The sequence below is a fragment of the Heteronotia binoei genome, chromosome 21, assembly GCF_032191835.1.
Source record: "Heteronotia binoei isolate CCM8104 ecotype False Entrance Well chromosome 21, APGP_CSIRO_Hbin_v1, whole genome shotgun sequence".
In the NCBI taxonomy this organism is placed as follows: domain Eukaryota; kingdom Metazoa; phylum Chordata; class Lepidosauria; order Squamata; family Gekkonidae; genus Heteronotia; species Heteronotia binoei.
Window position 1 is genome coordinate 155,670,477 of NC_083243.1, and position 72,089 is coordinate 155,742,565.

Below are 72,089 nucleotides of genomic sequence, written 5' to 3' on the forward strand. Positions count from 1 at the left end.
AAGTCAACATCAAGGAAAGCCTTGGCTTCTGCGCATTGTTTTTCAGCTCTCCAGAAGAACTGGTTCGCTATTGTGTGAAACAGGATGCTGACTTAGATAGCCCACTGGGCTGACAGAGCAGGGGTCTGCTCTTATCACTATTTCCAGCTCTATATTTGTTGTTAAATCGCACAGTTGAATTTGACTCTTTGTGACCCCATGGACAAAGTCACGCCAGGCCCACCTGTCTTCCACCATCCTCTGATGTCTGCTCAAATTCATGTTTGTTACATCAGTAACACTGTCCAGCCATCTCATCTTTTGCCGTCCCCTTCTTCTTTTGCCTTCTGTCTTTCCTAGCATCAGGATCTTCTCCAGTGAGTGCTCTCTTCTCATTTGGTGGCCAAAGAATTTGAGCTTCAGCTTCAGCATCTGACCTTCCAGGGAACAGTCTGGGTTGATTTCCCTTAGGACTGACTGATTTGATCTTCTTGCAGTCCAAGGGACTCTCAAGAGTCTTCTCCAGCACCACATCTCAAAAGCATCTATTCTTCTCCATTCAGCCTTCCTTATGGTCCAACTCTCACAGTCATACATTACTACTGGGCATACCATAGCTTTGACTATACATACTTTTGTTGGCAGGGTGATGTCTCTACTTTTTATTATACTTATATTATGTTATGTTATATTATATTATTAGATCTATATTACTGACACAGAAACAACTCTTAGAGTTCCAGTACTAGAGCCTGTCCTTTGCTCTGGCATCAGTGCACTGCACAAATCAGATATTCTGTTTAACAGAGTGCATTAGAAAGGAGAAGATGAGGTCACACTGCTTGCATCAGTAGATAATATCTGAAAGATTGAAAAGAGGAGCTTTCAGATGGTTGGTCATAGCCCAATGGTTAACGCATAATAAACTTTTGCATGATTTAAATTTCTGGATATTGTAGATGAATCTTTGGGTGGAATCACACTAGAAATTTGGCTTGGCAGTATCCCAGCTTTGAAAAAGCTAGTGCTCTTTGATGTATGCCACAGCAATCATACAGTCCCCGCCCTGCTGCTGGGAGAGGCACAGACTGCACATGCAGACAAGGAGCATTCAGACTGCTCCTGTGCATGTAGTGTGTGTGCATCATTCCCTGGCCATTCAGACAGTCAGGGAATGCATGCATTTTAGAGATTTGCTACCAGGAAGTTCCTGGTAACTATTTAAATCTGTTCCCAGACCATTCTAAAATGAGGTAAGAATGGGTGAGACTCAGGGAGCAGATGTGTGTGTGTGATAGTGCACATTAAATCTTGAGAGGAGGCATGGCTAGGTTGGGTCAACTGTCTTGTGTGATCGCACCCTGTCTGTGTTTCAGACAGCTGTGGACACTGTAATGCTATGAGATTTCTCCTGTTTATCTAATATAGGAACAACATTGCGCATCTGTGTTTTACCTGTTGATTCCCAAGCACTGCTATATTCCTAGAAATGCTGATTACAGGTTGTTGATGAAGTACAAAGAAGGGAGTATTGTTTTAATCTCTGTGCTCACTAGAAATCACAAGGGCAAAAGTGTACCTCAAACATATGGAGTAAAAGAAGAAGGATGCATTAGATAAACTGGATTATAATAAGGAAGACCTGTAGGTTAGAATTGTTCTATAAAGAAAGATATATATTGTTCAGGAGTTTGGATTTCATCCTGTTATTCATCTGTAGCAGGTAAATTTCTCTGAGTTATCAGACTTTATTCAGACTTCATAATGATAACCACTTCATATAACCGCCTTGGCTAGTGCTTACCAGTTGAAAAGCCTGAAAATTAATTATGTGTGAGTTGGATATTCACTTGGATAAATATATGATTCATCCAAAACTCTTATCCTTCTCCCTAAGTGAAGGATGTCCTGTGCTATCCTAGTCACTAGGATAGGTCTTTGAGGCCAAAGCCCTAACCCCATAAAGGCTTTTACTCCCTTGTCCAATGCTTCGACCAGGGCTTTATTTGTAACAGGAACTCCTTTGCATATTAGGCCACACACCCCTGATGTAAACAATCCTCCAAGAGCTTACAGGGCTCTTAGTACAGGACTACTCCAGGAGGGTTGGCTACATCAGAGGTGTGTGGTCTAATATGCAAAGGAGTTCCTGCTACAAATAAAGCCCTGGCTTCAATGAAAACAACAACAGCATACAAAATACTGTTGAGAGGTGTTCTGCACAGAAATGTTTTGTAATTTGTGGTAGCATGTTAGGGTTGCCAGCCTCCAGATGGTACCTTCAGATCTCCTGTTATTATAGTTCATCTCCAGATGGCCAAGATCAGTTCCTCCAGAGAAAATGGCTGCTTTGTAGTGGATTCTATAACATTATACCCTGCTAGGACCCTTCCCTTCCCTCCCCAAACCCCACCTTTGCAGACATGCATAATGAATCCCTGACAGCTGCTATTTTTAAGCAAATGTGGCTTTAGGAAGGATAAGGGCAAGTGGAGGAGGGTGATAGAGAAGTGACTAGGATAGCACAGGACTACCTTTACTTTTTCCTGCTTACCATTTTCTCTGCTCTGAATTACTTCCATCTGTGTTTCCATTAGAAGAGATCCAAACATATGAGGTTAGGCTCTATGATGAGCAGTTAGGCTTTCTCATAGAAGACTTCAGACAGGCACAGAGAAAAAGAGTGCAAAATCTGTTGGCAGGATCATTCATAGAGGACAAACTGAGAACCTTACTTCACCTGGGAAAAGTAGAGAAACTCTTGGAAGTTATTTGTGAATATTCAGCAACATAGTCTGATATTCATTCACAGTAATGAAGCAGAATTATGAACAACCAGATACTCTGGGAATACAAAATAACAGCATATAAAGTTGCCCATTTATTTTACAAGAGGGAAAAACTACAATACTAGGGCTGGGTCCAGACCGGCAGTTTGTGGCAACAAAGGGACAGCCCCCAGACAGATTAAAAAATCAACTCCAGATGTGAACATCTGGAGACCATCCAGCTCCTGTACTCACCCTGTCCTCCAGCACCATTGGAGTGTCTGAAAAAGTTGCCATTTCCAAAGTGGTAGCAAATCACAACAGCCTTTCCCTGCCACCTTTCCCAGCTGTCTGAATGGCTAGGGAGCACCCGGAAAGTGCTACTCAAGCACTTGAGCAGTCTGACCACTCCTCCAGAGCATAGTGGCCTGTGTCTGTCCTGGTAGCAGGCCGCATGCAGTCTAACTGCCCCCAGGGCATTTTCCCCTCTGCTGGCTTACTTCAGAATGGAGGCTGCCACTCCAAGTTGCCAGTCTGGACCCAGTCAACGGCTGGATGCAGAGTGGCAGCTTGGGGTGGCAGCCTTCTGTCCTGAAGTAAGCCGGCATAAAGAGAAGTGCCCTGGGGGTGGTCAGATTGTTCATGGCCTGCTGCTGGGACAGGGATGGGCCATGCCTGTTGCAGAGGAGTGGTAAGACTGCTCAAGCGGCACTTCCCAGACAGCTGGGAAAGGTGGCAGGGAAGTGCCTTGGCTATTTTTCAGGCATTTCTACAATGCTGGTGGACAGGGTGAGTGTGGGAGCCAGACGGTCTCCAGATGTTTGCATCTGGACTTTATTTTTTTAATCTGTCTGGGTGCCATCCCTGTGTCACCTCAAACTGCCAGTCTGGACCCAGCCAAGAAGCCACCATCCAGTTCCAATTACATGTAGCAAGCAATGACTCTCCATATGCACTCACATTCAAATACATGCATCCATTTCAGTGGTACCTTGAAGGAGGGCTATCACAATGTAGAAAGAGATGTTTTACCTGCATCAGCTCTGTGTGTACCAGACTGGTTGCTTGGGTGGATCTTTTTTGATCAGTCGGGGTGGTGGTGGTACTGTAAGCATCCATATTTTACAATATTTATAATTTTGCCAATTTTGCTTTTCTCTATGAACATTCCCTGCTCCTTCTTTCAGCAGAGGACCATGACAGTGAAGTCACAAAATCTTTTATGAATAAGAGCTATTATAGTTTTTGAGCAGTTTGCAAGTTGTTTTACTCTTGGAATCTTGATTTATTCCCACAGCAACTCATGTTGTATGTGTTATGTGCTGTCAAATTGTTCCCAATTTATGACTACCCTATGACTTTTCAACCTATGACTTTCAAAATGTGCTCTCATTAACAGCTTTGCTCAGGTGTTGCAAACCAAAGGTTGTGACTTCCTTTATTTAGTCAATCTATCTCATATTAGGTCTTCCTCCAACCTGCATTACTAGACAGAAAACTTAATCTAGCTAATAATTGACACAAATGTATAATAGACTGAATGGGTTTTCATGCCTTTTGACTTTTCCCACGTAATAGGTCAGACTTAAAGCCTCCCTGTATAAACACCTGTTAACCTGTATATTCCATTCTCCCTTGATCACTTCAATTATGGAATCAACAGATTCCAGAAGAGCAGACAGATTAGCCTGTTTGTTTAAAGCCAATACTGCACTAGACTTTTAATCCAGGTTTAGCCCTGTCCCCAAACTGATTTGCTACACTAGAATCATAAAATCATAGAGTTGGTTTTTATGATTCCGTGGTTCAAGTGTAGAATGTCAGTTTGGGGACAGGGCTGAACCAGGATTAAAGGTCTAGTGCGGAATTTTTATGCTCCACCTTTCTCTTGTTCTTCAAGACTGCTCACAATTCCATATTGAAATTATATAGAACACAATAAAACCCCATTAACCCCTCCCCCAAGGAAATGGCTGCATCTTAGAGCTTATTAACAGCAGCCCTGGCAAATAAAACAGGCTTGCAGCACCATCTAAGGATGGTGCCCCTTTTAGGGCTGCCATCCTCCAGGTGTGACTTGAGATATCTTAGAATGACAACTAACCTCCAGATGATAGCAATCGTTTGCAAAGTGCACTGAAAGTGGGTTGAAAGTGTGTTATTTAGTGTGTGTGAAAGTGTCCATTATATATTTTGACTTTCAAATGGCTTTGGAAAAGTACCTAACCAAGGACTCCTCCTAAGTAAGCTCAGCTGTCACGGGAAAAAAAGGATGGGTCCTTTTATGCATTAAAAATTGATTAAATGACAGGAAACAGAAAGCAGGAATAAATGGACTGTTCTCACAATGGAGGAAAGTGAGCAGTGGGGTCCCGCACAGATTGGTATCGGAACTAGTGCTATTTGATTTATACATAAATGATCTGGAACTGTGGGTAAGCTGATGGTAAACCGATGGTGCGGTCTCATTTGGAGTACTGTGTGCAATTCTGGTCACCGCATCTCAAAAAGGATATTACAGCATTGGAAAAAATGCAGAAAAGGGCAACTAGAATGATTAAAGGTTTGGAACACTTTCCCTATGAAGAACGGTTAAAACGCTTGGGGCTCTTTAGCTTGGAGAAACGTCGACAGCGGGGTGACATGATAGAGGTTTACAAGTTTATACATGGGATGGAGAAAGTAGAGAAAGAAGTCCTTTTCTCCCTTTCTCACAACACAAGAACTCATAGGCATTTGATGAAATTGCTGAGCAGTCAGGTTAAAACGGATAAAAGGAAGTACTTCTTCACCCAAAGGGTGATTAACATGTGGAATTCACTGCCACAGGAGGTGGTGGCGGCTACAAGCATATCCAGCTTTAAGAGGGGATTGGATAAAAACATGGAATAGAGGTCCATCAGTGGCTATTAGCCACAGTGTGTGTGTGTGTGTATGTGTATAGGCCACTGTGTGATAGAGTGTTGGACTGGATGGGCCATTGGCCTGATCCAACATGGCTTCTCTTATGTAAGCCATGTAGTGGCCAAGTTTGCAGATGATACCAAATTATTCAGGATGGTAAAAACCAAAGTCAATTGTGAAGAGCTCTAGGCCAGTCTCCAAAAATTGGGAAAGTGGCCAACATTGTGGCAAATGAAGTTCAATGTAAATAAGCATAAGGTAATGCATATTGAAATAAAGAAGAACCAGATTGGTGCAGTGGATAGAGCAGCAGACTAGGACCTGGGATGGTGGATTCAAATCCTCGCTTCTGCCAGGGAAGCTTGTTGGGTGACCCTGGGCCAATCATAATCTCTCAGCCTGGCCTACCTCACAGGGCTGTTGTTGTAGAGGAGGGGAGAACAACTTTTTTTTAATAGTAAATAACTTTTATTTAAAAAATTATATAATACAGATTATAAACAAATAAAAATATCATTATACACTATAAAGAACAAAAGAAGTAATAATATTTATACTAAAGTTAAATGTGATCTAAAAGAGATATTAACATACAATTGAAAGAAAATATTTCAATGAGAGAAATCCCACTGTAAAGAGGATGTAATGTACTGAGTTCGGAGACGTTTATAAGGCAACATGCTTTATTGGCGAGTACATCACAAAGACAGCATGTCTCCAATTATATACATTTACCAGAACAACCCCTTTCCTGGCCAGGTCCAATCCTGGCCAGTTAAACTTCCCGTCACAGATTTTCATAGGTGGATTGCATTTGGTCCTTACGTCTGGTGACATGCAGTTTCCCACTGGTCACCTCAGCGTGGGCACAGTCACACTGTGCTGTAAATTCAGGGGCTGAAATGCAAGACACAACACTCCTCCTCTCCAGTTCAAGATACATAGTCTTTTAAATAAGCGGTGGCTGCCACTCCCTGTGCGACTGCCAAGGTTCGATCTGGGGAACTGGGGCTGCGGCCGTTGCATCAGGGGCCTCTGGTTCTTCAGGGTGGGACAAGGCGGGAAGAGCACTGCCCTGTGCCTGCAGCCCTGCCGGAGACTCACCCGGCACCCCTGCTGTAGAGGGGTCACTCCAGCCTCTACGAGGCTCCGCCACCAGCAAGGTCGGCAAGGCCGGCATCGGCAGGGTGGCTACCAGTGGTGGCTCAACTATCTCCCCGCTCCCCCAGGCGCTGCCGGTTCTTCCAGCAGGGTGCGACGGCGCAACTGGTCTATGTGTCTGCGGAGGAGCTGACTGCCCTCTGATGACACCTCATATGAGTGAGACCTGGTGATCCGCAGCACTCGGGCTGGTATCCACTCTGGCCCGCTCGCAAAGTTCTTTGCGTAGACTGGATCCCCTGGGAAGAACCCCCTAGTGGCTTCCCGGGTCTCAGGGGAGCTGCAGAGGTCCGGGGCCCAGTCGGGATGCAACCTATTTAGCCTAGAGGTTAACCTCCGGCCCATGAGCAGCTCTGCCAGGCTTAGGCCGGTGACTGGGTTAGGGGTTATTCGGTTCCCAAAAAGGAAGGCTGCCAGGCAGTGATTCCAATCCCCCTGAACTATGCGCCCTGGGGCCTCCTTGGTGGTGCAAACCATGTGCTTTGCTTGGTCGTTAGTGGCCGGATGAAAGGAAGCGGACCATATGTGTCAGATGGGGTACCTATTCAGGAACTCCTGGAAGTCCCGGGAAGTAAAAGCGGTGCCGTCGTCCGTCACTATGGTCTCTGGGATCCCGTGGGTGCAAAAGACTCTCTGCAGGGCTCTGACGGCAACTGCGATGGAGGTTGAAGCTACGGGAAACACCTCCAGCCACTTCGTGTAAGCATCCACCAGGATGAAGAATATTTGACCCTGGTATGGCCCTGCGAAGTCTAGGTGTAGCCAGGACCAAGGAATGCGATTGGACTCCCAGTGGTGGATGGGGGCACTGAGCGGATCTAGCAGGAACTCTTGGCAGGGCTGGCACTTCCTTTGTGTAAAAACAATTTTATTGTACTGTAATATACTGTATCCACATATCAACATTTATCATTAAATGTTAGAACACATATATAACTTTTTCATCACTCCACCCCTCCCCTTTTGTGACCCCCAGCAGTGGATACCTCTTAATAAACGTTATTTAATCTTATTTGTTATAAGGTAATAAACTCTATCTATTAAAGAATCTTTTTCCAAACCCCCCCCCCCCAAACCCTAAAATTATAATAATAATCCATCATCATGTTATTTTTTCTTAATTGTTAGGAAGTAAAGAACAAAAAAAACAAAAAAAAACCCCGGTTATTGTCCATTAATCCAATAGTCCAATAACTGCAATCCATATATTGTTTCTTTAAAAGTTAACCATTGTCAAAGATCACCAGATGTCCTTTAACATTCCATTGTTTTTAAATATATTTTTGAAATTTTCTCCAGTCATTTCTAAAGTTCTCTAAATCTTTTTCTTTTAAGATTCATGTAAGTTTGTCCATTTCACTCCAATACATAACTTTCAAAGTCCATTCCCATACTTCTGGTATTTTATCTTGTTTCCACATTTGCACTTATAAAGTCCGTGCAGCTGAAAGCATATACCAAATTATTGTTCTATCTTTTTGGGGGGAATTTTTCCATTTGTAATTTCAACAGGAAAATATCTGGTGCCTTCTTAATATTATATCCCAATACTTTTGAAATCTCCTGCTTAATCATTTGCCAAAATTGTTTCGCTTTTTCACAAGTCCACCACAAGTGGTAGAAAGATCCTTCATGACATTTACATTTCCAACATTTATCCGACAACTGATTGTTCATTTTTGCCAGTTTTTTAGCTGTCATATACCACCTATATAACATTTTGAAACAATTTTCTTTAATGTTATAACGTAGAAATTTTCATAGGGTTCTTCCATAAATGTTCCAATGACTCCATTTGTATTTCCTTATTTATATTTATCGCCCATTTTATCATTTGTGATTTGACTACTTCGTGTTCCGTAAACCATTTCAATAATAATTTATATGTCCTTGAGACCATCTTTTCATTTTCTCCAAACATTATTCTCTCCAGTTCTGTTTGTTCTTGTCTTATTCCGTAATTCTTGATGTCCTGTTCAAGCAAGCTCTTTATTTGTTGCAATTGAAACCAATTATATTTATATCGTATTTCCTCAGCTGTTTTCAACTCCACCCTTTTCCTTGAATTTTTAAGAGTTGGTTATATATTAATCCCTTCTCTTCTTTGATATCTGAATACAATTTTATTACTTCTGCTGGTACAATCCAAAGTGGTTTCCTTTCATCACCATATCTTTATATTTTGACCAGGTATTAAACAAATTTCTTCTGATATAGTGATGTGAAAAGAAACAATCCATTTTATTTTTCCCATAATATATGTAAGCATGCCATCCAAAGACATTTCCACGTCCTTTTAATGTCAATAATTTTTTATTTGATAATGTCATCCATTCCTTAATCCACACCAGACAAACAGCATCATGATACAGCTTTAAGTTAGGCAGTTGGAATCCACCTCTTTCTTTCGCATCAGTAAGAATTTTCATTTTAATTCTTGGTTTTTTCCCGGCCCATACAAATTCTGAAAGTTTCTTTTGCCATTTATTAAATTGTTTATTGTCTTTTACTATTGGAATTGTTTGAAACAGGAACATCATTCTCGGTAAAACATTCATCTTAGAGATTCTGTCTAACATAGATAAGTTCAGTTTATTCCATTTGATCATATCTCCATCCATCTTGCACTAGAGTTTTTCATAATTTTTTTGTACAAATCAATATTTTTCATTGTTATTTCTACACCTAAAAACTTTACTTTTGAGGTTATTTCACATTCTGTTAGCCTTTGTAGTTCTTCCTGTTTACTTTTTAAAACATATTTTTACACGTAATTTTTTATTTTTCTTTATTTATGTAAAAGCCTGCCAACTCTTCATATTCTTGTATCTTATGAAGCAGCAATGGTGTTACATGAGTGGGGTTTTCATTTATAAACATCACATCATCTTCAAATGCTCTGTATTTATAGGAGAAACCTTTCAATTTTAGCCTCTCTATCTCTTTATCGTCTTGAATTTGAGTTAACAAAACCTCTAAAGTTATAATAAATATCAATGGGGATAGCGGTTACCCTTGTCTTGTTCCTTTATTTATTATCATTTTTTTCTGTTAAATCTGTGTTAATGCAGAGCCTTGCTGATTGTTCAGAATATATCGCTTTTACCATTCTAATAAAGTCTTCTCCCAATCTCAATTTCTCCATCACTGCAAACATAAAGTCCCAATTCACATTATCAAATGATTTCTCCGCATCTGCAAAAAATAATGCAACTTCTTGTCAAGACGGATTTACGGCAAAATTTTACAAAGTCCTTGCGGAGACATTATCACCAAAAGTTCAGATACTGATGAACACTATAAGAACATAAGAGAAGCCATGTTAGATCAGGCCAATGGCCCATCCAGTCCAACACTCTGTGTCACACAGTGGCAAAAAAAAAATATATATATATATATATACACACACTGTGGCTAATAACCACTGATGGACCTCTGCTCCGTATTTTTATCTAAACCCCTCTTGAAGGTGGCTATGCTTGTGGCCGACACAACCTCCTGTGGCAGTGAATTCCACATCTTAATCACCCTTTGGGTGAAGACGTACTTCCTTTTATCGGTTTTAACCTGACTGCTCAGCAATTTCATCAAATGCCCACGAGTTCTTGTATTGTGAGAAAGGAAGAAAAGTACTTCTTTCTCTACTTTCTCCATCCCATGCATTATCTCCCATGCATGTAAACCTCTATCATGTCACCCCACAGTCAATGTTTCTCCAAGCTAAAGAGCCCCAAGCGTTTCAACCTTTCTTCATAGGGAAAGTGTTCCAGCCCTTTAATCTTTCTAGTTGCCCTTTTCTGGACTTTCTCTAATGCTATAATATCCTTTTTGAGGTGCGGCGACCAGAACTGCACACAGTACTCCAAATGAGACCACACCATCGATTTATACAGGGGCATTATGATACTGGCTGATTTGTTTTCAATTCCCTTCCTAATAATTCCCAGCATGGTGTTGGCCTTTTTTATTGAAAAACGCACACTGTCTTGACATTTTCAGTGAGTTATCTACCATGACCCCAAGATCTCTCACTTGGTCAGTCTCTGCCAGTTCACACCCCATCAACTTGTATATGTAGCTGGGATTCTTGGCCCCAATGTGCATTACTTTGCACTTGGCCACATTGAACCGCATCTGCCACATTGACACCCACTCACCCAGCCTCAACAGATCCCTTTGGAGTTCCTCACAATCCTCTCTGGTTCTCACCACCCTGAACAATTTAGTGTCATCCGCAAACTTGGCCACTTCATTGCTCACTCCCAACTCTAAATCATTTTTTTATCTTAGGCGGGCAAGGCAGTTGGCTCCCTTCCTGGAGCACGACGATCTAGCAACGGTGATCCATGCTATGGTCACCTCAAGGTTGGACTACTGCAATGCCCTCTACATGGGGCTGCCCCTGTGCCGAACCCGGAAATTGCAGCTGGTGCAGAACACCGCCGCCCGGTTGTTATTAGGGCTCCCAAGGTGGGAGCACATTCAGCTGGGACTTCGGGCTCTGCACTGGCTGCCAATATCTTACCGAGTTCGGTACAAGGTGCTGGTTATTACCTTTAAAGCCCTATATGGCCTAGGACCTGCCTACCTGAGGGACCGTCTCTTCCCACATGTTCCCCAGCGAGCACTAAGATCGGGGACCCAAAACCTCCTGGTCATCCCCGGGCCAAAGGAAGCCCGTTTGAAAGTTACAAGAGACCGGGCCTTCTCCGTAATGGCTCCATCTTGGTGGAACCAGCTGCCGGAAGAAGTAAGGGCCCTGCGGGATCTTACCCAATTTTGCAGGGCCTGTAAGACATCCCTCTTCCGGCTGGCCCACAACTAATCGGCACAGAACACAGAACACTGAGTACTGAACATCGAACACGGAACATCAAATATTGAACATGCAACCGATGAGTGTAGCTGTAGGTCCGCTTTGTGATTTTAATGTCTATGTATATAACAAATGTTTAGATTTTTAACTATAACTTATGAAATGTTGATTTTAATGCTTAATTTTAGATTTTATGTTAGTTTTATATGTTGTAAGCCGCCCTGAGCCACCTAGTGGGAAGGGCGGGATATAAATCTTAGATAAATAAATAAAAAATAAAATAAATGAACAAGTTAAAGAGCATGGGACCCAGTACCGAGCCCTGCGGCACCCCACTGCTTACCGTCCTCCACTGCGAAGACTGCCCATTTATACTCACTCTCTGCTTCCGATTACTCAGCCAGTTTTTGATCCACAAGAGGACCTGTCCTTTTACTCCATGACTCTCAAGCTTTCTAAGGAGCCTTTGATGAGGAACTTTATCAAAAGCTTTCTGGAAGTCAAAGTAAACAACATCTATTGGGTCTCCTTTGTCCACATGTTTGTTCACCCCCTCAAAGAAATGTAACAGGTTAGTGAGGCAAGATCTTGCCTTACAGAACCCATGCTGATTCTTCCTCAATAACCCGTGTCCATCAATGTGCCTACTCATTCTGTCCTTGATAATGCTTTCTACCAACTTTCCTGGTATTGAAGTCAGACTGACTGGCCTGTAATTTCCCAGATCGCCTCTAGAACTGTTTTTAAAGATGGGGGTGACATTTGCTACCTTCCAGTCCTCAGGAACGGAGGCAGATTTCAATGAAAGATTACAGATTTTTGTTAGAAGATCCACAAGTTCAACTTTGAGCTCTTTCAGAACTCTCAGATGTATGCCATCCGGACCCGGTGACTTATTAGTTTTTAATTTGTCTATCAGTTGTAGGACCTCCTCTTTTGTCACCTCAATCTGACTCAGGTCTTTCAACACACCTTCCAAAATTAGTGGTTCTGGAGTGGGCAAAAAGTTCTCATCTTTCACACCTTTTTGATTTTAAACGCCAGCAGCCTGGTTCCATCCAGGGACAAGTGGAGACTGTCTCTTTTGTACAGCTCCTGCTTGTTCCAGAAAGCATCCCAGTGCCTAACAAACTTAAACTTCCTCCTTACACCATCATCTCATCCACACATTGAGATTTCTAATTTGTGCCTGTCTTTCCTGCCCTGCACGTGCAACAGGTAGCACTTCTGAGAAGGCTACCTTGGAGGTCCTGGCCTTACGTTTCCTGCCTAGCAGTTTAAATTTTTCCTCCAGGACCTCACGACTGCATTTCCCTACATCGTTGGTGCCAACATGCACCACGACCACAGGCTCCTTTCCAGCACTGTCTATCAGCCTATCTACTACACGCGTAATGTCCGCTACCTTCACACCAGGCAGGCAAGTCACCATATGGTCAGTATGCGGTTTCGCCACCCAGCTGTCTACTTGCCTAAGGATCGAGTCACCAACTCCCAACCCCCCCCCTCCCCCTGCCCAGGGATGGTTCCTTGTCACGAAAGGATTCCCGCTCACCAACCGAAGAAGAGGTCCCTTCTGAGGGTGCATTCCCCTTATACCCAACATTCCCCTTATCCTCAGCACGGTGCCCTGTTCCCTCTCGACCCTCATGCTCTCTGGCAGCAACGGGGCTGCTACATTCAGAGCGGGGCTCATCTACTATGCCCCCGAGAGTCTTCCCCAAGTGCCTAACTGACCGTCTAGGCCTTCTTGCCTAGAGCACACACCCAAGACTTGCATCGAGCACACACCCAAGACTTCTGTCCTTTGGGCAGATAGTCGTACATGTGACACTCAGTGCAAAACACTGGAAAGCCCCCAACCCCCCTGCTGGCATTCTATCTTCATGATATATACATACATATATATATATATATATATATATATATATATATATATATATATATATATATATATATATATATATATATATATATATAATTTAAAATATACAGTCCTCTTTAAATGCTGTTTGTTTAAGTGGCTCCCCTTCTGGAGGGTCAACTTACCTTATTGGGAGAACAAGGAAATCAGGGATCTGGGTTACTGGTCCTTAGGGAGCCCCTAGGTGAAGAGCCACAGGCCAAGAGCCCTTTAGCTCTCACCCTCAGAGCTCTATTAAATGTGCTCAGCCTTTCGCAAGGCGCAGCTTAAAATGCAAAGAGGGTGGAGCAGAGGCACTCCTAAGCAATCAGCAGCAATCACTCTCAATCTCTTTCACCTTTAGCCCACTCAACCAAACAAAGAGCAAACAAAGACCAAACAAAGAGCAGTTCCCCAGCTATCACAACTCAGAATTTTAGGCAGCCCCACAAACCTCAGAATGAAGTCTTTCAAAACTCAGAAATTCTCAGCAACTTCTCCAGCTGTCTCAGCTATCAGAGCTGCTCTGCTCTGTTCTGCTCCTCTCAGACCTCTGTGAGATGTGAGATTAGATGGGAAGAGATATAAGATTAGATGGGAAGGTTCCTAGTACATGGAAGGAAGCAGTAATTTCTTTGATACCAAAAGAAGACAGGGACACCACAAATGTGAAAAATTATAGACCAATTTCATTATTAAACAATGACTATAAAATATATGCAAAGATTTTAACAGAATGCCTAAAACAGCATTTGAACAGTTTTATTAAAGAAGAACAAGCAGGATTTCTTCCCAAGAGACAAATTAGAGACAATATAAGAACAGTTATAGACAGTGCAGTGGCACACTGTCAAATGCCGGTAGGGGAATTTCCCTTCCCAGACCCCCACAACTCAAGCAAAGGACCTCTGTCTTCACTGGATTGAGCTTCAATCTACTCAGCCTAAGCCATCCAGCCACAGCTTGTAGAACCAGGTCCAAATTTTCTGGGACACAGTCAGGCCGGCCGGCCATCAGTAAATAGAGCTGGGTGTCATCAGCGTACTGGTGAAAACCCAACCCATACCTCCAGGCAATCTGGGCAAGGGGGCGCATGTAGATGTTGAACAACATCGGGGAGAGCACATCAAGCGCATGCCTCCAGGACAGTTCACCCCCAATCGCCACCCTTTGTCCCCGATCATCAAGGAAGGAGGAAAGCCATTGCAAGGTCAACCACTGAATCCCAGCGTCAGTGAGATGGCGGGTCAGCAACTGATGGTCGACCGTATCGAATGCTGCTGATTGGTCCAACAATATCAGTACCGCCGAGCCACCTCGATCCAGATGTCACTGGAGGTCTTCCAGCAGGATGACCAGCACTGTCTCCATCCTGTGACCTGGGTGGAAGCCCGACTGGTGAGGGTCTAGGACGGAAGCGTCATCCAGAAAGCTCTAACTGTAGCGCTACTGCCCTCTCAATAATTTTACCCAAAAAGGTAAATTCGAGACCGGTTGATAATGTGCCAATTCGACCGGGTCTAATGTCGATTTTTTTCAGGAGAGGGCAGACAATAGTCTGTTTAAGAGGTGTTGGAAAATGCCCTTCCACAAGGGATCTGTTTACGATATCCTGTATAGGATATCTGAGCTCCCTCTGGCAAGCTTTAATTAGCCAGGAGGGGCAAGGGTCCAGATCACAAGTTATTGGGCGTACAGTAGAGAGGATCCTGTCAACTTCCTCTAGGCTGAGTGTATTGAAGCGGTTCAGAACAGAACCAGAAGACAGACACAGGGCCTCAAGTTCACATACTGTCTCCAATGTGGCGGGGAGGTCGTGGCAGAGCAACAAGATCTTATCTGCAAAAAAGTTTGCAGAAGCCTCACAGCCAATCTCCAATTCCCTGGAATTTGGCCTGCCTTGTGGCAGTGTTGTAAGGGTCCGAATTGTGTTAAACAATTGTGCCAGGTGCGAAATTGTAGATGCAATCTTGGCCGTAAACTAAGTTTTCTTTGTGGCTTTGACTGCCATCTTATAGGACCTCATAAACTCTCTATAAGCTGTTCTAGTCACTTCGTCTCGAGTACGCCGTCATTGCTCTCTAGCTGTCGAGTCATGTGTGCCATAAAATGTAATGAGGTACCAGAGATATAAACTTTATAAAGGTGATTTCAGATGTCAAATGCCAAAATCAGGGGAATGATAATGTCAGGCTTCACTGGATTAGGTGTCATATGCAGAGGGGCAGTAGGCGTGGATATACCATTGTTGGTAATGAGACAAAAAACTTGGGTCTCTTCCATCTAAGAGGATTCAATCCAGCAGGATGCAAACGGGAAATGGACATAAGTCTGACATTAGAAACCACAACATTCAGTTGCTGACCTAAGATGAGCAGTGCTCTTACAAAGGAATCTAAACAGGAATTAGAAAGTGAGGCTGCTGAATTGCAATTGCTAATGAACCTCAATACAATGCATCCTCCTGGACTGAATTAAGAGCTAGTTTTCCTGTCTTATTACTAGTGTGTGCTATTATCAATTGGCATCTGAAATCACTCCACTCTCCGAGACATGACCAATCCAAGTGATCTAACTCCTTATCAGGGTCTTCTTATTTGTTTGTTTGTTTGTTTATTTATTTTATTGGATTTCTATCCCGCCCTCCCCACTGAAGCAGGCTCAGGGCGGCTCACAGCAGTAAAAACATTTACAGATTAAACATTAACTAATTAAAATCTTACAATAAAACAATTAAAACATTTTAAAAACAGTTTGGTGCTAATGATAATAATACATCCTAGTAGTTTCACTCTTCTTGAGTACCCTCATATGTGGCTATCCATTAAAAGCAACTTGAAATAAATCTGTCTTGCAAGCCTTGTGGAACTGAACAAGGTCCCATAAGGCTCTTGCTTCTTTTGGCAGTTGGTTCCACCAATAGGTGGCCACTATAGAGAAGGCTCTCTCCCAAGTGATCTTCAGTCTTGCCTCCCTCAGCACAGGGATCAATAACAGGTTCTGTGTCCCTGATCTAAGTACCCTCTGGGGAACATATGGAAAGAGACGGTCCCTAAGGTAGACAAGTCCTTGGCCATATAGGACTTTAAAGGTAATAACCAGCACCTTGTAGCAAATCCAGTACACTATCGGCAGCCAATGCAGTCCTCGCAGCCCAGGTTGTATGTGTTTCCGCATGGAGAGCCCCAATAACAGCCTAGCCGCTGCATTCTGCACCAGCTGCAGTCTCCGGATTTGATACAAGGGCAGCCCCATGTAGAGGGCGTTACAATAGTCCAGTCTCGAGGTGACCATAGCGTGGATCACAGTTGCCAGATCACCACGGTCAAGGAAAGGGACCAACTGCCTTGTCTGCCTAAGGTAGAAAAAGGTGGATTTCGCAATCTGGGCAAGAGGGTGCATATAGATGCTAAACAGCATCGGGGAGAGCACCGTCCTCTGAGGCACACCACAGTAAAGTGGATGTCTCTGGGATGTCTGTCCCCCAATCGCCACCCTTTGCCCCTGACTGTGGAGAAAAGAGGAGAGCCATTGTAAGGCCAACCCCTGAATCCCTGCATTGGCAAGGCAGTGAATCAGCAACTGATGGTTGACCGTGTCGAACGCAGTCGAAAGGTCCAACAGCATCAGTATCACTGAACCGCCTCGGTCCAGATGCCTCTGGAGATCATCCACCAGGGTGACCAGTACTGTCTCCACCCTATGACTTGGGCAAAAGCCGGACTGATGGGGGTCCAGGACGAAAGCATCCTCCAGAAAACTCTGTAACTGTAGTACTACAGCCCTCTCAATAATTTTGCCCAGAAAGGGCAAATTCGAGACCGGCTGATAGTATGCCAATTCGGCCGGATCTAGTGATGGTTTTTTCAGAAGAGGGCAGACCACTGCCTCTTTGAGGGGCCCTGGAAAGAGCCCCTCAGAGAGGGATCTATTTATGATATTCTGTATAGGATATCATAGCTCCAACTGGCAAGCTTTAATCAGCCAGGATGGGCAAGGGTCCAGATCACAGGTTGTTGGGTGCACAGTAGAGAGAATTCTGTCAATTTCCTCCAGGCTGAGTCTCCACCCCATGACTTAGGCAACAATCCAAAGCTGATCCAGAAAAGAGGTACGGAGCCTCAAGTTCACTTACTGTTTCAATAGTGGCAGGGAGGTGGTTGCAGAGCAACGAGATCTTATCTGAGAAAAAAGTTGCAAAAGCCTCACAGCCAATATCCAATTCCCTACAGTTTGGTCTGCCTTGTGGCAGAGTTGTGAGATTCCGAATAATACTAAATAATTATGCTGGGTGCGAATTCGCAGATGAAATCTTAGCCGTGAAGTAAACTTTCTTCGTGACTTTGACTGCCATCTCATAGGATCTCATAAACTCTCTATAAGATGTTCTGGTCGCTTTGTCTCGAGTACGCCGCCATCACCTCTCTAGCTGTCTGAGCCTTCGTTTAATCCGCCACAATTCCGTGTTATATCACGAGGGCCAGCTTGGAACAAGGGCGCAGAGGGTGCCATGGAGCGATCTCATCAATGGCCACGGTGAGCCAGTCTTTCCAGGTCTCAACCAGGTCATCTAGAGAATTGCCGGGGGGGGGCAGGGGTCCCGCAGGGCCATCTGGAACCGCACTGGGTCCATCAGGTTCCGTGGGCAAGCTAAAATATGCTTGCCATCTAAACAGGTTTGGGGTGGCACATTCATACAAGCCTTCAGGGCATAGTGGTCCGACCATGGCACCCCTTCTGCAGTGATCTGGTCCACTAAGACTCCCGTCGCAAAGATCAAATCCAGCATGTGTCCAGCCTGATGCGTGGGTGTTGTAACAAATTGAGAGAGTCCTAGTGTCGCCATGAATGACACCAGGTCCACCGCCTGACTAGAGTTCGTGTCATCGGCATGGACACTGAAATCACCCAGGACCAAAAGCCTTGGGTGTTCCAATGCCTAGCCTGTCACGGCCTCCATCAGAGATGGTAAGGCACTGGCTGGGGCGTTAGGCATTCGGTACACCAGCCAGACCGCCAACCCCTCCCCAACATCCCACGCCAGACTGGCACATTCAATACCATCAATCTTTGGAGACGGGAAGGCCCGAAAGGAGTAAGCCTCCTATATGAATAGGGCCACTCCTCCCCTCTGCTCGCTAGTCCATGATTGGTGAAAGACTGAGTACCCTGGGGGAGCCACCTGGGAGAGGGCTACTGTCTCTCCATCTCTTACCCAGGTCTCAGTCATGCAAGCCAGGTCCATTTTCTGTTCACACAGAAAGTCCCGAAGGATTGAGGTCTTATTACTAATGGACCTAGCGTTGCATAACACCAATGATGGAGGTGAGTAATTTGATCTGACCCCACAACCTGCTACCGTTGGGATGGGATGCAGACTGGAAGGGGGTCAAGCATCTTCATGTCTCAAATGCATTCCCTTATATCTATGTCTGCTCCCACCATCATACCTTCACCTTCCCCAAAAGTACTGGGATCCCTAGGCCGGTCATCCCCTATTGGTCTCCGCGACAGCCTCAGACCAATATAAGGATACTCCGCTGCAGCTGTGCGTTGTTCAATATACTTCCCACTCCACCCTTGTCAACTAAAAGCCACCCTCCCTAATCCAATTTACTCTCCCCCTGCCAATTAATATTCCCTAAATAGTTAATTAATGCTAAACCTTAATTTCCTACCCAATTATTTAGCTAAAAAACCATTCAATTTAACCAGTGGCCAATTAATTCTAAAAAACCCTCCCCATCATTAATATACCTTAATCAATTAGCCAATAACACATCCAATCAATAACCAATTAATTCCAATATCAATTAATTCTAACCCTAAATTACTCCACCCAATTAATCAACTACGATCAATTAATTTAGCAGCTAAAATCACATAATTAGAAAAAAAAATAAGTCCTACAGCTGGCAATGGCTTGCATTCATTAAGTGGGTATTACTAAAGTGCACAGTTGAATAAAGTGCTAAGATGTTAAAAAGCACAGTTGAATAAAGTGCTAAAATATTAAAGGCAGAAAATAAAGTGCCAAGGTGTTTGGTGCAAATGCAATATTAAAGTGCGGTGTGTATGCAGGAGCTTTCTCTGGCCCAGGGCCTGATTGAATTCTCTCCCTTTAGCCTTCACCTAATCACTAAGCTCAGCCCTCCTCAAACCCCCTGATAGCTGAAGTTCTTTAAGATGACAGGCTGAGCAGCACTGGAGTCGGACAGGAGCAAGCTGGGCGCAAGGTGGGCGGCCAAAGTTAGAGCAGCCGAGGCAACTCTGAGACCGATGGAAGCAGGTCAGACGTAGTCCAGCCAGCTGCCTGATGGAATAGCGCCGGTAGCAACAGCAGCGATAGCAACAGCAGCTCCTTTTTTTAGCAGTCTTCTTCTTCTTCTCTCTCTCTCTCTCTCTCTGTGTGAAAGAGAGAGAAGGGGGGGGGGGTTGTTTTTGTATATCTCCTGCACAAAGAAGGAAGTGGCCACAGTACTGGAAGGGGGCGGAGAGGCAAGAGGCAGGAAGCAAAGAGCCACTGAGGGAGCTGAGAAAGAAGCCAGCTATGGTGTGGCTGCAGTAGCAGCCCCAGAAATGAAAACAGGAGAGGGAAGTTGCTCAGGGGCCAGATTTGAGCCCTGTGCAGGACGTATGCATCTCACAGGCCACATGTTTGACACCCCTGTTCTAAAGTGTCTTGGACTTTTCAGTTTAGAAAACTGGTGACTAAAGAGAGATATAATAGAAGCTTATAAAATTATGCATGGGGTAGAGAGAGTGAATAGACATAACTTTTTCTCCTTCTCCAATAATATTTATTTATATTTTCCTCATGGATCTAGGCAGCTTACAATAACAGTTAAAAAGCACTTCCAGTTAAAACCAGAATATCAAACCTGAAATATCAACCTAAAATTCCATAATAACAGAACTTGGGGGCATCCCAGGATTAACAAAATAAAATATAGTTTACTTGATAAGTGATTACATCGAGGGATTTACTGTCAGAGAATGTAGTGATAGTCCCAAGCATAGGTGGCATTAAAAGGGACAGATTCATGGAGTATAGGTCCATCAGTGGCTACTAGCCACATTGTTTAAAGGGAACCACCACATTCAGTAGCAGTAAACCTCTGAAACTTCAGTGCCAGGAACCAATATCAGGTGAAGGCCTTGACCTCTATGCCCTGTCACTGTTCCTCTAAAAGTTTTATAAGCAGCTGCTGGGATTTTATTAAACAGATTCTTGTTTAATATGTAGTCTCAGCCACAGTATCCATTTTTGTAATAATATCTTGAACCATGGTCTTCTAATCACTGAAACAGCTCTCTGTTGTCACTATGCAAAACTGCCTCCATGTTTTGAGAGATATGCCATACTGGCTGATACTGCATCTTGGAGTCCACCATGGGCATGCAGTGCCATTTTAGAGATTGTTTTTTGAACTTTTCAAAAAGCTGTGAGGCCTTATCTTACTGGGGATTGCAGAGCACAGAGAGGAGGGGCTCCTGTCTATCCCTGTGCCATTTTCAAGACTATGCATGGGGGGGGGGGGGGGGTTGCACGATCCTAGGCGTAATGTGGCCTATAGGCTCCAGGGAAGCCTGTATTGGAGTAGCAACAGGGCCTACATTTCCCAGGATCCCTCCTGTCCCTCTAATTGGGTAGGCAGCAGTTTTAGAGCGGAAACTTGCCCAGTGGAGACCAGAGGGGTGGGAACTGGAAGGAAGGAAATAAAGGACCAAACGAGAGGTGTGTTCTCTTTGGAGAGGCTGCAGTCAGGATGGTTCCCTCACCCAAGGAATGGTGAGTCTGTTGGCATTAGAGGAAGGGAACATATAGCTAGTTGTGTAAGGGCTTTTATTCTATTTGCATCACCTTTACTTTTTTTTTTACTTTCACTGTTGCACTAATAATTAAGTGCTTTGAGCACTTACAATAAATTTCTTATTGTTATAGTGCCTGGGTCCTCAATAGGCTTCCCAATCCCCAGTTCCCAGCTTCGGAGAACGGCCCCTCTCTTTGTTTTGCTTTTGTTTTTAGATCAAGTAAAGTTCTACAGGAACAAGACCCAGTAAGTATTTGTGTGTGAGAGAGAGGGAGGGGGCAGGGGATTCCCTGGTTTGGAGGCCCTCCCCCTGCTTTAGAAAGCGGGGGGGAGGGAAATGTCTACTGGGCACTCTATTATTCCCTATGGAGAACGATTCCCATAGGGAATAATGGAGAATTGATCCGCGGGTATTGGGGGCTCTGGGGGGGCTATGTTTTGAGGTAGAGGCACCAAAATTTTAGTATAGCATCTAGTGCCTCTCCCTAAAATACCCCCCAAGTTTCAAAACGATTGGACCAGGGGGTCCAATTCTATGAGCCCCAAAAGATGGTGCCCCTATCCTTCATTTTTTCCTATGGAAGAAAGGCATTAAAAAAGGTGTGCTGTCCCTTTAAATGCGATGGCCAGAACTCCCTTGGAGTTCATTTATGCTTGTCACACCCTTGTTCCTGGCTCCACCCCCAATGTCTCCTGGCTCCTCCCCCAAAGTTCCCAGATATTTCTTGAATTGGACTTGGCAACCCTAGTCCGCAAGTCTCTTTGACCATTGTTAAAAGGTACTTGCTAAGAAGGAAGACACAGGAGTCGGGTGGGTGCTCTGGATCCTCCCAGATTGACCTGTACCAGAGTGATGGCAGCCCTCCTGGGTCCCCTGCTTGTGACAGGGGGAACAGAGCAGCCTCTCATTCTTCTGAGTCACAATCCCCAGCAGGACCCCAAATGTTTTGTAAAGTCACAAAATGAGCTCTGAAAGATGCTATGTCTTTGTGGCAGACTGTAGGATGTGATGTAGTTTGCTAAAGGTAGATGGCGTGCGCCAGACAAATTTGCTACCACTTCCCAAGTGGTAGCTTTTTGATCCGCTTCAGAGACTCCAGAGGACGAGGTGAGTATGGGAGCCAAATGGGTGGCAGATGTGCTTGTTTGGACTTTTTAAAAATTTGTCTACCAGTCATCCCTGTGTTGGCTTAAACTGCTGATCTGGACCCAGCCAGTGTGTGGTATTCAGGAGCTCAACAGCAGTAGCCACTACTGGGTACTCCTGATAACTGTTGTGAGGGAGCTGGAAAGTAAGAAGAGCTTCTGAGAGTTCTCATGGCAGTAAGGGTTCTCCCTGGGTCCTCCTGTTTTTCATATCCATGAAACCAACAAGCAGAAGAACTACAACAATGCAATCCTAGCAATACATGCCAGATGTCCTCAAATCTGGTCTGACACATCTGTAAACCACCAGTTCAGATAAGGCCTAACCACTTTTCCTTTGTGACACAATCAATGGGGGAAGGCTGTGGTAGCATTATTTTCCTCATTAATGGTTAGATTTACGCACTGACTGACCTTAGTTTCTAAGTTACTGTGTATGATCATCAGTTTGGTGATGATCAGAAAACAGCTTTAATACCCATTACAAAGGTAAATTGATGCCCTTCCCTAATACCTGTGGCTATCCTGGAGTGTTTCTTACAGAGCAGGTAACTCAGGTAAACAAGCATTATCATGTGTTTTTATTATGGTTTTTTTCCTTCCAAGGCAGACACAGTGCATTAATTTTTCTTCCAGCTATGTAATTTGAGCCTAGGGTTAGCAGTTAGAATTTCAGATTGGTACAAGCTCATATAATTACTGTCCTCATTGTGATGCAGAGATCTTAGTATGAATGTCAGAGCTTGTAAGATATGTGAGTTCACACACTGGTTGCAAAATAAGTTTCGCTTTTGAATCAAGGATGTGCTGTTTTGTTTTTTAAAAAATGGAGTGAAATCTTTCAGTATCATTAAAACTATTTCTATTGATTAATTTGTCTGAAAGCCATTTGTTTCAATTGGAATCACATTTCTTTTTAAAACTTTTCTTTCACCTACACAAGTAGAATCAACTTCTTAGAGATCTCCTCTTCCCAAGGGAACCCCATTCTTGAACTGTTGATAACATGTCCCTATTTAGAGGCAATTAAAGTTCTCATTTGCAGAGCATTTACTTGACAGGTGGACCCCAGTAGATGTTACGAATGAATGCTGCTCAGCCTCATTATGTTTATGCTATAGGAAACTGCATGGTTCCATTTTGTCCCCTATGCTGTTTAAACGTATGCATGAAACTTCTGGGAGAGGTCATCTGGGGATCTGGAGTCAAGTGTTGCCAATATGCAGATGACACCCAGTTCTACTTTTTTTTTCTTAACCAGCCATATAAGGTGGGCCTCTGGAAGGCCTGAATAAGATAAGTACTTGGAGAAGGTAATGGAATGGATGAAGGCTAATGAACTGAAGCACAGTCCAAACAAGACTTAGTGTAAAGATGACTCTTGCCATTTTTCTTCTGTTCTCTGAAGTACTTTTACTTTCTTTCATCTCTGCTTTGCCTTGCTCCTATCTCTATGTAACAGTTACCACATTCTTTTCTGCCTGGTCTCAAGAATTGTCAAGGGCCCTCTTGTCTAATTATGTGCACACTTGCAAAGGGGCCTGAGAAAGACTTGGGGGGAGGGACTGCTGCTCCCCGCTTTTCTTTGAAAATGTAACAGTTTTAGCCAGGGCTATAAGAGAAGGGCAAAAGCCTTCCAAGTCAGTTTTCGCAAAGTCTATCCTGCCTCGGGCTGTCATGTATCAATAAATAGCTATTCATGAAATTGACTGTGATCACTGAACTGCTGGGGTCTTGCAAAAACTCCTTTTTTACTACCTTGGCCCATCTTACCATTGCCGACCATGTCAGATGACAAGAAGATGAAAACCAAGGACTCTCAAACAGACCCGAATGAGCCAGAGATACCCCTCTCAGAGGGACTGAAGCTAGAGCCCAGGTTCCTGATGACTAGACAGGACGAGCAAGGCTCGAGAGGTTTCATTGAATGGGAAGACTGAAGAGCTACTGCCTGACACTCCTGATCATCAGCGCTCCATGGAGTGTACCAGGCCTGGGGCTCCAATGATGAGGCAGACAGCTCTGCAGGAGCCATGGCCACCTGACTGGGAGAGGAGGGCCTGAGGGCACACAGTCAGTACCGACGAGATGAGATACTGACCATGAATGACTACTTCATGTGGGAGGTGAGAACACTCCCCCATCAGCTACAAGATATAGCTGTTCAGTTAGCTGAGGCACCTCCTGCACAACAGCCAGCTGCCCCCTTCCACTTCCACCGGACAGGGGGGTGCCTCCACCACCGCCAGATGCAAGAGGAGTACCGGCACCACTGGCTGCAGCACCCACACCCCCACTGGAGTCACGCTTCACCCCTGAGGGGCCAAAGGTGCATGAAGCCCAGTTCGATGGGAACCCCTCCATGCTGGGGTACTTTCTGGTGCAAGTGAGAGGCCACCTCAGAGTCTGGGCTGCTAATTTCTTGACAGAGGAAGCAAAGGTGATCTGAAGGGAATGGCGGCAGATTGGTATGTGGCCCTCTATGAAATGAGGTTCCCCACCTTGGCAATGACCAAAACCTCCTAAAAGCTCCCCAGCTACAGTTCCATTACAAGAAACCCAAGAGGATCCATTACAAGAAACCCAAGCCATATCGGCACTCCAGGGACTCCGGCAAGGGTTGAGGTCTGTCCAGGAATACACGTCAGAGTTCCACATCCAGGACAGCAGAGTGCATGGTTGGGATGAAAGGACTAGAATACAAGAAGGGGCTCAACTCGTCTCTGTTCACACAAGCGCTCGCCACAAGAAACCCGCAAACCCTGGTGGAGTGGATTCAGCTAGCATGCGAGATTGAAGTCTGACAGAAAGTGGTGATGCTTCACCAAAAGCAACAAGAGGGGGCTGCTGCCAAAGGGCCTAAAGGCAAAGGCAAAGGGAAGTCCTCCCCCAGAAGCAAACTATCACCCCTGGGGAAAAGGAACGGCATGCGAAAAACTGTCTGTGCTTCAAGTGTGGGGGAGAAAATCAAGTAGCCAGCAAATGCCCAAGTACCTCTCATCAGCCCCTAAGAAAGGGGAACCGAAGAAGAAGAATCCTCCACCCAAACTGGAGAAAGGGAGCGCCACCCTTCTACACTATCTGGGCCAGCGTAGTGAGACCTCAGGAGAGAAGAGCGGTGTGGGCCAGCCAGAGGGAAATGCCAACAACCTGCTGTGAAGAGCGTGTACCAGCAGGTTGCTGCCATTGCCGTACCGCTATGGGTGAGAGTTTCCAGGACTTTATATTTTATTCCTATCACCCTAGTGAATATACTAATGAGAAGGTTTGTGAATGTGCTGGCCCTACTATATTTTGGGTGCTCCCGAGATCTCCTGTCCCTGGGCTTGGTAGATGCCCTAGGGCTGATGCACAGTGTGCTACCCTCCCCACTATTATTCAAACAGATGGACGGAAAGTCCATGAAGGGAGACCCCTGCACCCATGAGACGGCCTCCTGCACCTTGGGGGTGGGGGCTCATTGGGAATCAAGGCCATTCGTAATCGCTCCATTGGCCTGCTTCCAAGTAGTATTGGGGATCCAATGATTAGCAGATCACAACCCCTTTGTACAATGGAGCAGTCATGCTATTTACTTCCAGAACGAGAAGTGCAAGGACCATATGTGGAAAGGAGACTGGGGCCCTGAACCTCTCACCCAAATGGAAAAACTATGCTTGACAAGGAAGGAGGTAGCCATAATCCCCCCATACTACCAGGATTTAAAAGGGGTCTTTGAAGCAGCGGAGGCTGATGAACTCCGCCACCCCCACCGTTCCACAGACTGTGCTATTGAGCTGATAGAGGGGAAGCCCCTACTGAAAGCCAAACTGTATTCTATGAGCCACCAAGAGCAGGAGGACTTAAAGAAGTTTATTGAAACTAATCTCCAAAGGAGTTTTATACGACCCGCCCAATCCCCCCACGCAGCTCCCGTGCTATTCAGGAAAAAGAAGGATGGGAGCCTCAGACTTTGTACTGACTATCGGGGTTTGAATGCCATTTTTCATGAATAATGCCTACCCCCTCCTGCTCATAAAGGACCTCCTTAGCGAGGGCTCCCAGGGAAAGATTTTTACTAAATTGGATCTGTGAGATGCTTATTTCTGCGTATGCATAAAGGAGGGAGATGAATGGAAGACTGCCTTTAACACCCCCTTTGGCCAATTTGAGTACCTGGTCATGCCATTCAGACTGAAGGGAACCCCGGGGGTATTCATGAATCTCATAAACGAGGTCTTACAAAAGTACCTGTTTAAGGGCATGGTCTGTTACCTGGATAATGTGTTGATTTATTCTGAGGACCTCCCCTCCCATGTGACAATGTCAAAGTGGCTGTCCTGTTGCAGGAAGGGGAGAATGGAAAACTGCATTGCTTTGTCTACCTTTCCAAAAAGTTCTCCCCCACGGAACGCAATTAGTCAGTGTGGGATAAGAAGGCGTCGGCTATCAAGTTGGCTTTGGAAACCTGGCGCCACTACCTCAAAGGAACCAGGGTGCCTTTCGAAATGTGGACTGATCACAAAAACTTAGAATCCTTGACAGCCACCAGGAAGCTGAGTACCAAGCAGATCCGGTGGGCGGGATTCTTTCACAAATTCCAATTCATGCTAGGGCACATCCCGGAGAAACAAAACTTCTTAGCAGTTTTGCCACCTTCCCCAGCACGACAGCAAACGGGAGGTCATAATAGACTTGCTGTTCTCACCCTCCCAACTTGGGTGATGGTCACCACATGGCACCAAGTACAAAGCCCCAAAGCCAAGCCCAAGCCAAATGATTCCTTCCTTGCTTCCTTGCAAGATGAGTTCGCCCACAACCCTGCTAACACAGACATGGGACTGTCCATGGGGCTCGACAGCCTGTGGTATAAGTACTTGAAGCTGTATATTCTAGAACTGCTCCACCTAGCGGTGATGAAGCGGTCACATGACGCCAAATTAGGGAAGCATTTTGGCTTTGTGAAAACCCTCCACCTTGTCCAGTTCTGGTGGCCGAGATTACGTAGGGAAATTTCCCAGATTGTGACCAGTTGCCCAGTATGCCTCATGGCGAAAAAACGAGGGGGGAACCCCCCTGGGGAACTCCAACCCCTGGAAACAGCCACCCGGCCCTGGGAATGTATCTTTATGGACTTCATCACTGACTTACCCCTCTCTGAGGGGAAATCGGTGATTTGGGTAGTTGTGGACACATTTTCTAAACAAACCCATTTTGTCCCTTGCAAATAATTACCTACTGCCAAAAAGTTGGCACAGCTCTCCCTTCAACACATGGTCAGACTCCACTCATTCCCCACCAAGGTGATTTCTGATGGGGGGGCGGGTCCAGTTCATTGCCAAATTCTGAGGGGAGCTCTGTGCGTTAACTGGAATTGAACAGGGACTGAATTCTGCTTACCACCTCCAGACAGACAGACAGACGGAATGAACCAATGGTGTGCTCAAGCAATTTCTGTGCTGTTGTTTCGTATCAACAGGACAATTGCGTATCCCTCATCCCCTTTGCTGAGTATGCCTATAACAATAGCATCCACAGTGCGACTAACGCTAGCCTCTCCCTCATTGCTAATGACTATAAGGGGAAGCCTTTTCCAGAGCTTTCAGAGTGCCTTCCTCCGGCAATTCCCTCCAGTTCTTGGAGTGATGTGGGGGTCATCTCCTGTGGGTGGAAAACCATCCCAGCTGAATTAGAGAAAGCCAAGGAGACTTATAAAAAGCAATATGACAAAAGGCATTCCAAACTTTGGGATTTCAAGGTGAGAGACACTGTGTATATCTCCACAAAGAACTTGCCAAACTCTCAGCCCTTTAGGAAATTGGGATTGAAATACTTGGGGTATAAATAATGTAACTGTTGAACTGAAATTGCCTAAAGCAGTAAAACACATTCACTCTGGTTTCCATGATAGCCTCCTCAAACATGACTCTGGACCCTTGCCGTGGCATCCGCAATCTGCAGCACCGTCGCCTATCCTAGTTCGGGGTCAGATTCACCATGAGGTTCAGGAGTAGGGGTGTGCATGGGAAAAAAATTCGTTAAAAATCGGTTTTGAGTTGATTAAACAAAAAAAAAATCGTTATTCTCTTGGAAAGCCGAATCTCTTATTAGGTAAAGGAAAAAAAACCTGAAAAAAATCGGTATTCCCAATCTTTTTCGGCTCCATTATGCTTTCTGGGCCATTTTAGGCAAAATCCCTCAGAGTTCATTCCATGGGCTGGGGGGGAAGGGCTTTAAGTGAGAAGCACCAAATTTGCTGGGTACCTGCTGGAGCCTCTCTCCAAAAGAACCACCAAGTTTCAAAAAGATTGGACCAGGGAGTCCAATCCTATGGGTACCCAATTGAAATCAATGGCTGCAAAAACTCCATTGGTTTCAATTGTGAGGGGGAGGGAAATGATTAAGATCAAATAAGAGAATCTCATACCTAAAAAAAAGTGTTTTTTCAGTCAGTAGCAGAACCAGTGCATGTGCCCAGCAGAGGCAATGCTACTATAACATTGCCAAAAAAAAAAAATACCAACAGGACAAAGATCAAATTGAGTAGCAGAGATTTCCTGGGGAACCACTGTTGCCAATCTCCAGGTGAGGGTTGGTGTTCTCTCTAGATGGCAGAGATCAGCTCCCCTGGAGAAAACAGCTGCTTAAATTAGGGTTGCCAGCCTCCAGGTGGGGCCTGGAGATCTCCTGCTTTTAAGATCTTATCTGGCCTACTTACAGGGGAAGTGCTAAAGCTCTACGCCAACATTACTCAAAGAATTTTCTGTCTCAGACCCTAATTATTTTTAAAAAGCCTACTAATAACCCTAACTAAGTTGTAAAATCTCAGAAGCACCCACTGAATAACTCTCAGACTAACCAGCTTGCCCCTGAAAAACAACCTTCTGGAAGTCAAAACTATGCCCCCCCAACAAAGCAATTAAACTTTTAAAAAAATGCCTAGGCAAGGGCAGCCTTCCCCCAACCCAAAGTAGCCCCCCCCTTAACAGACCTCCCTTTAACCCACTAGGCAAATTTAAAAAGACCTAACAGGAAAATATTTTTAAGCATTGCCAGGCAAATCAGGAGATGTCTTCTTCCTGCAGCCAAGAACAGGACAGGGGTCAGGGGTATTCCTTCAGAAATGTTCAAATAATTCAGTAGCAGGGTAATGCTCTCTGGCCATGCACAGAAGATTTTTAAAATGTGAAAAATCCCCTGTGACTGGCATGCACTTCTTTGGCCCTAATTGGCCAGATTGTTCATCTCTCCCTCCCCACCCCCCTTCCTGCTGCTGCTAGGCCTTACAAAGGAAAGCAATTTAACTATACTGTATAATTAAATGAAACACAAAAGCATGATAAATTAGATAAATTACAAACTAGCCTTGTTTTTAGCTATTGGTTTACTTCAGAAGTCCATTCCTTTCCTAATCCATTCCTGAGCATGTGTGAAATTATAAATATTAACCATTCAAGAGCATTTAATTTGCAGTAAAATAACTTGCTGCAACAAATCCCTTCCCTCCCCCCCCCCCCCCCGCCATTGCCCTGATTGAGTTCACACTGATAAAACAGTTGTTCACTTGATGGCTGTTGATGAAGATTGTAAGAGAAGAAGAATGTAAGAGGAGGAGGAGGAGAAGACTTGGTTTTTATACCCCACTTTTCACTAACCAAAGGAGCCTCAGGTTGGCTTACAATCTTCAACCCTTCCTCTCCCTACAATAGACACCATGTGAAGTAGGTAGGGCTGAGAGCTGCTTTTGAAGAAAATATTGGATTTATACCCCACCCTATCATGGAAACAAGAGTGAATGTGTTTTACTGCTTTAGGCAATTTCAGTTCAACAGTTGTTCACTTGATGACTGAGGAATACATTGAGAATCTTCACCTCTTAAGGGTTCTAATTGTAGAGACCAAAGAAGATGAAAGATTCCCCTGAAGGGAAGTATCTCTCCTTCCCCCAGCCATTGTCCTGATTCCCGAAGAAAAAAAAAGCTGATTTTTTTTTGGGCTTTTTCTCTGGTATTCTTAATTCGTCTACCAGGTCAGATCAGAGAATCTGACTCAGCTTCATGAAAGCCTAAAATTATTGAAAAGGACATTTTTCGGTTTTTTTCACATTTTATCTTTACCGAATGCACACCCCTATTCAGGATATCCTTGACTTGAAATGGAAACAGGGGGAGCTATACTACTTGATTAAATGGACCCATTTTCCCATCAGTAAGTCAGAATGGGTAAAGGCCAGTGACACCTGAGCTCCGAAACTCATAAAAGACTTTCACCGCCGCTTTCCTGAAAAGCCGGAGGGGTGGTGAGGGCTTGGGGGGGCAGTATGTCATGATGTCATGATGACTCTTGCCGTTTTTTTCCTGTTTTCTGAAGTACTTTCACTTTCCTGCATCTGTGCTTCACCTTGCTCCTATCTCTATGTAACAGTTACCACATTCTTTTCTGCCTGGTCTCAAGAGTTGCCAAGGTCACTCTTGTCTGATTACATGCACACCTGCAAAGGGGCCTGAGAAAGACTTGGGGGGAGGGACTGTTGCTTCCTGCTTTTCTTTGAAAATGTAATGGTCTTAGCCAGGGTTATAAGAGAAGGGCAAAAGTCCACCAAGTCAGTTCTCACAAAGTCCATCCTGCCTTGGGCTGTCATGTATCAATAAATAGCTGTTCATAAAATGGACTGTTTGTGATCATTGAACTGCTGGGGTCTTGACACTCAGGTGCTATGGAATGAAGAAGCTGCTTCAGGACTAGAATTAGCCTGTCCTGGAGGTGGTTGCAGTCTCCCTGAAGGAGCAGATTTGTAGTTTGGGGGTACTGCTGGATGCTTGCCTATGGTTGAAAACTCAAATCTCCTTCATGGCATATAGCACTTTTGATCAGCTTCAGTTGGTATACTAGCCATGTCCTTTCCCTGAAAAGCATGATCTGGTCATGGTGATCCATGATCTGATCACATGCAAGCTAGATTACTGTAATGCACTCCACTTTGGGCTGTGTTTGGAAAAAAAATGCAGAAATTTTTCTTGGTTCCAAATGCAGCAGCCAGGCTATTGTCAGACATTGGTCACAGAGATGATATCACCCTTGTCCCCCGCTCAGGGATCATATTACCCCTGAAAGATCTGCTGTGGCTACCCATATGTTTCCAGTCACAATTAGAAGTGCTTATTCTTTCCTTTAAGACTTGGAATAGTTTGGGACCAGGATAACTGAAGGACAGTCTCCTCCTATACAATTAACATCCCTGGCCAGGCACATGTTCTTTAACCCCTGTGGCTGCTATTGGTTCAGTTATGATGATGACACACAGAGGTTTATTTATTTATTTATTTGTAGTCTCTTTTTCTCACCAAAATCATATTACAGGTGTAAATCAATAATACTCCATATGAAGAGACATCTAATAAGAATGTGGGTTCATACAATCAATAGAGACGATGAGCAATTTATTATAATAAGATTATCAAAATCTGAATGAGCATAGCATATTAGGTATGACACAAAATATAGTTATAATGAAGCAAATAGTATTACATGAATAGAAAAAAAATATGAAATCACAACAGGATAATAAGTGCAGAAATTTATAATCTACCCTATACATAGGGGTATAATCCTCAGTCTCTTTCTTTTTAAAAGCACTTTCCTGAATTATTTTGTTATAGATATTGCTATAACAGTTATTGAAAAGCTTCCCGGAACAACTCCATTTTATATAGTTTGGGGAATGACAGGAGCATGGGAGCCCTTCTGGCCTTCTCAAGCAGTCCATTGCACAAGATGGAGGGCAGCCAGAGAAAGCACTTGTATGGGTGTTTGCTGATCTTGCACGTATGCAGGATGGCACCTGCAGAAGGACCTGATAAGATCAGGGTTGCCAGGTCCAATTCAGAAAACATGTGGGGACTTTGGGATTGGATCCAGGATACTTTGGGGGTGGAGCTAGGAGCAAGGTTGTGACAAGCATGATTGAACTCCAAAGGGAGTTCTGGCCATCACAACTAAATGGGCCCCACTCCTTTTATATGCCTTCCCTTCATTGGAAATAATGGAAGATGGGGCACCTCCTTTTGGGGCTCATAAAATTGGACCCCCTGGTCCAATCTTTTTTAAACTTAGGGGGTTTTTTTCGGAGAGGCACCAGAGGCTATGTTGAGAATTTGATGTCTCTACCTAAAAAAATAGCCCCCCATAGTCTTAGATACCCATGGATTGATTCTCCATTATACCCTATAGGAACTGGTCTCCATACGGTACAACGGAGTGCCCAGCAGATATTTCCTCCCCACACCCTCACTTTCTGATAAACCCTAAAGTGGGGGGAGTGCCTCCAAATCAGGGGGCTGCCATAGGAGCATAGGAAGAGAGACAGCCCTGCAGATATCAGGGTTCCAGGCCATGCAGGCCTTGTATGTGATAGTACCTTGAACTGAATCCAGTAGCTGATGGGCAGCCAGAAAAATGACTACAGAGTGGGTGTAGGATACATGCTCCATCTATCTTCTGATAATAAACAAGTTGTGGCATTCTATACCAACTGGAGTTTTCGGTAGGATTGCTATGCACTGCCTGGCAACCAGTGGGTGGCTTGTGGGGGTGGGCGGCATCCCAGAAGAAAAAAATTAAAAAAAGAAAAAATAAGGCCTTGTCTAATAACAGTGAGTTCTCACTATAGAGTTCCTGGCAATTCCCAGAGTTACCCGGAAGTGAAAATTATAGCTCTAGAAATTGTTGGAATGTCTACGGTAAAACTGGAAGTTCTTATCATAGAGTTGCCAGTGGTTCTTGAGCTATCTTTTTCATGTCTGGGTAGCTCTGAGAATCACCAGGAACTCTATGGTAAGCATTTTCTAAAGGTACATGAGGGCTTACTTTTCTTTTTAATTTTTCTTCTACTGCTAAGGGCAGAAGACAACAGAACCTGGGTGCAGGAATTCCCTGCTCCCAGTGGGGCTTGAAAGCCCTAGTTCCCAAGTTGACTTCAGGGGTGGACCCACGTAGAGTACATTACAATAGTCAGCCAACAGCTTAACAAATTGTTTGAGCCTGAATTTTGAAGTCCATGAATTATCTATGTACATTTAAACCATGGAGAATTATTGCTTTTGAGTGACAATCATGAAGTACAAATTAGTTGAGCAATTTGGGCCAAGCTGATAGTATGTTTCACTTGATAAAAGAATACAGGCCTAGTGGACAGTGACACCCTTGTTCCTGTGTTCCTAACAGAGCCAGCCCTAGATTGTCTGGCACTCTAGGCAACGCTAACTTCTGGTGCCCCCTCACACTGATAATGTCACTGAGTCACATGGGGGCATCCAATTTGATGCCCCCAGAAGGTCAGCACCTTAAACAATTGCTTAGTTTGCCTAGTGACAGGGCCAGCCCTAGTTCCTAACATCACAGCCGTGGTATACATGCAAAGTACTTATAAAGAAATGTACCATCCCAAATGACTTTCTCTGAATACAATTGGATCAGATACATACATAAATAATATGAAACTGTTTGCAGTTGCTTACTGTTTGAAAACCCCCTTTACATATTAAAAGCAGGCCTCATTTTGGGCAGGAGCTCCCAGGAGTGGAGCTCTGGAAGCTCTAAATTTTATTGTGCTCTTTCTTTCTTATTTCCCCCCCCCCAAAAAAAAACCCAACCCCTTGATTCTGGGCTCCATTGTTCAAACCCCCTGTGAAAATTTTGCTGAACTCTAAGATTTGATAAACTTTCTAATATTTTCCCCTACAAAAATAGGAAAATAATCAAAATGTATAAAGCATACAGATGGAAATCTTCATCATGTCACTGTGGCCATGAGAAAATAATCTTAAAAGTATGATGGGAGTAAGGTTTTATTATGACAATTATAGTCATCAATGACTTACAACCTCTATTGGACAGTGACAGCTCTCTTTCAATAGTATTGGGGGTAAACTTTTTCTTGCACACAGAAAGCCCCGTAATCTCAAACAACTCCTCACCTACAACAATACAACATCTCGCTTGAGCATGGACACTGGTACCAGAGCTTGCAATAAACCCAAGTGCCAACTTTGCTGCCACATACACCCAGACAACACAATCATAGGACCCAACAGCATTAACTACACCATCTCAGGCTCATTCACTTGTTCATCTTCCAACGTTATATATCCCATTAAATGCCAACAATGTCCTTCAGTTCTCTACATAGGACAAACAGGACAAACCCTACGACAAAGGATAAATGGACACAAATCTGACATCAGGAATCATAAAACTGAGAAACCCATAGGAGAACATTTTAACCTTCTAGAACATTCACTGGGTGACCTAAAAGTTGCTGTTTTGCTGCAAAGGAACTTCCAGAACAGAATGGAGATGGAAATTGCTGAATTACAAATTATTATGAAACTTGGAACAAACACCTCCCCAGGACTGAACAGGATGTTAGTTTTTTATCTCATTACGTATACTAAACCCACTTTCACCAAGTATAGCTTGGTGAAAGTCCACAGTATTCAATGTTTTTTTTTATGTATTCTTTTAGAATTTTTTTTTAATGTATTCTTTTAGAATAGTGTATCCGAATAATGTTTTTTTGTATTGACATGCTCAAATAAGGGATATTGACTGTTTATCTCATTACATATACTAACCCATCTTCCACTATATTCTAATATATTCTGCTTTTTTTCTAATGGGAAACTAGAAAGATGTTTACATGTGTGTTACATGACTGAACAGGGATATTGGTTTTTTATCTCATTACATATACTAAACCCACTTTCACCAGATATAGCTATATATCCACAGTATTCCAATGTATTTCTCTTTTAGAATAGTGTATAATTATAATGTTCTTTGTATTGACATACTCAAATAGGGATACTGGCTGTTTATCTCATTACATATACTAACCCATCTTCCACTATATTTTAATGTATTCTTTTTTCTAATGGCAAACTAGAATGATGTTTATATGTGTGCTACAAGTTTAAATCAAACCTCCAAGTAACCCATGCCCTCGTTTTAACCCAGAGTCTGAACAACAAAAACATTACAACAGACTCTTTTTTATTGCACTTCACTTCAGGATAACGAATGGGTTTAGTACATGGACATCAATCTGCTTTATATCACCTTTTGTTGTTGTTTCAGCCCAGTTAACACTAACTAACAAACACCAGACCCCAACTCATGATTCTTTTAATCTGCTAAAAAATATTTTCATGACTCTGCATACTAACTCACAGCCCACTTTCTCTGTATTTATATCACCTTGCCTTTCCTTGCTATTCTTTACTCTTGTCTGATGAAGTGTGCTTAGAGCACACAAAAGCTTACATACTGTATAAAACTTTGTTGGTCTTAAAGGTATGACTTGACTCCTGCTTTGTTATAGTTCAAGAAGCATTTTAAGGTAGATGCTGAGCTGATATAATTAGTACACCTTCTGGTGATGTCAGGGGTGTGTGGCATATGCAAATTAGTTAGGCAAATGAGTTGAGCTGATGAGCTCCAGCACCTCATTTTCTACAAAATGCCCCCTGATTAAAAGTTGAAGTAGTAACTGAACATAGTCTGAGTACGGTAGTACTTTTAAGACCAACAAAATTTAATTTTTAAACAGAGGCTAAATGGCCATCTGACAGCAATGAAGATCCTGTGAATTTAAGGGTGAGATGTTTGTGAGTTTCCTGCATTGTGCAGGGGATTGGACTAGATGATCCTGGAAGTCTCTTCCAACTCTATGATTCTATGATTCTAAAGTGGAATGCCAAGGACATGTTATTTGCTTTGGGGGGAATTCATACTGCATTAAAGACTTGCACTGTCTGCCTAGGTATTTGCTTGCTCCCCTATGATCAGTTTATATACTTATAAATGAACAGATATCATAAAATCACCATAGGGCTATAGAATTGTCCCTCACAAGGAATACATGAATTCTTCATTACACAACAGAAGCTATCTTTGGAACTTTTTCTGCTTGCAAAAGTGGGATTCATAGGATTACCACTCTTGAGTTGGAAAACACCTGAAAATTTAGAGACCGAGCCTGTGGACTTTAGGAAGGGAAGGGACCTCAGTGGTTTACAATGCCAAAAAATCTGTGTTTCAAAGCCATTTTCTCCAGGGGAACTGATGTTCAGTGTTCCCTCTAAGCTGAGTTAGCATGAGCTAGCTCACAGATTTTTAGCCTCCAGCTCACAGATTTTTGTCTTAGCTTGGGAAGGATGACCCCAGAGTACACTAATTTATGCAGTAGCTCACAACTTTAAAGCCAGTAGCTCACACCTTTAATGCCAGTAGCTCACAAAGTAGAATTTTTGCTCACAAGACTCTGCAGCCTATAGGGAACATTGCTGATGTCTATAGTCTGGAGATCAGTAGTAACTCTGATTGAAATTCTTATCTCTTGTAATTCTCCCCCACCTGGAGGATGGCAATCCTAAGGGGGAAGCATAAAAGTGTATTCTTTTAGAAAACATTTTATATAATTTGAAAGTAACCTGCACAGGTCCCTCCAAATTGTAACTTATATCCATGTTCCAAAAGTCTTTATGTAGAAAGGTGTGTCATGGAATGCTTCTCCTATCTCTTCTCTTTTTTTTCTTAACCTGGCATTGAACAATGTGGCAGCAACGAAGAAGAAAGCAAAACTCTGACCCCATTTCCCTCCAACCTTAGCCTGAATAGTGTGTTTATATTACTTTATCTCCTTGCTTATTCATTTAACTTATTCATAAGATGATTTGGTCCTTCACGTCTAGAGTGAATCCAGTATGCTGACAAAGCGATATATTGCCTCTTCCAGGTCACCTGTCAGCAGGCAACATCTTTGTGAAAACACAAGAATTGTGGGGATTTATTTGAGGAATTTAGAACTGGAGACACAGGCATTTTTGCCCTTCAGACCCTAGCAACTGTGTGTCTGCAGTGGTCTCCACCGACTGCCATAGAGAGGAGCAGCTGGTTGGCAGTCACACAGCTTAGAAAACAACTTTTTAATATGCAGACATCAACCCGTATCCCATTTTATACAGTTGTCTCTGGCGTGCAGCAAATTATATCCAATGACAAAACAGAGGGTCATAAATGCCTTGGATCTGAATACAAAAGTGGAACATTCAGTTAACGCAGTACCTGAGCATGCTCTGAATTCCTTCCTGTGTTTGTGAGCACAAGAATATAGCACAAGAAGTTTTCCCTGTCTTCCGAACATACAGCATTAAAATTCTGTCAACTGGTGGCCCAAGCACCTGTTGTCTGGCAAAAGTATTGAATAAGCTTGTACATGCTCAGGATGATGTTTGTCATTGTTGCACGTTTCCCAGAGCACAAAAAGGTGCTAAGAAAGCAAGAATTTAATCAATACCAAAATGTTTATTATTTAAAATCCATTTTTGTCTTTTTGACTATAGAAGAAGCATTCTTCAACCCAAACAGAGAAATAAATTTATCATATAGCGGCAAAAATTCCAGGAAGAAATTGTGTTAAAATGATTGAAATACGTACATCCTGAGGTATTATGAATACAAAACACACTATTGACATCCAAGATCTTGTATGTGTGTGCATCAATACTAGATTCTGCCCCCCCCCTTTAATTCTACGGTTCTCCTTGCCATTAACGCTCAGCATCTGAGAGAGGTTCATAACACTTCTTGAAAACTCCACAAAGAGTTCAAATGTAAGGTTCAGGATATATATATATATATATATATATAATGTGGGTCCATATGTCCAACATTACTTTCACTTGCTTCCCTTGATATGTGAAAGATTCTGTGTGGATTAAAAATGGAACATAAATTGAGGGGGTGCAGATTTTACATATTGTGCAATTAAAAGAAATTATAAATGAGATAAAGCAGTGGGTATGAAATATACCTTTGGGTCTGCCTTTCCTGTGGATTCCCCATTATTCATTTAGTCTGTAATCATCATGATTTTTTCACTCCATTTTTATGAACCACTACTCTTTTATGAACCATTATAAATTCACTACTCTAAAGTTTGTAACAATAATTGCACTATTGTGATAATAAACAATACAATACAAATTATGAGCAGAAACTTTTGCTGGCTATAAACATGTAATTAGGCACTCCGTAAGGAACAAAAACTGGAACCTTTGATTAATAAGTGCTAGGACGCAACAGGAAGTAATTTATTTGCCTGAACAAAGGAACAAAAGGGAAATGGAAGGAAGAAGCAGGACCTTTGCTGAAGAGGGTCTACTGCCAAGTAGACATCAGGTAAGATCTTGCCCCCAAGAATGTAGTCTAATAAGGATATAGCACTGTGTTAACTGTTGTATGAAACTACTTCCCCATATCACATCTGGTTACTGATGGCTGAAGAAAATGAACAATGAACTCTTCCACTGAACAATGGAAGAATGGTTGTAGTTTGGCTTCTGTCAGGATTTTGCCCCTTCTCCCAATGTATGTCTACTCATGCAAAGACTTCTCTACTGAATGTCCAGAACAAGACTAGCATAGTTTCGGATGTATTATAATTAATGGACAGCTCAAGTGCATTAGTAAAGTGCTCTGTTTCCCTCTGAGAGGCAAAGAAGGAAGTGGCAGAATTAATAAAAAATAAAAAGACCTGGTCATCTGGAAATTGTGCCAGTTTCTGCTGCATGCCTTTAATTGCCATGTCCAGTAAATTCTGAATTGTTCCTCAGTGCTATGGCTAAGGGCCCAATAAACAAAGTCAAAAGCAGCAGCAAGGATCAAGGGCACTTGCCAGATGATCCTTTACAATTCATAGCTTCAGATGGATAGGGCATTGGCTTGCACTTTGGCCCTTAGTAGCATTTAGAACATTTAAAATTTGGTCTCATAAACCCATCTTTACAAGCAGCAGCTTGAAGAACATCCATTCTAAGCATGCATTTTAAAAGCATCTGACACAAAGAGGAAGTAGAGAGGTAATTTATTAGACAATATTTAGTACTCATTTCCCTGTCAATAATTTGCCACATGGGGATAAACCCATCAGGTCTGAATGAACCAGCACAATTCAAACCTTATATGGGAAGCAAAAGTTACTGCTGCAACAGAGTGATGGCCCACAGCAGGAGCATTATACTTTTGATAACTATAATCCTATACATATATAGTAAAAGAAAGTTCAATATCTTGGAACTGTTCAGTAGGGATGGGCATGAACCACAAAAATGTGATTCCATTCATGGGCAAACCAAAAACTAAACTATGAATCCAGTCAGCTCATGTATGAACTGAACCAGGTTCCTGTGGTTAGTACCCAGAACAGCTGAACCATGGAAGCAGGCTGCCTCATGGCTCACCTGTTTAAGGGGCTTTCTTAGGCAGCTAGCCCTAACTACCCCCAGGCTTGGAGCCATTTAAACACCTGCTCCCTGTGGCTTTTTGCTCCTAGCCATTTAAACCAAACAGCTGAGTGGCCAGGAGCTTCCCACCACTCATCTGTTTTTCTCTTCACAAACTGCCTCAAACCACAGTGAACTGCATCAAAATTCATGAAAGTTTGTGGAGGTTCTTCATTTCACAAACATGGCTTCATGAATCATGAACCAGCCAAAACTCATGATGAACTTCAGTTCATCAGCCAATTTGTGCCCATCCCTGCTGATTAGTGTAAAAAAGGTGGTAGTCATGGAGCCCTACTAGACTAATTAATTTAAGAGATTATTTACTAACTTGGTTTACATTGCAGAGGGTATAAAGGACAGAGTACGATGATTGTCTATATACTACCTTTAGAATAACATGAAGATAAGACTAGGAAGAAGGAAAGTCCAGATGTGATCAGAACAAGCAGATATAAAGCATGTGAACTTCTAGTGGAGACATTGTCTTTGTACTTTACTGCTCTATGGTCCTATATAGCATTTGTATTTAGGTCTTCTTCCTTTCCAAAAGAAGCAATGTTTCTGTGAATTTTCTTTAATGAGCCTCTCATCCTTAAAATAATTTGTTTGCCTGTGGATTAATAAAGTGATTAGAGCTTAAACTGGTAGAACTTTGATTGTTGAATCTGAACCCAGAGATGGTAGTAGCTTAGCACCCTTAAAATTAGTACCAGAATACACAAAAAAGCTATTCCTAGTCATCCATTGATTTAGTGATCTTAGCTAAATCCACACCTTTAATCATTCTACAAAAGGCTTCATTTTATCCTCCTGACATCCCACTTCATCTCTCCTTAACTTGTTCTCTAGCCAGTTGTTTCAAAACAGTTTCCAAGAATTTGTGTCTGTTCTTCAAACTGTCTTTGAAAGCATGTTATCCATCCAGATGCTGAAGAGGGGGAGGAAAATATTAGAGATTTCCAGAACATCCCTAAGAAGTCTTTGCTTTCTCCATCATTTCTCTTACTCCACAGCTGAGTAGCTGTGAAGAGGAGAGCCAATGCAGCTTTGAGAAAACAAGTAAATGTACATGTGCTGAAGATGACATAGATATACCAAAGTCCACAGATTTGTAGCATAATTTATAGGATTCATAAATTACATACAATTATACATGAAATATATATTTATAAAGTATTACTTAAAGGATCCATCTGCATCTGTGTCTCCTTGTGATAGGTGTGAGACTTCACATGGAAAGAAGGATGAGAATAAATAAGACAGACACAAAGGCAAATAGCCACAAAAATAATTAGTACTGATTTGAAATGGGAAATTTCTGGTCTATCTTGTTGTTCTAATAAGGTATTTTTCAGGTATGTATTTGAAGTGTATCCAAACATACATCCCTACCTGTATGGCCAAAGAATTATATAGTGAGAAGATGGGATGGGAGTTCCATCTGTTGTCTATATCTAATAGGATGGATGTGAGGGCGAGCTGGCTGCGACATCTGTCACCCCATTGATCACCAGGGTTGATTTGGCTGATCTGGCTGGCTAGGTGGGTGTCCCCTACCTCCTTCACCATTCCATGTGCATCCCTCCTAAAGCTGCATGCTCAGTGGAAGAGGACAACCATCCCAGATAGAGGGAGTGTACCGTTCTTTGGTCAAGGATATATCCAACAGGGTTGCCAGCTAGGAACTGAGATGAAGCTGAGATGTCACTTCCGGCAATAACCCAGAAGTGACATCAGCATGTCAGTGTGATTCTTTGGGGAGGGACAGTGGGTCAGTGGTAGAGCATTTGCTTGGTAAGCAGAAGGTCCCAGGTTCAATCCCTGGCATCTCCAGCTAAAAAGGGTCCAGGCAAATAGGTGTGAAAAACCTCAGCCTGAGACCCTGGAGTGTCACTGCCAGTCTGAGTAGACAATACTGACTTTGATGAACCAAGGGTCTGATTCAGCATAAGGCAGCTTCATATGCTCAAATATGCTCTGGGATTCTACCCAAACTATGTTGTTACAATAGAGTTCAAGTGGAGTCCTACAGTGTCACACCAATGTGCTGACATCACTGCTGGGTTCACTTCAGTAGTGATGTTATAGCATTGTCATCCACCCACTTCTCCCTCGCTGCTCTAATAAGCAACAGTAAACTCTTCAGTTGCAGGGTGGACCTGGCAACCTTAATATCTAATAATAAACTGGCTGGTTGGTAAACTTTTTAGCCTCCGGGAGGGGGGGGGGGTTGGAGATCTCTCAGATATCAGTTTCCCTGGAGAAAATAGCTGCTGTGGAGTGTGGACTTTGTGGCATTCCTTCCTCAAAGCTCAGGAAGACTCCTCAGATATGCAGAAAAATATGTCAGTGTAAGCTAACTGAAGGCAAAGATAGGCCTGAAGCAATATTGAGTGTGGTTGAGAGACAGTTTAATTTTTAAAAAGGGGGGAGGGGAAGTTCACTGCCTCATGCAATGGAGGACTTTTGTAGGTGAGATTTTTGCAGATTAGGCCTCCTTCCTATGATTCCTTGTGAGGCCTCAGATTGTTTTCCTTCCTAAAATTCCTTTTGGCCACCACAAAGCAAGTAACACTGGCAGAACCCTGACTCAACAAGTTGTGTTAAACCCTTCTGCACCTCATCAATGCTTCAGGTTGCCAATCCCCAGGTGGGAGCAAAATAACAGAGTGATAGACAGTGATAGACCAAAACAAAAACAACTGTGCCCAAACAATTACAAACAGTCTCTATTTCGTTATATATATATATATATATATATATATACACACCCTATGGACAATATATTCAACAAGGGGTAGGCCTATGACAGGAAAGTCCATAAATTCATGTGGCAACAAAATTGCTCCTGAGTTGTTGAGGAACCAGATCCCTTAAAAGAAGGCTCCAAAGGTTGATATATCCTTAACGCGCCTGTCAACTTCTTAGTACATGTTTCACATCAAGGTGCTTTCTCACAGAGCCAGTCCTGAATGAAATTTTTAATAGAAATATTTCTCCACTGATGGCAAGCTGTGTCTTCACACAACTTACACTTCCAAAAGGCACATGCTCAGGAAATAGAGACTGTTTGTAATTGAAATGTTTGTAATTGAAATAGAAACTGTTTGTAATTGTTTGGGCACAGTTCTTTTTGCTTTGTTTTAATCCCCAGGGGGAGGCAGGGGATCCCTGGGTTTGGAGGCCCTCCTCCCACTTCAGGGTCATCAGAAAGTGGGGGGGGGGGATGTCTGCTGGTCACTCCCTTATTTCCTACAGAGACTGATTCCCAGAGGGTATAATGAAGAATTTATCCATGGGTATCTGGTGCTGGGGGGGGCTGTTTTTGGAGGTACAGACATTGAATTTTCAGCATAGCATTGGGTGTCTCTCCTCAAAACCCCCTCCAAGTTTCAAAAGGATTGGACCAAAGGATCCAATGCTATGAGCCCCAAAAGAACATACCTTTATCCTTCATTATTTCCAATGGATGGAAGGCATTTAAACGGTGTGTGGTCCCTTTAAATGTGATGGCCAGATCTCCCTTTGGAGTTCATTTATGCTTGTCAAATCTTTGCTCCTGGCTCCACCCCAAAGTCTCCTGGCTCCACCCCCAAAGTCCCCAGATATTTCTTGAAATGGACTTGGCAACTCTATCAATGATGTCCACACCTTCACTGAATTCAGAAGAAGATAGTCCTAAGAATATTCCCATATGGATGCAGCTTAATTGAACTACAGTGGATAAAATGATGGGTTCTTAAATATTTTACATAGGACATCACTGAACCTATGTTAGCCCAGGCTACTTGTACACCATCACAGGTGCATTTCTCTATAGCAGGGGTGGCCAACGATAGCTCTTCAGATGTTTTTTGCCTACAACTCCCATCAGTCCCAGCCAGCATGGCCAATGACTGGGCCTGATGAGAGTTGTAGGCAAAAAACATCTGGAGAGCTACCGTTGGCCACCCCTGCTCTATAGGGATACAGATGTTAAGTAAGACCATAACAGTAGTCATGCTGGGGATTATTAGAAAATATACTGGCAATAATATAGTCAATATTGTAATGCTTTTGTATATATACTTACCTCCAAGTGGTACATGGAGATTTCCCACTATATACAATTGATCTCCAGATGACAGAAATCAGTTCCCCTGGAGAAAATAGCTGCTTTGAAGGGTGGACTGCATGGCATTATGCTCCACTGAGGTCTCTCCCCTCTCCTAACCCCACCTTTCCCAGGCTCCATCCCCAAAATTTCCAGGTATTTCCCAACCCAGAGCTGGCAACCCTAGAGCCATGGTGGGGCATCAATTGGATTACTGTGTGTGGTTCTGTTCAGTGTATTTCAGAAAAGATATTGAAGAGTGGAAAAAGTACAGAAGAGCGAAATCAAGATGATAAAATGCTTGGAACACTTTTCACATAAAGACAAGCTGAAGAGTCTGGACATTTTAGTTTGGAAAAAAATGGTTAAGGATTGTTAAGGAGGGAATAACTTCATACGTTGTGACCTGCCCTGAGCCCATTTGAAGAGAAAGCAGGATAGAAATCAAAATATAAATAACAACAACAACACGAATGTAAAAAACTACAGACCAATCTCATTGTTAAATAATGACTATAAAATATATACAAGAATCTTAGCAGAACGACTTAAACAATACTTGATGAACTTTATTAAGGAGGAACGAGCAAGATTTCTTCCCAAAAGACAAATTAGGGATAACTTAAGGACTGTTGTAAATATTGTAGAATATTATGAAAGACATCCAGAAAAAGAAGTTGCTTTATTTTTTGTGGATGCAGAGAAAGCTTTTGATAATTTAAACTGGGACTTTATGTTTGCACTGATGGAAAAAATGGAATTGGGGAAAAGCTTTATAAGAATGGTGAAAACAATATATACTGAACAGTATGCAAAACCTTGCATAAATGCGGATCTTACAGAGAATATGATAATTAGTAAGGGGACAAGACAAGGTTGACCTCTTTCTCCATTGTTGTTTATAATGACTTTTGAAGTTTTGTTGATGTAAATTCAAGAAGATATAGAAGTAGAAGGTTTGAAACTAAAAGGCTTTACTTACAAATACAGAGCATTTGCAGATGATGTAATGTTTATAAATGAAAATCCTATACAAGTGCCACTATTACTAGCTAAGATACAAGAATAAGGAGAAATGGCAGGATTTTATATCAACAAAGAGAAGACAAAATTTTTATGCAAAAATATGCAAGGGAGTAAACAGAAAGAACTGCAGGAGTTGGGATGCGAAGTTACGTCTAAAGTAAAGTATCTGGGTGTTGAGATTACAATGAAAAATATTGATCTATATAAAAATAATTATGAAAAGCTGTGGCATAAAATGAATGAAGATATGGTAAAATGGAATAAATTTCATTTGTCATTGCTTGGAAGAATAGCTGCAATAAAAATGAATATCTCACCAAGAATTATGTATTTGTTCCAAACTATTCCGATAGTGAAAGACAGTAAACAATTCAACAAATGGCAAAGAAAAATTTCAGAGTTTGTATGGGCAGGAAAGAAACCAAGAATTAAAATGAAAGTTTTAACAGATGCAAAAGAAAGAGGAGGATTTCAGCTACCAGATTTAAAGCTATACCACGAAGCAGTATGTTTAGTATGGATAAAAGAATGGGTGACTTTGTTGAATAGAAAACTTTTAGCATTGGAAGTTCATGAAAATAAATTTGGTTGGCACGCTTATATGTATTATGGGAAGAAAAAGATGGATTTTTTTTCTCTCATCACTCTATAAGAAGTAATTTGTTGAATACGTGGATGAAATACAGAAAATATGGAGATGAAAGGAAACCGTTGTGGATAATGCCAGCAGAAGTAATTAAAATATCGGTGGAGATGGGGGAAGCAAGATGGTTATCATATAATCAGTTATTAAAAATACATGGTGGCAAGATAGAGTTGAAAACAGCTGAAGAATTGAATAATAAGTATGACTGGTTCCAAATGCAACAAATAAAGAGCTTGGTGGAAAATGATATTAAAAATGAAGGAATAAGGAAAGTGCAAACTGAATTAGAAAATGTTCTGCTTGGAGATAATGAAAAGTTGATTTCAAAATTATATAAACTATTACTGAAATGGTCTACTGAAGATGAAGTAGTAAAATCTCAAATGATAAAATGGGCCATTAATGTTAATAAAGAAAAACAGATGGAAACATGGGAATACTTGTGGAAGAACTCTATGAAAATTTCGACATGTTATAATATTAAAGAAAACTGTTATAAAATTATGTATAGGTGGTATATGACTCCTAAAAGGTTAGCAAAAATGAACAATAAGATGCCAGATAGATGTTGGAAATGCAAAAAAGCATGAAGGTTCTTTCTACCATATGTGGTGGACTTGTGAAAGAGCGAAACAGTTTTGGCAAATGATCCAACAAGAAATCTCTAAAACTTTGGGATATGAACTTAAGAGAACTCCAGAGACTTTCCTGTTGGGATTACAAATGGAGAAATTTCCAAAAGAAGATAGAACTGTAATTTGGTACTTGCTTTCAGCTGCTAGGACATTATATGCGCAGTTATGGAAGCAAGATAAAGTACCAGAAAAATGGGACTGGATTGTAAAAGTCATGTCATGGAGTGAAATGGATAAACTTACAAGAATCTTGAAAGACTATGATTTAGAGGGATTTAAAAGGGATTGGGATAAATTCAGAAGATATATAGAAAAAGAATGGAAAGTAAAAGGACATTGGGTGATTTTTGAGAATACCACCTAGATTTTTAGGAGAAGAAAGAAGATGAACTATAATAACTGGTTGGGACTTTATAAAGTATAAGAAATTAGTTTGTTTATTTCTCAGCAAAATGATATATATATATTTCTTTTTTTAATTAAGATTTTTTTAAAGTTAAAGATACCTTTTGATATTATAATTTTAGGTAATTGGCACCGGCGGGAGTCAAGATTTGGGGGGAGAGGAAGTGGGGAAAGTGTAATGTATGGGGAAGGTAGTAAGTGTTTATTAATATTTTATTAGTATTGGATATGATTACCATATATTACCAAATAAAATTGTTTAACTCAGAATCGCCTCTCTCCTGTAAGCTTCTGTGACAATATACTCCATAGCACAGTCATTGAGAGTGTCTAGAAACTCAATCTCTTTCTCTTGACTGGAACACATATTGACCCAATCAATGTGCAGGTAGTTAAAATCACCTATTATGACATAGTTTTTACGTTTAGCCACTATCTTTAATTTTTTCATCATTTTATAATCATCCTCTATCTTTTGATCTGGTGGGCGATAACAAGTGCCCAGAGTTAAGCTTTTGGGCCTGCTATTTTGACCCAAAGCATTTCTAGAAGCAAATCTTACCTTCTCACTCTTACTGGACTGTATACCCTCTCTGACATACAGAGCCACCTCATCTCCAATCCTTCCCTCCCTATCCTTCTGATATAATTTATATCCAGGAATCACTGTGTCCCACTGATTCTCCTCATTCCACCACGTTTCTGAAATTCCCACAATATCTATATTTTGCCCCAACACTAAGCATCCCAACTCCCTGATTTTACCTCAGAGACTTCTAGCATTTGTATGCAAACATTTATAATTTCTAGGGTTGCCAAGTCCAATTCAAGAAATATCTGGGGACTTTGGGGGTGGAGCCAGGAGACTTTGGGGGTGGAGCCAGGATACATTAGGGGTGGAGCCAAGATCAAGGCTGTGACGATCCTGAAGGGGGGGAGGGCCTCCAAATCAGGGGATCCCCTGCCCCCACCTGGGGATTGGCAACCCTACCAGCCAGCAGGGAAGGCGAGGAGGGCCTCTCCCTCCAGCTACCAGCGCAGCTCCCCTCCCGCCTTCTGCCAGCCTTCCGCATTGCCCCAGCCTTACCCAGTCCTTGGCTTGGAAGGCCAGCGCGCCTCCACCGCAGCCATGCTGCCTCATCCAGGGATTGTTATGCAGATGCACCTACTATTCAATGGGCAAGGTGGGAAGAAGGAGGGAGAACTATCAGAAAGGTTCAGGAACTGCGCTCCTGCCGAATTCAAGGCCTGACTCTTAGGCAGCTTTCCACTCGCCCACCCCAAACACTGGAGAGCCAGAAGATGAGGCTATTTCCACGGGAGGTGGTGGTCACAGAGTTACTGCCTTGGTGTGACTTCTTGAGGAAAGAGGAGGCAGCCCAATGAAAGCCAAACTGGTTGAGGCTGCAGGAGGAGCAGAGGCCTACCCGCATAAGAGACTTCCCCTCAGGCAGCCAGGCCAACCTTTCCCAATCTCCTCGCCTCAAACAGTGGCCCCCAACACATTCGATGCCCTCCCTCGCAAGGGGCGTTGCCAAGCAACCCCGTGAGGAGGGCGGGCGAGGAGGGGGGAGTTGAGGCCTACCAGGGCGGAGAAGAGGGGTTGCTGCTGCTCTCTTGCGTTTACCTGGGCTCGGAGGGCTGGTGACTGGGCAGCTTGGCTCCGGGGGTGGTGGGTGGCGGTGGCGTGACATCTCCCCTTCTTCTTCCGGGGCCTCCCCGCGGGCTCAGGCCTCGGTCTAGCGAAGGCGGCGGTGATTCCACTACTGCTGCGCGCGCACCACGATGACAGCGGCCTCCTCCTTTTTCTTCCCCCTCCTTTGCCTTTCTCTTTTCCTCAACACCACCCCTCCCCTTCCTTCTGCCTCCTCCTCAGTTCAGTGCCGCCGCCTCCTTCTCCTCCGAGGCCGGCCCAGCATGCTGCTTGCCGCCTGCACAGCCATAGGCCCAGCAGAGGGGCCGGGCGGAGAAGCGAAGTGTGCCCCCCTTGCTCCTCCAGCGTTGCTGCTCGGGGTCCTAGAAGGACCCAGATTTGGGGCTCACCACGCTTCTCCATAGCTGCTCCTCAGGCTGAGCCCATCTCGAAGGAGCAGCTACGGAGAAGAGGCAGCAGCAGCGCAGCGGCGTCACCCGCTCCTTGGCGCCTTTCCCCCTCCTCCCGCTTCCGTTTTTTGGGGGAGCAGGGGAAGAGGCTGGGAAAACTGGGGTCCCCCGCCAGGGCGGGAGGGTTGGGAAGCCTAATAATTTCCCAGGCAAGTTAGGTCCACAAAGTTCCTCCTGCTGCCTTGAGACTTTGTCAGGCAGTCCACACTGTCACCATCTCAGTGGACAACTCTAATCCATTGTAGAAAAGGAACCACTAACCCATCAGCTCATCCCAAACCAGAGACATTTCATTTCCTGTCAGCTTTCCCCCAATATTCAGCTTAAAAACTGCTCTGCCACCTTTTTGATTTTTAGCGCCAGCAGCCCAGTACCTTCTAGGGACAAGTGGAGACCTTCTCTTTTGTATACCTCCTGCTTGTTCCAAAAAAGAATCCCAGTGCCTAAAAAACTTGAACCCTCCTCCCTACACCATCCTCTCATCAATTATTATACTGGTTGATTTGTTTTCAATTCCCTTCCTAATAATTCCCAGCATGGCGTTGGCCTTTTTTATTGCAATCGCACACTGTCTTGACATTTTCAGTGAGTTATCTACCATGACTCCAAGATCTCTCTCTTGGTCAGTCTCTGCCAGTTCACACCCCATCAACTTGTATTTGTAGCTGGGATTCTTGGCCCCAATGTGCTTCTATATTCAGCAGAACAAAGGAACAAACTTCTCCTGGACAGTGCCATTTCAGGATGCATACTTAGGGGTTTAAACGTTCCTTTGTGAAAGGGAAAAAAATCCTCCCAACATGTGGAAAACTAGCATATTAGGGACAAAGTTTTAGCATAGCCTTTCATGGTTTTCTATAGGCAACAAATTTCCTTTAAAAGCATAAAAGATAATGTTGTCCCTATGTGAGGCCTAAAGTTGAATAGTTCAAAAGAAGTTTTGCTTGATTATTCAGAATGTAGAAACTACTGATTGTAAAATATGGTACTTCCTTAGCACTAGGCATATCTGAACCTGTTCTTCATAGTACACAGTGAATTCTTCTAAGTCTATAAATCAACTACACAGAGAAGAAAATAACAGATGCTTGTGGGGTTCACATTAACTGGAAGTAGATGGTTGGGGTCTCCAAGATTATCTTAATTTCCACTGTAAATAGCAAATGATGAACAGAAACAAGCTTAATCATTAATTAGGACTGACAATAATTAGAAATGTGGCTGACTTATCTTTTTACAAAGTAACTACCTGTCCTATTATAATTGAATTACAGCTGGCAAGGTAAGGATGGTTCAGTTCTCTTTACAAACAAATAGGCCAGCAAAGTACCATTTCCCAGTTCTGGAAACCAATGATGAATTTATCATTTAAACAGATTTTCTTCTTCTTTAAGGTGCATAACTAGACTTTAGTATGATGTACTATCAAACTGACTTTGTGTATTTGAAAAAAAGAACCATGTTACAGAGTTTGGGGAAAAGATGTAAAGATCAACATTTGTATAGCTGAAAATCTGGTCAGTTCTTCTCTAAGATAGATACTATCTTAGAGAAGAACTGACCAGTTTTTTCAGCTATACAAATGTTGATCTTTACATCAAAATAGAGTTTTTCAAAACCATCATTAATTGACGATCCATGGTTTCCATCATATAGCCAACCCAGCTAAGTCCTCTGCAGTCCTCTCAAAAAAAATTTTTTTAGACAAAAGTAAATGTGTTTAATTGTATCCATCAGTATCTTTAATTCTCAACATAGCCAGATCTTTGGATACTTAAATCCAAATACTGGAGCTATGAAAAGACAAGACAGATCTTTTTGTGAACCTGAAATATACTCCAGGTTTGAAGAAAACTTGGAAACTTCCAGCAGCTGCAAGTGGAGGAGTGGGGAATCAAACCTGGTTATCCCAGATAAGAGTCTGCACACTTAACCACTACATGAAACAGGTGTTGCTTGTCTAATTTGTGGGATGTTAACCTCAATATATATGTGGGAGGTTAACCCCAAATATAATCTCCCACAAATTAGACAAGCAACACCTGTTTGGTGTAGTGGTTAAGTGTGCGGACTCTTATCTGGGAGAATCAGGTTTGATTCCCCACTCCTCCACTTGCAGTTGCTGGAATGGCCTTGGGTCAGCCATACTTCTCACAGACTTGTCCTTGAAAGGGCAACTTCTGTGAAAGCTCTCTCAGTCCCACCCACCTCACAGGGTGTCTGTTGTAGGGGAGGAAGATAAAGGCGATTGTGAGCCACTCTGAGACTCTGAGATTCGGAGTGGAGGGCAGGATATAAATCCAATATCGTCTTCTTCTAGTGTTAAGAAAACATTGTTAAGCAATTACACAATATTATCTTCAAGCCCTTGGTTTCTCTTAGTAAAAGTCATGGGGAGAAGGCAGGTCCCTTTCCAGGTTTATCAAGCTCACAATTTGTATTTTTATATAATATCAGCTATGTGTGCAATTTATACTTATTCATGGAGGTGGATTTACTACAGGGAAAGCCTATTTAGGCTTCCTGTTTAACTAACTACAGCAATTTATGGTTTGGGATTGTGATGAACGGGCCCTCAACACATTGCCTTCTTATGCCAATATTCCTTTTAAAAAGCCTTCAGTCAAAAGAAATTACTTCCTTATTCAGTGCTGGTCTTGCTGTCTTGCTAATTAACTTGTGGCTTGCAAAAAAAAAGGCTGAGCACAATTGCTTGCAATACATTTTGCAAAGTATAGTTTGCAGAATACTTTACTTTGAGTTATCCAGCTCTGCTCTCCTTCTTAAAAGGCCTACTAATCTGCCAGCTAGACTTCTATATCCTTCTCCCTTCTCAACTGATTAGAAACCTCACACAAATTCTTCACCATTGAAAAGTGGAAGGAGGTAACATTCCCACAAGCAACATTTCATAACAAGGATGATAGGATTGGTGTTTTTTTCTGTGGTAATGCCATAAAAGTTTTGGAAATCCCTAGAGAGTTGTGTCATCAGTTTTCAGTTTTCTCTGGAAATGACTAAACACCACCACCTGATGGCAACTTTTATTTATTTATTTATTTATTAAATCCTGCTGGCTGGCTGAGTGCTAGAAGGCAATGTGAACTGTGGACAGGAGATCTCCCACCCCTAGCAGACAAATGGCAAGTTTAGGTAGCACTGTAAATCATTAGTTGTCTTACATGAGTGAGATTTAGAAGTGCTTATCTGAATCTGACCACACATGAGATATTTATCAAAGAGCAATGAAAGAGCAAACAAATACATATGTGTTAATTGGTAACTGCTGCTACTCACCAGTGCATGTATATGCACAAATTATCATGGGTGAACAGTGGATAAACAGTGAAGAAGAATCACATGTATGACACTGCATCAGAACAAATGCTTGGTCTTGTCAACCATGCTAATCATAGGAGCCCATACCACTGGATCCTAAGGTTAATTTAGTAACTGCCATGGTTTGATGTTTCATTAGTTTCCTTGTGGGTTACATTCAAATATTTATGAGAAGATGCTGTGGTTCAGTGAGAGAGTATCAGCTTTGTGCCCAGAAAGCCCCAGGTTCAAACTCCAGCATCTCAATTTAGGAGGATCAGGTAGTTGGTAACATGAGTATCCTTTACTTGGAACCCTGGAGAGCTGTTGCCAGTCAGAGTAGACAAATGGTCAGATATGAGGCAACTTCATGTGCTGAGATACATAGGTAGCTGCTGCATCCTAAAATTTCAGAATGAAGAGGGGGGAATTATGGATGGATTCACGTGTTTATTTATCATGCTAAGTGTTGTATTTTCCCCCACAGTACCTATGAGGGTAAATTCTACCACATGACAAGTGAGTTCCTAATACATGCATATAACAGCATTCCCCTGAAAAGTTGCCACTAGCTTTGTTACTTCTGCCAGACATGCTTCCATACCAGCCCTCCAAACCACATTCAAGGTACACTGCAGCTGGTTCACCTCAGTCCCCCACCCTCTCTTTGGCATTTGCTGTCTCCTTTCATATTTCCTCAGCCTACAACCCTAAACATATTCCTCACCCTAAACATATTCCTTATTTGAAATCTTTTATAAATTGTATCCTTGCTTCTGCTGTTTCATGTCTGTTTCTTCTCAAATCCCATTGATCCTTGTCCTGTTGCTGGGATGTCAATGAGAATGTGAGATGGGGGTACTGCAATGGTTAAGCCCCTTAGCTCTGGTGATTTGGAAATCCCTGATTTATATCTTTGTGGCCTTAGGGAAGCGGCTATCTGTCACCAGTGGAATGCACACTTGGCTCAGATCCCTTCATTGAAATAAACTTTTGGGGAATGGGAAAAGTTCCTGCACGCACCCAAGCTGCCTCATCTCTTTATAACTGTTGGCTCAGGGTATTTGTTTCTGTTCCAAAGGTATGCTCTGAACAGTCCACCAGCATTTTTTACAAGAATCTTTGGTAAGATTCATGTTTCCTTTTGAACTGATGTTTGCTGGGAAAGTGACAATGGGTGGAAATATCTTTGCTGATTCATTGACCTAAAACTGCCAAGCCACTGAACACTTGTTGGGTTCAGCAGTGCAAGTTGCATCTGGTCAGCCCCACCTTCTAAGCAAAGTTGTGGACATTTCTGGAGATTATCTGTGGTATGAGAAATCCCTGCGCACTGTCCATATTAATTTCTTTGGCACATCTTGAGATATGCAGGTGCTTAGATTATAGATATAAACACATTTTCACTGAAGTCAGCATTCCCAAGTAAATGCAATTCTTTTGGAGGGGAGAAGTGTCTGGCTCTTCAGCCTCCCCTAGCAATACTATTGGCTACACTTTTCCCTCTCAGAACTTTGTTTATGGGGGATGACTGCAAAGCACAAGAAACAGAATGTTACCGGTGATGGTAGTGAGGACACATCATCACTATGTGAAGCCTGCTTTTCAGATATTTGATCAAACTTGGCAGTAATGCTAGCTAAAAACACCCTGGTTCAATCTGTAAACATTGGGCAATGCCAATACTAAGGAAATAAATATGCAAACATGATTAAGACATATCCAAGTAGTCAGCCGTGTTGGTCTGAAGTAGTAGAACAAAATAGGAGTCAAGTCACACCTTTAAGACCAACTTAGTTTTATTCAGAATGTAAGCTTTCGTGTGCTCTCTAAGCACACTTCATCAGACAAGGAATCCGGTCTGATGAAGTGTGTTTAGAGAGCACACGAAAGCTTACGTTCTGAATAAAACTAAGTTGGTCTTAAAGGTGCACTTGACTCCTATTTTGCTGTATGATTAAGACATATTTGAAATTAATTGTGAACTATATCCTCATTTGTATAGAGTACTTAAGAAAGGCTATCAAAATCACACCAAAAAGCTCTTTTATATTAGCTAACAAGTTGTCTGAAAATGGCTTTGATCTTATAAACAATGAATCAGAGAACTTGGGATACCTCTTCCCCTTCTTCCTTTCTTCTGCAGCTAGGGCTGCCATCCTCCAAGTGGGGCCTGGAGATCTCCCGCTCTTACAGCTATCTCCAGCTGGTGGAAATGACTGCTTTGAAGGGTAGAGTCTATGACATTGTACCATGCTGAGGCCCCTCCCCTCCCAGAGACCCTTGGAAACAGGATAGGATGCAGCACAGATGTCTGCAGACTGAAAGAATATCAGCAAAATCAATTTCATAGAATTTATTTACGAATGAAGTAAGCACAAACACAAGGGGGGGATTTCTACTTGTAAGGGAAAGTCACGCCCCTGTATTTTAGCTGTTAAGAAAGGCCATTCTGGGAGACTTTCAACTAAGGCAGGACATATTTGTTCCAAGATTTGACACACATTCTGTTAATTATCTCTAGGGAAAAGAAAACTGAATAGACATTTCAAAATCAATGGCCCATTTTGACACCTGCTAGCTAGTGAATGCCAAACCTGTTGGGACAGCCAGTCAGATCCATAGTCCCCCCAGTGGTGACAAATTTGAGCTGGAGAAATGTGAAAATCTCCAGGAGTTTCCCAATGTGAAACAGGAAACTTTATGTCCCATAGGTTGTACTAAAACATTTTGAGGCACAAAGAACCATATTCTGAGGCCCCACATATCACACTATTGCTTTAAAAACTGTTTTATAGGGATGCAAGCCTCCAGGTGAGACCTGAGGATACACAAAGGAATTGGATAACATGTAGAAAGTTACTTGAGTCTTGTTAAACATACATACCTGGTGACATATCTCACACTCCCTTTCAATTCCACTTCATTCCTAAGGCTCCCCAACCCAAACACCTGGAGCAGTTTTGAGAAGTGTAGGAGATTGGGGGGGGGGGAGGAGTAAGAAATCCATTCTATGAACTTTTTTTTGTTCAGAGGTCATAGGCTACAATCCATTGTTGTTTGCCATACAGAAATATGTATGCAGTGACATTGACACACTGATTTAGGTTGCAGGAATGGTAGTCCATTGCTGTGAGGATTATTTTCACATGTTAGTCAAAAATCTGTATGCCCTGCATTCTTAAAACAAAGACAGTTGGCAAAGAACAATCAGCAATTCTTGATTAACTTGTTAGGATTGCCAACCTGCAGGTGGGGTTTAGAGTTCTGCCAGAATTATAAGTAATCTCCAGACTACAGAGATCAGGTTCTGAAATGGTGGGGATGGCGCTTTGGAAGGTGGACTGTGGAGCTCCCTTCCCTTCTGAAACTCCACCCTCCCTAGGCTCTGACCCCAAATCTCCAGGAGTTTCCAAATGTGAAACAGGAAACTTTATGTCCCATAGGCTGTACTAAAAAATGTTGGGGCACAAAGAACCATATTCTGAGGCCCCACATATCGCAGTATTGCTTTAAAAACTGTTTTATAGGGATGCCAGCCTCCAGGTGAGACCTGAGGATACAGCTCGTCTCCAGACTATATAGATCAGTTTACCTGGAAAAAATGGATGCTCTGGAGGGTGGACACTATGGCATTGTACCCCATTGAGGTCTCTGTCCTCTAGAGGCCCCACTCCCAAATCTCCAGAAGTTTCCCAACCAGAATCTGACAGCCCTACCCCCCCCCCCCCCATTCCATGCTGGTGGCCAGGGGGACCTGGCAATCCTATCATAGAATCATAGAGTTGGAAAGCACCTCCAGGGTCATATAGTCCAAGCCCCAGCAGTGCCAGTTCAATGCAGGGAATTCACAAATACCTCCTCCCCCCAACACATACCCAGTGACCATGCCCAGAAGATGGCAAAAGATTCCAGGATCCCTGTCCAAACTGGCCTGGAGAAAAACTGCTGCCTGACCCCAAAGTGACTATCAACATTTTCCTGGGCATGTAAGAAGCGGCCACGGGAACTAAGCACTGATGCAACCCTTCCTGTCCTCTTTCCCATGACCTGCCTCAGTTCACAGAATCAACATTGCTGTCAGATGGCCATCTAGCCTCTGTTTAAAAATATCCAAAGAAGGAGAGCTCACCACCTTCTCAGGAAGTCTGTTTCACTGAGGAACCACTTTAACTGTCAGTTAAAGTTCCTAATGTTTAGCCAAAAACTCTTTTGATTTAATTTCAACTGGTTGGTTCTGGTCTGTTCTTCTGGGGCAACAGAAAACTACTTAGCACCATCCTCTAAATGACAGCCCTTCAAATACTTGAAGATGGTGATCTTCTCTCAGTCGTCTCCTCTCCAGGCTGAACATAACGCAGCTCCTTCAACCTTTCCTCATAGGACTTGGTCTCCAAATCCCTCATTATCTTCTCTGCCCTCCTCTGGACACGTTCCAGCTTGTCTATATCCTTCTAAATTGTGGTGCCCAAAAGTGAACACAATAGGTGAGGTCTAACCTGAGCAGAGTAAAGCAATAACATCACTTTGCATGACCTGGAAACTATAATTCTGTTGATATAGCCCCAAATTGCATTTGCCTTTTGGACAGTATGGCCTAGTATGCCTCAAAGGGTAGCTTTTATGTTTTAAGAGAGCAGTTATAAGAAAACTTATTCAGAATGCTATTCAGCTCTATTTACTGGGGCTTATTCCAAGGAAAATAGAATATTTACTGTAAATTTGATGAGTTTGTTGCATTGGGGAGAATTTTCAGGAGCTTTTAATATTCATTCATTCCACATGTATTTTTATTGTCTTTATCTTTACTAGTCACTTGGTGCACCATAAGAATGTGGCTGTAATTCTTTATAGTGATACTCTTTATAGTGATAAAGCAGAGTGGAAGTGATAAAAACCAGAATAAATAATGACTGATCACACAATTCAGTGCGAACAGCACAGCTCCCTAATACAACTACGGGGAGATCACATTCACAAAATACTCTTTTTGTGATAGATCAAGTGGCTTCTGGCCATATTCAGTCTAAAAATGTGAATGCCCAGTGGAAGCTGTGTATCCTTTTGCAGCTGGTGTCCATGAAAATGTTTGTTTTCACCCAGTATCCATCTATCTTCCCCAAACTGACCAGAGTAAGAATGTTTGAAGATGAGATAGGAAACATGCTGCAGGGCAACTGCGGCCAGTGTTTACTTGCTTTTCCTCTGCTTGCAAAACAAGCTGTTCAAAACATTTTCAGTCATTCCCTCTGCCCCACCTCCACCTCCTCCAGGTAAATTAGTCAGCAAAGCTCTACCATTGATGACTTAAGTATGTCCTTCTTTGCATAATTGCCCATTAGACATTACTTCTCTTTTGTTACTGTTTTGTAGAGTTTGGACTGCTGAGCAGCAATTATTACATAGCTTCACATGCCAAAACTGCTTGAACAGTTAGAATATTGTACTAGGATATGAGAAACCCAGGTTCAAATCTCCAGTCTACATAGAGCTCACTGGGTGACCTTGGGCCGGTCACACCCTCCAAGGGCTAACCAGACATGATCTTTCTATTTGTATAAGTTACCAGCAAATATCCTAGACATATAGTGGGACTTTTCCCCTTTGTGTTACCTTTCCAAGCAACCAAAGCTTCCATATCCCCCTTCTTTGTGGCCTTGTTCACCAGGAGTAAGGTTGCCAGGTCCAACTCAGAAAATATCTGGGGACTTTGGTGGTGGAGCCAGGAGACTTTGGTGGTGGAGCCAGAAAACTTTCCCATTCCCTAAAATAAATACAAATGCAGCACTACAGTTCCCCTAAATGCAGTCTTCATTTCCTTGTCCCCCAGCAGCTACACTTCAATTAAATGAAAGTGAACACACTCTCACAAAGCAGCCAAAATGAACACAGTTAGCAAGCACACACTTTTGTGATCTCAATGGGGCAATTTACTCACATTGCTGAATGTAACTATCTGCTGTATTTCAACCAACTTCTTCAGGAAAATGAGAGAATAGACTAGGGGTGGTGGAGTTTTCCTCCAAACAAACAGAAGAACTGAGTGCCACATGGGTCTGTGCTCATTCTGTCCCCTGCAGCTTTCCTCTTGCCAGATTTCCTCTTGCCACACACACATTCAGAAACACAAACAGTTGCAAGCCTCTTCTAAACATGCCAAGGTTTAAAGGCACATAGTGGCTGTTGGAGCGGAACTTCCCCACACCAGTCAGCTGGCTGACAGTGGAGAGGAGCCTGAAAAAACTGGCAATCCTTCTGGGACCTGCAGACTGGCAAGCCTAGTCAGGAAAAAAACCCAGACAGATAGGGGCTTCCCTTTCCTGAGCTCCATCCCTGAAAACAGCAGAATGGAAGTGACAGCATTAGGGGTGTGCAAAAAAAATAATAATTCAGAATTAATCGGATTCAGAAATATATGGGGCCAAAATATTCGGAATATCATATGTTTCCGACTACTGGTATTCGGAATAGCCATATATACTGAAGATATATGACTATTTCAGAATATATGATCCCCTTAATACCCTATGGGCCATTGAAATCAATGGCAAAATAGGGTATATTGGAAGCCGCCTGGAGGGGAGGGGGTTTGAGGGAGAGTCCCCAAAACTGCATGGAACCCGCAGAGGACTCTCCCCTACAAAACCCCCAAGTGCCAAAAAAGATTGGGCCAGGGGGCCCCGCCTTTGGGCTCCCCAAAGGCCCATTGCCACCAATGCTGGGGAAAGCCCAATTAGCCACTTCCTCCACTATAATTGCTGTGGGAAAAGTGGCTCTGGCCAGAGCGGGGTTTGAGGGAGAGGCCCCAAAACTGCAGGGCAGCTTCAGGGGACTCCCTCGCATGCAACCCCCCTGGGCCCATAAAGACTGCACCCATCTGTGGGCACCCCAAAAGGAACACTGTTCCCAATGGAGAGAAAAAAACAATTAGAGCCACTTCCCCCACTGTAATTATTGTGGGGAAAGTGGCTCTGGGGAGCAAGGGGTTCTGAGGAGAGCCCCCCAAACTGTTTTGCAGCTTCAGGGCACTGTCCCAAACAAAACCCACAAGGCCAAAAAAAAAATTGGACAAGGGAGTCCAATTCCTGGGGCATCCAAAGCCAAACCTAACTTCACATCAGAGAATCTCTATAGGACCCAAATGCACTACATCCATCTATCTACTCTATGAACTCTGCTGGCCTGGAACCAATATAAACCCAGTTGCCAACGTCACTGCTGCACAAAACACAATCTGCTCAAGGTCTGCTCTACAGACCTGGCTGCAGCAAACCCAGATGCCAGCTCTCCAGCCCTGCCCCGAACAACACGGGGAGACCTGGCCAAGCACAACGGGCATGCTGGATCTGGGTCTCTCACCCAGATGCCAGCTTCCCTGCCCCAGAACGTGCAATTTACAGATGCCAGCTCTCCAACCCTGCCCCAAACAATGTGAGGAGAGCCTGCCAAGCACAACAAGCATGCTGGTTCTGGGTCTCTCACCCAGATGACAGCTTCCCTGCCACAGAACATGCAGTCTACAGATGCCAGCTCTCCAGCCCTGCTCCAAACAACACAACTCTCAAACAAGAGGAGCAGTGGACCACATCTAGCTCCACATCATTCTGTATCTGACACAAAGCAAGAAGCATTTAGACTTACCTTGAGTGATGAATGGTTGGCTGGTCCAGGCTCTTTTGCGTTACCCAGGGTGCACCACGAGGAGGCGAGTTAGAGTTGCACCCCAAATGAGGAAGATCACTGGGAGGGCCTCAGATTGTGTGAGAGGAAGGGAACCATTCCTTCTCTCTCAGCTCAGCAGCAACACACCAGCTATCACTGTCCCATTAGAGCGACCTCAGCATTGGTATGGCTGCTGGCTGCCTTTCATCATCACTGGTACCTCCCTCTTTCTTCCTCCTCCCCCTGAAAAAAAAAACTGGGTAATCTGGGTGCTGTCAGTTACAGTTGGGAGCTACAATGGCCATTTTAGTATTATTAGGCATGTGTGGATGGGGACTGGGGAAATTTGGAATGCTTTGCAGATTTTAAATCAGCATTCACTTTTGGTTTGGGGATGGTGAGGGGGTGGGGGATGCACTGCCAATCAATTTGTGAGTGCGTTTTTGGGCTATCTTTGGACTCTAGTCTATGTTTAGTGGGAGAGCATTTTACAACCACCTTCCAAACGCAAACCAAGACAGGATGCAGGCACAAGTAGGTGCTCACTTCATTCACTCTCAAAGTCTACATTCGGGGAGCTGAACAGAGGCAAGCTGACCTTCAGGAAGACCAACTGCTCAACTGTCCAGGGTTGCAGGTGATTGCGATGTGGGCAGACAATGTCGGCCAAATGTGAAAATACTCGTCAGTGAGCATGAGAGGAACACCTTGGCCACGGAGGAGAGAACTGGCCAGACCGCCTCCTTTGTGACCCAGTAGTCCAAAGGAGACGTTTCCTGCAACTTGTTGGGCTCCGAAAGATAGTCCCTCACCATCACAGCACCCATCTCTGCTCTCAGGGGCCTACCGCTCCCAGAGGGGCCAACGAGCTGCCCGATGAGTCTCATCTTGGCACTCTTCTTGGCATGAGTCTGGTGGGAAACACTGCCTAGCTGGGGAGGTTGGGGATGAAAAGCAGTGGAAGTGGCAGATGAGCTGCTTCCACCCCTCTCCTCCTCAGCTACCAGCACTGGGCCTGCCCTGACTCTGCAGCGCTCGACCGTCTGGGAGAGCTCGTCTCGCCAGTGATTGAGCTTGTTGGCCCGCTTGGCGATCATGCCCTTAAGGTGCGGATCTAACATGGTCGCCATCATGTAGACCTTATCCTGGGTGAAAGTCTGAAAGTGGGCCTCAAGCCCTTCCTGCAGCCTAACAACCAGGGCGTGCACCACTGGAAGGTCTGCATAGCCTTGAGCTGGTGCTAGAAACAAGCGAGGTCCTCACAGGCCATGTGGACCACGGGGACGACCAGTGTGATGCTCGCTGTGTCAGACGAGAGCATTTCTGTGTGGGTCTTGAAGGCCCCAATAACCTCCACAGTCTGAGAAATGACCACCCAATCCTCTTGGGTGAGACGGTTCTCATCCCGAAAGACCCTCGTCTCAGAGACAAAGGCATCCAGGGCTGCTCTCTGCTCCACCGAGTGCTCCAGCATGGCACAGGTGAGTTCCAGGATGTGTTGACGTCACCGACGTCAGTATCTGTTTCTCATGCAGCAGATACAAGTCCGTATTGCTGCGTGAGAAGTGACCTGTGATGTGCCGACACTTCTGGAGCAGAAGTCGGTACTCAAGGGTTGCGGCTAGATATTGATGATCCTGGCTTTTCGTCTGGCTCAATGCGTCCTTAACCACGAGGTGGAGAAGATGGGCCATGCAAGGAAGGCATTTTAGACCCTGATGCTGGATAGCCACGTTGATGTTGGAGCCACCATCAGTCACCACAAAGCCTGTGGCAATGACCCTGCCTACCCAGCCCTCTAACTGCCATGAGAGGATGGCTCCAAGAGTGTTCGCCATGTACGGCGCGTCGACTGCTTCAGTGTGCAGCAAGGCCCAGCAATAGCTGGCCTGGTGGCCCTGACCCTGCCTGCTGCTACTGCCACCCCCACCCTGCAGCTCACTGGGTTGCCACCAATGCGCAATCAGGGAGAGATACCCTTCAAACACATGTTGGGAGCTCCAGATATCTGAGGTGAAATGAACAGTCCCATTGGCAGCACGGGACAAATTCTCCTTCACCACATATCTGGTTGCCCTGAAAACAGATGGCATAATGGTCCTGCTAATGGTGGTTCTAGCAGGAACTTTGTACCAGGCTGCCAGGTACTCTAGCAACCCTAGCACTCCAGAATTCTCGACCACGGAAAATGGAAGCCCATGGGTGACCGGCCTGGCAAGGTTCCAGGCGATCACTCTCCTGCCGTACCTGATTCCCCCTCTTGGCACACAGGTGCCACCCCCACCAAACATCTCAGAAATGTCGCGGAACTCTCCTGGAGAGCTCTGGAGGTAGTCATGATGGGACAGACCTCCTGGCTGGGGGGTGTTGGCCGCTTGGGCAACCCAGCACCAACCTGCTTCTCCCCCTTAAGAAGCACCGCCTGGTGGTGCTTACGCAGGTGGTTCCGCATCCCCCCTGGAGTCAGATGGGCAGGGCCCCGCCCATGACTGATCTGGGCCCTGCACAGCTGGCACTGTGCATAGGGACAACAGGACAGGATACAAAACCAACAACAACAGATCCAAACAAATCCAACTGAGAAAAGGCCAACATACTCAACAGTTAAAAATCTGAACTTTTTAACAATAAATATTAGGCAAAACAGCCCTTCCCCCTCCCAAGAACCAGAACCAGAAGAGAAAAGGAACAACAGCAGCACAACATAGCAGCAACAAATCAAACACAGAATCCTTTTAAAACAGTAAAAAAATTGACTTTTAACAATACAGGAACTTAACCAACCCCTCCTCCCCAAAAAACCTTCACCCTAACCCCAAAAAATCCAAGGCGCCCAAATCAAGAAAAGTAAAGGGACACTGCACTTTTAAAAGTCCTCTCACTAAAGTAAGATATAAACAAATTGGCAACCCCCCCACCCCAGGCCCCCACCCCCAGCAGAACCCCCTAACCCCAAATAAGCTACCCACCCACCCAAATCTGAATAAGTAAAGGGACTCTGAGTCTTAAAAAGTCCTTTTACTTTTATCCTAACTAAAATAAAAATAAGAACTCCAAGACTGTTTTACCTTAGATGACTTCTCCAGGCAGGTCAGGCAAGGCTGAGAGAGAGCAGCAGCTTTCTTTCTCTCGACATATCGACCCAATCAATCTGCAGGTAGTTAAAATCACCTATTACGGCACAGTTTTTACGTTTAGCCGCTATCTTTAAGCCTTCCATCATATTATAATTATCCTCTATCTTTTGATTTGGTGGGCGATAACAAACTCCCATAGTTAAATTTCCTTTTGGGCCCTCTATTTCAACCCAAAGCATTTCTAGAAGGGAATCTAATTCTCTGACCTCAGTCTTACTGGACTGTATACCCTCTCTGACATACAGAGCCACCCCACCTCCAATCCTTCCCTCCCTATCCTTCCAATATAACTTATATCCAGGGATCACCGTGTCCCACTGATTCTCCTCATTCCACCAGTTTCTGAAATTCCCACACTGTCTATGTTTTCCCCCAACACTAAACATTCCAACTCACCAATTTTACTTCGAACACTTTTAGCATTTGTATACAAACATCTATAATTTCCCAGGCAAGTTAGGCCCTCAACCTTCCTCCTGCCACCCTCAAAACTTTGGCAGACACTCCATACTGTTTGTCACCATCTCAGTGGACCACTCTGATCCATTACCCAGTAGAAAAGTAAGAGCTAACCCTTCATCTCTTTGAGATGAGTCCTCCCGAACCAGAGACATTTCATCTCCTGTCGGCTTTCCCCCAAGATTTAGTTTAAAAACTGCTCTGCCACCTTTTTGATTTTAAGCGCCAGCAGCTTGGTTCCATCTGGGGACAATTTGGGGACATCTGGGGACAAATTGTCCATCTGGGGACAATTTGTACAGCTTCTGCTTGTTCCAGAAAGCATTCCAGTGCCCATCAAACTTAAACCCTTCCTCCCTACACCATTGTCTCATCCACACGTTGAGACTTCTAATTTGTGCCTGTCTCTCCAGCCCTGCACGTGGAACAGTTAGCACTTCTGAGAAAGCTACCTTGGAGGTCCTGGCCTTAAGTCTCCTGCCTAGCAGCATAAATTTTTCCTCCAGGACCTCACGACTGCATTTCCCCACATCGTTGGTGCCAACATGCACCACAACCACTGACTCCTCCCCAGCACTGTCTATCAGCCTATCTACTACATGCGTGATGTCCGCTACCTTTGCACCAGACAGGCAAGTCACCATATGGTCAGTACACGGTTTGCCACCCAGCTGTCTACTTGCCTAAGGATCAAATCACCAACTACCAAGACCCCCCCTCTGTCCCTGCCCAGGATACCCACTCACCAACTGAAGAAGTGGTCCCTTCTGAGGACAGATTCCCCTTATCCACAGCGACTAATGGATGCAATTGGGTTCCAGAATGCTCTGCAAGATCCAATTTTTCTGGCAATTCATTGGATGACCTGATAGAAGACTGACATTCCTGTCTTTCTGAAGCCATCACTCCCTGATGTCCTCTCCATTCCCACCAAAGAACAACCCCCTGGTATACCATGGAACTTAGGGGGATGAAATGGGAGCTCAGATGACTTGAGCTAGTTTGACAGTGTACTTGTGATGAAACTTCAAGAGCATCTTATAGGATGCCTATGAAATTCTATGAGGTGGCAGTTAAGGCTGCAAAGAGAGAAATTCTTTTCAGTCTCCATTGCATCCACTAGTTCATGCCCAGCACAATTTTTTAGCGTAGTTAGATCTCTGATATCCTTCCCACAGCCCTGTAAACTAGAAATTTGGCCATAAGCTGTGAGGTATTTGCAAGCTTTTTGCAGACAAACTCTTTTCACTCTGGTGTGACCTACACAGCAATGTTGATACAGTAAGTGATTTGGAGACCCCTTGGTCATCTTTGAATTTGGTTCTTAAGAACTTCAGCCTGCTCTCCCCTGCTGATGTTGATAGGATTCTGGATGCTTTTAGGCAAACCACATGCCTCCTACATCCATGTCCCTCATGTCTAATTAAAGCTGGTGATGAGAGGATACAGAGGTCTCAGCTAGACATATCAATCTGTCTTTGATGTTATCAGCCTGTCTATATTTTTATTATTATGGTCACTAGACCAGCCATATACGTATAGTTATAATTTTTAAAAATGTGTACAAAATACAAGATATACAAAATAAAAAGTTAAAATTGGAAACTGTTAAAATACAGTTTATGTGACCTAACTATCAATACACTATCTACTTGGTAAATGTTCTTGTGATTCTTATCAGATAAAAGGCAATTAAGCCTGGCTTTCTTTGTGTAACCAGAAATCTTATCCAGCAACGGGGTAACAATATTTAAACGAAACTCTTTATAATACAGGCAACTAAAAAAACACATGTGCTCTATGGACTTGAATTCCATTAATGAGCATGTACATACTTTTTCTAGATGTGGGGAGGGAGTTTATTATACCTTCCTTCAAGTTCTGCAGAGGGAAGTGTGGAACTCCTTGCCAAAGTGAATATTCTTCTAAAATGGTTTACTTCCAGAGGGCTTAAAGTAGGCTGTGGTGGTACTGCTCTTGAAGAAACCATCTCTGGATCCCCATGATTCTGCCAATTACTGCCCAGTTTCAAATTCATCACTTCTGGGTAAAGTAAGGTGATTGAGAGAATGGTAGCTGAGCAGTTCCAGAATTTTCTGAATGACACATTGCCACTGGATCCATTCCAATCTGGCTTCTGTCCTGGCCGTGGGATGGAGACAGTGTTGGCTACCCTGACAGACTAACTCTGCTGTCAGCAGGATCAAGGCGGGTTGGTGCTGTTGCCGCTGTCAGATCTCACAACAGTGTTTGACACAGTTGACTATGATCTTCTGACTCTCCACCTTGTTGGGATGGTCTTACAATGGTTTACCTCATTTCTCTGTGGTCAGGGGCAGAGGGTGGTGCTAGAGGAGAGGGTGTCACTAGGTTACCCTCTGATGTGTGGGGTTCCCTAGGGAGAAGTCCTATCTCCGATGTTATTTAACATCGATATGCACCCTCTCACCCAGTCAGTGCAGAGTTTTGGGCTGGAGTGTCACCAGTATGCTGATGACACCCAGCTATATCTGCTACTGGATGACCACCCAGATACCACCCCTAACAATTTGGCTGAGGGTTTGAAGGCTGTGGTGAAGTGGTAAAAAAGAATAGGCTGAGACAGAATCTGGAGGTTTTTTTTGGGGGGGGGGGCTTTGGGGTTGAGGCCTGGATTTTCCACTCTTGATGGAATGCCATTGGTACTGGTACCATCCATCAGGAGTTTGGGTGTGACTATGGATACCTCCTTAACTGTGGAAGTCCAGGTCATGAACATTGCCAGACTGGCATTCTTCAGTCTACCCCAAGCTTGGCAGTTAGCTAGGGTGGCCAGACCGTCCCGGTCTCCCGGGACTCTCCCGGTTCTGGCCCCCAATTCCCGGCTCCCGGCCTGGGTATACCGGGACCATTAAGAGGTCCCGGTTTAGCCAGCCAGAGAGCCGGGGGCCGCGCCCCGGGCGGGGAAGGCGGCGAGGGAGGGAGGGAGCGACCCTGCGCGTGCGCAGATCGCTCTGCGCACGCGCAGGGACGCTCCCTCCCTCCCTCGCCGCTTTCCCCCGCCCGCCCACGGGGCCCGGCGGTGGCGGCGGAGGCCCGGGAGGGCGTCGGAAAGGCCCTCCAGCGACCCCCGCGGGCCTTCCCGAGGCTTCCCCCGGCCTCGCAACCCCCACCCCCCGTCCTTACCTGCCCGGGAAGGCGTCGGAAAGGCCCGCGGGGGTCGCTGGAGGCCCTCCAGCGACCCCCGCGGGCCTTCCCGAGGCTTCCCGGGCCTCGCAACCCCCCACCCCCCCGTCCTTACCTGCCCGGGAAGGCGTCGGAAAAGGCCCGCGGGGGTCGCTGGAGGCCCTCCAGCGACCCCCGCGGGCCTTCCCGAGGCTTCCCCGGCCTCGCAACCCCCACCCCCCCGTCCTTACCTGCCCGGGAAAGCGTCGGAAAGGCCCGCGGGGGTCGCTGGAGGCCCTCCAGCGACCCCCGCGGGCCTTTCCGACGCCCTCCCGGGCCTCGCAAACCGCCACCCCCCGTCCTTACCTGCCCGGGAAGGCGTCGGAAAGGCCCGCGGGGGTCGCTGGAGGCCCTCCAGCGACCCCCGCGGGCCTTTCCGACGCCCTCCCGGGCCTCGCAACCCCCACCCCCCGTCCTTACCTGCCCGGGAAGGCGTCGGAAAGGCCCGCGGGGGTCGCTGGAGGCCCTCCAGCGACCCCCGCGGGCCTTTCCGACGCCCCTCCCGGGCCTCGCAACCCCCACCCCCCGTCCTTACCTGCCCGGGAAGGCGTCGGAAAGGCCCGCGGGGGTCGCTGGAGGCCCTCCAGCGACCCCCGCGGGCCTTTCCGACGCCCTCCCGGGCCTCGCAACCCCCACCCCCCGTCCTTACCTGCCCGGGAAGGCGTCGGAAAGGCCCGCGGGGGTCGCTGGAGGCCCTCCAGCGACCCCCGCGGGCCTTTCCGACGCCCTCCCGGGCCTCGCAACCCCCACCCCCCGTCCTTACCTGCCCGGGAAGGCGTCGGAAAGGCCCGCGGGGGTCGCTGGAGGCCCTCCAGCGACCCCCGCGGGCCTTTCCGACGCCCTCCCGGGCCTCGCAACCCCCACCCCCCGTCCTTACCTGCCCGGGAAGGCGTCGGAAAGGCCCGCGGGGGTCGCTGGAGGCCCTCCAGCGACCCCCGCGGGCCTTTCCGACGCCCTCCCGGGCCTCGCAACCCCCACCCCCCGTCCTTACCTGCCCGGGAAGGCGTCGGAAAGGCCCGCGGGGGTCGCTGGAGGCCCTCCAGCGACCCCCGCGGGCCTTTCCGACGCCCTCCCGGGCCTCGCAACCCCCACCCCCCGTCCTTACCTGCCCGGGAAGGCGTCGGAAAGGCCCGCGGGGGTCGCTGGAGGCCCTCCAGCGACCCCCGCGGGCCTTTCCGACGCCCTCCCGGGCCTCGCAACCCCCACCCCCCGTCCTTACCTGCCCGGGAAGGCGTCGGAAAGGCCCGCGGGGGTCGCTGGAGGCCCTCCAGCGACCCCCGCGGGCCTTTCCGACGCCCTCCCGGGCCTCGCAACCCCCACCCCCCGTCCTTACCTGCCCGGGAAGGCGTCGGAAAGGCCCGCGGGGGGTCGCTGGAGGCCCTCCAGCGACCCCCGCGGGCCTTTCCGACGCCCTCCCGGGCCTCGCAACCCCCACCCCCCGTCCTTACCTGCCCGGGAAGGCGTCGGAAAGGCCCGCGGGGGTCGCTGGAGGCCCTCCAGCGACCCCCGCGGGCCTTCCCGAGGCTTCCCCGGCCTCGCAACCCCCACCCCCCGTCCTTACCTGCCCGGGAAGGCGTCGGAAAGGCCCGCGGGGGTCGCTGGAGGCCCTCCAGCGACCCCCGCGGGCCTTTCCGACGCCCTCCCGGGCCTCGCAACCCCCACCCCCGTCCTTACCTGCCCGGGAAGGCGTCGGAAAGGCCCGCGGGGGTCGCTGGAGGCCCTCCAGCGACCCCCGCGGGCCTTTCCGACGCCCTCCCGGGCCTCGCAACCCCCACCCCCCGTCCTTACCTGCCCGGGAAGGCGTCGGAAAGGCCCGCGGGGGTCGCTGGAGGCCCTCCAGCGACCCCCGCGGGCCTTTCCGACGCCCTCCCGGGCCTCGCAACCCCCACCCCCCGTCCTTACCTGCCCGGGAAGGCGTCGGAAAGGCCCGCGGGGGTCGCTGGAGGCCCTCCAGCGACCCCCGCGGGCCTTCCCGAGGCTTCCCCGGCCTCGCAACCCCCACCCCCCGTCCTTACCTGCCCGGGAAGGCGTCGGAAAGGCCCGCGGGGGTCGCTGGAGGCCCTCCAGCGACCCCCGCGGGCCTTCCCGAGGCTTCCCCGGCCTCGCAACCCCCACCCCCCGTCCTTACCTGCCCGGGAAGGCGTCGGAAAGGCCCGCGGGGGTCGCTGGAGGCCCTCCAGCGACCCCCGCGGGCCTTCCCGAGGCTTCCCCGGCCTCGCAACCCCCACCCCCCGTCCTTACCTGCCCGGGAAGGCGTCGGAAAGGCCCGCGGGGGTCGCTGGAGGCCCTCCAGCGACCCCCGCGGGCCTTCCCGAGGCTTCCCCGGCCTCGCAACCCCCACCCCCCGTCCTTACCTGCCCGGGAAGGCGTCGGAAAGGCCCGCGGGGGTCGCTGGAGGCCCTCCAGCGACCCCCGCGGGCCTTCCCCGGCCTCGCAACCCCCACCCCCCGTCCTTACCTGCCCGGGAAGGCGTCGGAAAGGCCCGCGGGGGTCGCTGGAGGCCCTCCAGCGACCCCCGCGGGCCTTCCCGAGGCTTCCCCGGCCTCGCAACCCCCACCCCCCGTCTTTACCTGCCCGGGAAGGCGTCGGAAAGGCCCGCGGGGGTCGCTGGAGGCCCTCCAGCGACCCCCGCGGGCCTTCCCGAGGCTTCCCCGGCCTCGCAACCCCCCACCCCCCATCCTTACCTGCCCGGGAGGGCGTCGGAAAGGCCCGCGGGGGTCGCTGGAGGCCCTCCAGCGACCCCCGCGGGCCTTTCCGACGCCCTCCCGGGCCTCTAGCATTCCCCCCCCCGTTCTCCTCCGCCGGGGGGGGGGGGCGTCGGAAAGCCCTCTCCGCCGCCGCCGCCGCTGCCGGACTCGCCGCCGCCGCCGGACTAGCCGCAGGTAAGGGGGCGGGGGGGGGCTGGCGGGAGGGGGTGGCCTTCCTTCCTTCCCTCCCTCCTTTCTTCCTTCCTTCCTTCCTTCCTTCCTTCCTTCCTTCCTTCCTTCCTTCCTTCCTTCCTTCCTTCCTTCCTTCCTTCCTTCCCTCCCTCCTTTCTTCCTTCCTTTCTTCCTTTCTTCCTTCCCTCCTTTCTTCCTTTCTTCCTTCCTTCCCTCCTTCCTTCCTCCCTCCCTCCCTCCCTCCCTCCCTTCCTTCCTTCCTTCCTTCCTTCCTTCCTTCCTTCCTTCCTTCCTTCCTTCCTTCCTTCCTTCCTTCCTTCCTTCCTTCCTTCCTTCCTTTCTCCCTTCCTTCCTTCCCTCCCTCCCTCCTTATGTTCTTATGTGACCCAGAGTGTTGGACTGGATGGGCCACTGGCCTGATCCAACAGGGCTTCTCTTATGTTCTTATGTGACGCAGAGTGTTGGACTGGATGGGCCACTGGCCTGATCCAACAGGGCTTCTCTTATGTTCTTATGTGACGCAGAGTGTTGGACTGGATGGGCCACTGGCCTGATCCAACAGGGCTTCTCTTATGTTCTTATGTGACGCAGAGTGTTGGACTGGATGGGCCACTGGCCTGATCCAACAGGGCTTCTCTTATGTTCTTATGTGACGCAGAGTGTTGGACTGGATGGGCCACTGGCCTGATCCAACAGGGCTTCTCTTATGTTCTTATGTGACGCAGAGTGTTGGACTGGATGGGCCACTGGCCTGATCCAACAGGGCTTCTCTTATGTTCTTATGTGACGCAGAGTGTTGGACTGGATGGGCCACTGGCCTGATCCAACAGGCTTCTCTTATGTTCTTATGTGACGCAGAGTGTTGGACTGGATGGGCCACTGGCCTGATCCAACAGGGCTTCTCTTATGTTCTTATGTGACGCAGAGTGTTGGACTGGATGGGCCACTGGCCTGATCCAACAGGGCTTCTCTTATGTTCTTATGTGACGCAGAGTGTTGGACTGGATGGGCCACTGGCCTGATCCAACAGGGCTTCTCTTATGTTCTTATGTGACGCAGAGTGTTGGACTGGATGGGCCACTGGCCTGATCCAACAGGGCTTCTCTTATGTTCTTATGTGACGCAGAGTGTTGGACTGGATGGGCCACTGGCCTGATCCAACAGGGCTTCTCTTATGTTCTTATGTGACGCAGAGTGTTGGACTGGATGGGCCACTGGCCTGATCCAACAGGGCTTCTCTTATGTTCTTATGTGACGCAGAGTGTTGGACTGGATGGGCCACTGGCCTGATCCAACAGGGCTTCTCTTATGTGACAATACTGACTTTGGTGGACCCAAGCACTGATTCAGTGTAAGGGAGCTTTGTGTTTGTGACTGGAGTAGACAATACTGACTTTGGTGGACCCAAGCACTGATTCAGTGTAAGGGAGCTTTGTGTTTGTGTCTTCTAGTGCAATTTTGTTCTCAGATCCTGTATTTACTTCATCAGTATATGGGATAAGGCACTTTCTCAACTGTGCTGCATAATGCAGCCTATTTATTTTGTCCTGTTGGCTCTATCTGCGCCACCTTCATCACTTTCGGGGTGTGGATCCCCCAGTGGAGTGGTCTCCCGACTCCCTCCGCCGGCTGTTTCTGATAGCCCTGCGCCCCCTCTTTCATTTGATATGTGTCCCGTGCGGGTGCCACCCTCCCGCCGGGAGATGCCGCAAAATGAGCCCCCTTGAGGCTTATGGCGGCAGGGCTCGGGGGAAGCGAGCTAGACTGCTGTTCTTTTGAGGGGTTATAGAGTGTTTCGAGCCCGTCCCTGTGGCATCGGTCCCATCATTGTGGGGCCCAGGGGGCCGGCGCAGCGGCACGCTGAAGCAGCCTGTCGGTCACTTCCAGGTTCCTGTCCTGCATCTCGACCGGTGTTATTAGTGACAGGCTGCTTCGGCGTGCCGCTGCGCCGGCCCCCTGGGTCCCTCAACGATGGGACCGATGCCACAGGGACGGGCTCGAAACACTCTATAACCCCTCAAAAGAACAGCAGTCTAGCTCGCTTCCCCCGAGCCCTGCCGCCATAAGCCTCAAGGGGGCTCATTTTGTGGCATCTCCCGGCGGGAGGGTGGCACCCGCACGGGACACATATCAAATGAAAGAGGGGGCGCAGGGCTATCAGAAACAGTCGGCGGAGGGAGTCGGGAGACCACCCCACTGGGGGATCCACACCCCGAAAGTGATGATGGTGGCGCAGATAGAGCCAACAGAGCCAACAGGACAAAATAAATAGGCTGCATTATGCAGCACAGTTGAGAAAGTGCCTTATCCCATATACTGATGAAGTATATACAGGATTTGAGAACAAAATTGTTTCCGGCGGTGATATTTGGGGGATTTTTGGGGACGTCACAGGAAGTGCTGTGAAGTCACTTCCTGTTTCCGGCAGTGGCATTTGGGGGAAATGATGTCATTTGGGGGAAATGATGTCACAGGAAGTGATGTCACTTCCCGTTTCCGGCAGGTGACGCGGGGGAAATGATGTCACAGGAAGTGATGCCACTTCCTGTTTCCGGTGGTGGCGTGACGTCACCGGAAGTGACGTCACTTCCTGTTTCCGGCGGCGCACGCGCTTCGCGCGCGCACACCCCTACCCACCCACCCACCCCCCAGTGTCCCTGGCTGGCCTTCAGACATTATGGTCACCCTACAGTTAGCCCTTTTCCAG